Source organism: Scomber japonicus, chromosome 6 (assembly GCF_027409825.1).
Source record: "Scomber japonicus isolate fScoJap1 chromosome 6, fScoJap1.pri, whole genome shotgun sequence".
Taxonomy (NCBI): Eukaryota; Metazoa; Chordata; class Actinopteri; order Scombriformes; family Scombridae; genus Scomber; species Scomber japonicus.
The window spans coordinates 21,098,075-21,149,762 of NC_070583.1; the positions used below are offsets into that span (position 1 = coordinate 21,098,075).

Genomic DNA, 51,688 nt, shown 5'->3' on the forward strand with positions numbered 1-51,688 from the left:
TGAATTGAGGCAAAATATGGCCTCTTTGTGAATTGCTTGAAGAATGTGCTTTAATAATGTTCTGAATCGTAACTGAGTTTCCTGCAGTATTTTCCCTGATTCTTAACTTTGGGATAAGTTGTGGAAAAAGCTCAGGGCTAGTTTAGTCACCACATGGGAACATGAGAAGTTTATATGCCCACCAGGCGGCTGGTTATTTGTCAGTGGTCTCACAAATGGCTGCAGGAGCCACAAGTCTTATAAATAAGTAGCTGAATAATTAAACATAATTTAAACAATATAAATCAGGCAGTGAAGGCGAGGGATTGGTAATGAGACAGATATGGTGTACAACATTCACATGAAAAAAGAATATTGTCAAATAATAATGTAGCCATCATGGATGATTGAATGAATGACACAATCTGCATATCAGTGCACTGACATAATAATAGCAGAAGGTAATAAAGGTTTTTACTGAACAGAAAATTTCAAATACAAAAGGCGTTTCCTGTCCAAATTACCTGAATAACAATTTTTGTGTCATCTTAACCAACATAGACTGCATTTCCCTCTGCACACTCATTTTGTGGTTGGGTCAGGAGCTATGGTCTTTTTTCTGCTGGCTGTTTACATGTGGGTGTCACAGACAGGCGTGAAAGAGCCTCTCCAGCTTCCATTATACAATCACGTACGGTATGCTTTGTTGTGCACTTCATTTGTCTGCGAGCAGTTTGTTCACTTCACAGGTCAAAGTATACAATGCTTGAGTGTTGTGCATTTAAAAGAGAAAATTTGGAAACATAGCGCATTACTTTGATATGAAAAATCAGTTGGAAAAGATTCACAAATGAAAATGTCAACAAATGTGAGTGTGCAAATGTGTATGTATATGAATGGATGTTGAGAAAGGAAGGCACAGCTGACATAACTGTAGTATGAACATGGTCAATGTTTTTATTATAATTTAATGGAGTGTTGCATTAAACATTTCCAGACATGTGCCTCATGTGTGTGTGTGTGTGTGTGTGTGTGTGTGTGTGTGTATGTGTGTGTGTGTGCAGACTGTGCTTGATTGACATCCCTCTTCTTGTCCCTCTTCGTCTTTCTAACGATTTCATTCTTATTTTAAGCTCACCAAAGGTATCTTATGAGTTTGGTAAATAAGCATGGTGCCCTTATGTAATGTAATTCATAGTACCACCCAACTTTCACATGTGCAGAGGTATAATTAGACAGAATAAGTGAAAACACCTGTGTGGCGGTGCAGGGTCTTAAATGTACTGTAACTACATAAAGTTGTACGTGTTATTTTGGTACTTCATTTCATGAATTTATATAAAGTTAAACATTTAAATCTTACATGACAGCCAGTGTAGGAGATGTATTTTGCAGATTGTTTAAGTTTTGCTCTGCAATTGTGCTGTGTGTGCCTTTTTTTTCTTTTCAGTTCTACTAGCTGTATACGTGTACAATATGACACACAAATACACACTGTTGTGTCTGGATTCTTGGGTGCCATTCTTCATTTCTGCCCTGGGTTCGTCCAGTCCAGTAGGAGGACTTCTATCGTAAATCAAGGCTCTACCCAGCAACAGTGTGGTGAGAGTGGTGGGAGCCAAGTAGTTTGAACTTCACTTCTCCAGCCGGGCGTCTGGAACAAGCCCAGCTACTGAGAGAGCTCTCAACAAGAGTGGTCTACTTCAAGTGGAAAGTATTTTAGCCTACAGTCCCATCTGCTTTCACTTTGATTCCCCATCTAAATAGATAGTGTCTACAGCGTATAGACGATTATGTGTTTTACACTGTAATTCACTTAAAAAATATTGATGTTATGGAGATTTTCTCTCATCATCAAGCTGTTCACTATGCAAGGTCTGCTTGGAACTTGGAGTAACACGCTCGGCATCTCATAAAATTTATGGCTCATAATTGCAAAACTTTTTATTGCTCATAGGAAAGGATTAAGGTTGAAACTTTAAACTCAGACAAGAATGTCATTGATATCCTCAGAAATGTCTTGCTTGTTCCTTTGAGTCCCCTACATAAAAATAGATTTTAGTGTTGCCAGAAAAATAACCCACATGAGGAATGAAATTTAATCTCACACATAATGCCTGTACATATGGACAACATAAAACATTTTCATTTGTGTATGTGTGTGTGAATGTATTACGATGTGCTGTGGTGGCCGGTGGCATTAAATATCACAGCATCTATCTCTAAGAGCTGATATAAATTCATTACTAGTAATATTTAATATCATAGTGTCATCATAGTAGAGTGAAACACTAAACCCTCTGCTTCTTTTATTCTTTAAATAAAAGACAAAATGTAAATGAAAGAAAAGCAACCCCAATCCTCTGCAGCAAATAGTGAATGGAAAATGTTTGCTAAAGCTAAATTGCAAAAATGGAATAGTAACATTCTCGTAGAAAAGAAAGTGATAGAGCCTAGTCAGACCACCATTCATAATAGCAACATGTTGGACCAAAATAATTTAATTTCAATAAAATCACCAACATCCCTTGACAGTTCTTTAAGCAAAGCAAAGAGTCCAAAAATGGAGGACACTAACATATTAATTGTATCGCACCATCCAATTGTATACCTGCTCTCCTCCATCAAATAGCATTTGATGTAAGAGCTTTTCATATTGATATTGTCATGAATGAATCCAGCCAAAGGATATAGAAACATATACAGTATATCACCAAGCATCCAACACAACATACTTTATGTGGGACATGCAAATGAATTTTGCTGTGCCTCTTTCTAGTGTGGACAGGTTCTTACTTTACCATTTGGAGCATCTCTTAAGTCTCTGGAAACCCTAACCCTAGCCTGACCCCAATCCTTTAACTTTATTCCCTGAATATCTAATTGAATATCTGTGGTTTTGCACTGTTGCACATCCTGTAACTCTTGCCTGACACATTAATACATTTATCTCTGTCCATCAGTAGCCAAAGAAAATGTTACTCAAGAAATAATCCCATAAATTTCTGTGATTCAGGTGGAAGTGGAATGTTAATATTCCCATGCTGCTAAATTCCTAACACATAATTAAAGAGGCGGCTGTCTTCACTGCTGATGTCTTGGTGTGTTGCCCTATAAATGAGTTTTTGCCTGGACCTGAGTTTTACGGTTCCTGTAATATCCAACCCATTTGCCACCCTTACAATAGATTTTCAAACTATCAACAGCAATACCAACCTCATTGACCTGCAGAATTTCATGATGGACAAGATATGGGAGGGCTGCGACCTACATATTTTAGGGTAGGTCAGGTTTGATTATCATTATATCTATTTGGCAAGACTAGAAAGGAGTCCAGTGTATTGGTAGTGTCCCACCCAAGACCCAGATGCCGCAAGATACAGATCAAAGGAAAATGTAGCAGGCCAAATAATGTAATGAAAGTATAAATAATGTAATATTCTGTTTATTAAACATTGAACAGGAATAACGACTTGATGATGACTGACTTGAAAAGTTCTCTGCAGTCAAGATCTCAGCTGAAATGCTAATTACTGCACACTCTGTTGGTGAAGGAGTCTGTCTGAACTTTGACCATGCAAAGTAATGTGCACAGTCAGCTTTTTTCTGGCTAGCAAAGCTGCTCATGAGATCAATGATGAGATTGGCCATGATGCTGTAGGTTAAAGGATATAGTTTTTTTCTCATCTTGTATTTAATTGATATTTTAATTAATTGTTCAATCTTTGCAGAGTAAGCATTTCTTCTTAGTTGGCATAGGAGTGCAATGACTGCAGAATTACCACCAGTTTCCCTGTCTACGCTGTATTGCAGGGTACTCTACTATTTTTTTGCCTCTGCTTCCATTCCCTCTCTGCCCGACTCTGCTTTGATTGGCTCTAAATCAGTCAATTCATGTTTAAAGTGTAACTTAATCCAAGGCTGAAAAGCAGTGTTTCACTGCCCTCTGTGGTTCAAAGTTCCATGCCTGTTCCACCTCTAACCACTGCTAGCATCAGTGAGGGTTGGAATCAGAGGTTGGTGTCATTAACTCTTTTATATGGAGACCATCAAATAGAATTTTTCCTCCAACAGAAACCAATTGCAAAAGGCTCACTAAGATTTAAATTGTGTGCAAAAGCATGCGCAGAGGTTCTTCTGAAATTCTATTTTTACTTTTATTCCATTAAATAAAGGTATGCACCTATTTTAGGTTTGACTCTTGAACGGGTTGAAAAGTTAAAGTCATTTCTGTGAAATCTTATTTTAGAAACCTGTATGTGACCTATTTTACTTGAAACGAGACACATATTGAAAGAGACATATTGTAGTCAAATCTACAGTAGGTACAGCATGGGTGCAGTATATACTTGGCCTGATAGGGAATTTGAAGTATGCAGAGTTACAGCTGAACTTGTTCAATTTTAATGTTGTTAAAACCCTGAGTTCTCCTCTCTTGGATTGTGTAGATGAGAAAGTGGTGCTCTGATTTGCAAGTCTGGTTTAAAACTTCAAAGAATATCTTTGGTATTCACAGAGGAGGTGAATCCTGATTCTCCCCTTAAAGCCCATGGAAAAAGCTTAATAGGCTCATTCCTCCATTACAGAGGTTTAAGCCATTTCCAAGGGTTAGCAGCCTCTTTTTGACGCCATTTTTTCTACTGAAACTTTTAATTGAAACTGAGTACACCACATGGTTCCACATGCTTCGAAATAGCTCCAGAATACACCCTTGAGACATTTTATGTTCAGCTGACCAGAGCTGTCCAACCCACATTGTCAGTCACATTAAACTGTTGTTTGGAAAACATTTCCTGATATTTAGACATACTGCTGAATGGTTTATCACTCAAGGATACCACAAGAAGTGGAAAGCAGCTGACACTGTTTTTTTCTGTCCAAGTTTAACTTAAATGTAATTTGAGACTGAAAAATTGACATGTTTTCGATAGAATGCTTTAATCTATTACAGCTTTACTACACACATGCTTCCATTTCTGTGTCACGCAGCCGGACATAAACCCAATGCCTCCTCACACTGGTGACTGTACGCAAAGCAGTTGCACTCACATGTTGATTTGTAATCTCTATCATTAGCCCACAGAGCTGATATGCAAGGTGCTGCTTGCTCAAGGACATTTTGAAAAACAGAGAAACCAAGGATCAAAACACCAATCCTGTCATTAAAAGATCAACTGTTGTACCACAGCTGCCCTGAAAGTATACATTTCAATAAATGGATTTTGTTATGGAGGTCACAAAAGATGAATGCAATAAATTGTTTCATTAATGACATAATTTTTGTCCTTGCAAAAGTACCATGTGGGTAAAATAAATAACTGGCTGTCCTGCGTTTGCAATTCAGAATTTAAGAGTGCAAAGCAGAGCTACAAGGTTCTTTGATACATTTATTCTGCTAGTCATGCTTTTATAGGAAACATGAGAAGACGAGAATGTGTTCATGGGGACTAATGAACATGTAGTTAAGCTACCTATATAAATATTAAATATACCAGCTCACTACAGTTATTGTACAATACCAGTTTAAAATGGTTCCCCTGAAGTGAAGTAGATTCTTCCTAAAAGTATCAGGCTTCAGAATCCTAATTTCAAACAGATTTACATATCACTTTGAACACCGCAAGACACCAGTCAGGATGTACTGTGCCTCATAAAATGTATAGAAGCCTGGCAAAGGTTGTACCATCCATGCACTGCAGATAGGCTCTGTACTTGAGCCATTAACAGACACAGACACATCTGTGAAGCAGCTTATACCTTAATGAGTGGCAGAGTTTGGTATGTATGTTTGGTGTGTAGCACTTTGGATAAGGTACCAGGTTGAATAGACTCAGAGGGCCTTTACTGAGTGTGACAGAAGGTGAAAACAGATCTTAATCAACACACATCGCTCGGCTCCACATCTGCTTTGTCACATCTTGCCTGTTGCTGTAATTTAGAGTGCAGGACACCTACAGGTGCTGTTCTACTTACTGCATGCTAGAGGAGTCATGTCCCATGTGATAAAGAAAGGAAAGAATAACAAAGGTCAGTCATACTACTGTGCAGGACTGTTTCTGCAACTTGTGCTTCGTTGTCTTACTTGCTTTGATTTTTTTCAGTATTAATGTAATAAAAACTTTATCGTCCTGTAAAGCTGCATAATATGAGCATGGCAACCAGTCTTGGAAAACAAAGATACTATACATTAAATATTTTAACCTTCAGTGGAACTAAATAGATTTTAAAGTCTTCATAGAACTTCTGTTTTCCACAGTGCCCATTTGATCAGGTAAGTTATATATTAAAAAACTTTCAGAAACATGTTCAGTAGATTTGTTAATTATGTTAATTAAAATGTAGGTGATAAGACATTAAGCTTGTCCTTATCCCTTTATCTTGCAGCAGGCATGCTTTACATATAAGATGAATAGCAGGAAGATTTAGGAGGATCTAAATATATATCCTTGGCAGATATCCCTGATGTAGTTAAAAGACCCCACACTGGCAAATGAGAGCTGTTTAGTAATGGCAAATACTTTGGATATTGTTGAATATTGTACATCTCTCATCAGTGTTGCACTGCTTTCTAGAACTGAATGAACAAATATAAATGATGGTGCTCATATTTGCAATAAAAGGTAGAGGTGGATATGTTTAAACTTTTACTGGGAGTCACACTCTCCTTTGCCAAAGTGCTAGAAGTGAAACTCAGCCAATTGTCAAACCTTTTCAAATGAACTTTTGGATTCCTTTTTGGTTGCAGAATGGTGCACTTTGTAATCCTCTTCAATAACTGAGGCATCCTGAGAGTATGTGAATCCTGTCTACACAAGTTCATCAAAGTATCCTGTGTAAAGAACTACAGAGTGTAACCTGTTTCTGTTCTTGGGTTCTGCACATTTACAATCAGAACTGGGTTGATTTTGTGAGCATTTTTAAGAGCTCACTCAAGATGAGGGTTAAGATTTCATATACAGGAATTCTGTATGTCTTCTCCTCTATTAACTGTATATAATAACAGCCAATATACAATTAGTGCCGATTGAAAGTGTACAGTATAAAGAATCCCGTTTGGTGTCATTATCAATGGTTTGTAATTGCCTTCTAACTATGGCTCCTTTTGCATTCCCAGTAGTCTGAGGAAGAGGAATCTCTGTTTAAATTGTCTCTCTGAGGTTGTTTCTTCCACGTGAATAAAGTGAAAACAAACATTAATTTGAGGCTATACAAATGAATTACCTTGACATGACATGGTGGTAAAGGGGAAGCTGCACTGCAAAGCAAAGTCATCCGTTTACAATTCAGTCTCCATTCCAGCCCATGCACTTACAGGCTTTGGATAATAACCAAAAGACAAGAATGCATACAGCTGATGGAGACAACCTGCAGAAGACCCGGGACATGCTGGAGAGAATACATCTTCCAGCTGGCCTGGCTGGGAGCACATTGACATCCCCAAGGAGGAACAAGAGGAACTTCCTTTGCTTATCTTTTAGCCACTGCATCCCTGACCCATATAAAGGAAAGTGGACATAAATGACTGGAGAAAATCCCTTTTAGATCCTGCATTTGAGCTGTCGAAGGATGTGTTGTGCATATCCACAAATCACATATATTTGTATAGATTTCCAATAATTTATTTTACAGTAGTTATATATTATACACACCATTTCTTTAAATGCCATATTGTTTTCTCTCAGCAGTCACCACTGTCCATAATCGGAGAAATAGCGTGATTACATCATGAAGTGGAATATATGCAGCAGCCTGAACAGATCTGAAATGCAGAAGAACAATATGATAAATCTTGAATCTTCTGGCTCATCAGCTATTATGTGAAGGATTCAAATGTTTTGTATGTCTGAGAAAATCAGCCCAGAGAAGCAAAGTATTATAGACCACAATACATTTTCAAGGACTAAATTGCCCCCTTTTGTTGTAGTGCAGCAATAATCGTGGATATTGCTATGCATTTTTGACTATGTGCAATTCAAATGAAGACAGTAATTGACAGTGTGCTCAGTTTCCTTGGGTCTAAGTTCTGTCAAGGGGTGCTTTATGGCTCAAACTCCAGATTTCACTCTCTTCAGTCTGATTTCAAGAAATACTTGTGTGGCTATTATAACTTGTCTTCATTATAACAGGCTCTTGAAAAGGTTGTATATTTATATACATACCAGTATATATAGTTATATTTAACATTGAGTTAAAATAGCTTCATATAGAGGTCCTAATTGATGGTTTGAGAAAAAGCATGAACGTAAAGTGAATGAGATTGCAAAATTGGAGACCTGTAAAACAGAAAATTGCATGACAAAGTCAGTAAACAGTATAAAGCAACTAAACAACTGCCCTTTCGTGCATATCCTGACCGCAGCCTCTGTGTGCCAACCAAAGGTAGCGTTCATGAAAACAAAATTAACAACTGCTTTAACACTTCAGTGAAAATGCCAACAAGCTCTTGTGGGATTTACGATTCTTAAATTGCCCTCTCAGTTTATTTGCAGCCTCTGACTGGTTGTCCCTCTGATTATGCAGGTGAATTTAATTGGAAACATCAGAGGAATAGCAAAGCCTGTAATTTATCGGAAGGTATTGCTCTCACGCCATATTCAAGGTCATTGTGCTCACTGCCACAAAGTTGGTTTGTATTCAGGGGGTCTTGAAACTAAAAAAAGAACTTGTGCCTTTAAAACGTTTTCACCTTTCAACACCTGGACTCCACTGGCCACTATGCCAGGGTCATCTTCATAGATTTTAGCTCAGCATTTGACAAAATTCAACAGCATTTGATGATCAGCAAACTCGGCCATCTCCTCATTCCACCTCTCCTCATCCTTTGGATTCACAGTTTATTCAGTGACAGATCCCAGTCAGTGAGGATTGGTACCATTACCTCCACCATCATTGTCTTCAACACAGAAGCCTCACAAAGCTGTGTTCTGACTCTCTTTCTATGCACACTCTACACCAGTGACTGTCTTAGCCCCTCCCCCACTACAAAATACTTAACATATGACTCAGGCATACTCGCCCTCCTCACAAACAAGGAGTCAGTCACAGCCTAACAACAATTTTTTGCCCCTGCACAGACAGTACCCTCCTCCTCAACATCACCAAGATGAAAGAGATTGTCTTTGACACCTGCAATAAACTCGCCACCCCTCATTGCTCCACTTCCATCAACAACCAGCCAGTAGAGATGGTGGAGAGCTTAAAGTACCTCTGTATCATGCTGGACAATAAAGTGAGCTTTGATCACCACTTCACAGACGTCCATAAATACTGCCAACAAAGACTCTCTGCCATCTGCAAACTTAGGGCTCTCTCAGTCAAACCCCACCTCCCGTTCCTTCTGTATTGAAGTATTATTGAATCCATCCTACTGTACTGCACCTCCTGCTATTTCAACATGCTCACCCAGCCACCACTCACAGTGCACTGACCATGGTACATGACCCCTGCCACACCCTAAACCCATGCTTCACCCTCCTCCCCACCACTCTGCAAAAAAACACACTTTGGGAGGAGTTTTGTTCTCTCAGTAATCACTGCCTTAAATAGCCTGGGCACAATATCACAGACTTGTGTGTTGTGATGTTCTTGTTTGTTTTGAGTGTTACTTTTTTTAGTGTTTGATTGCGTACAGACTGTCAAAGCAAATATCCTCTATAGAGGACAATAAAGTATGAATCAGACTGAGTCGCCCTTACTAAATAACACCCTGAAGTTTGTTTTTGTTTTCCTTTTCATGTTTTAAGATATTACTTTTCTCAGTTGTTTGGGATCTAATTTAAATAATAGGAATCCAGCTATGTGTTTTCTCTCACATGAAGGCTTTCAAAATGTAGAGGTTAGGGAAAAAAATGCAACAAAGGGACTTTATGTAAGCAGTGATTCATTTAAGAATACATCTGTCAGTCAAAATAATGTCTCATGTCATTAGAAGTCTGATGTACCCTTTAAACCACTCATATCTATACTATTACACTGTAATCTAAACCTTTTCAAAGGCTCAATTTATAATTAATCTCAGAAAAGAATATTAATTAAAGGGAGAGAATATAAATATTTATTATTCCTGATTATGTGTTGTCTTTTCAGACATTCCACAATTGATGTTCACAGCATCCAGTGATCCATTATGAAGACGAATCACTGTTTCTCTGTAAGAGCATTGATTGAACCACCAACTGGGATAAAGGTTGATAGACTGTTTGAAATGGCACATTAAAGGCAAAAAACAAAATTACTTCCATATGCTCTATAATGTAAAAATTGAGCACTGTTTGTAATTCCCATGGAGTAGTGATGCAGGCAACACTGCTTTTAACTATGTTATTCTGGATTCCTCTGTCTCAGTCCAATATTCGTGTTTGCTGCTACAGAGCACAGGGGACTGAGTGAGGACGAATTTCCCTCCCAACATCTGGAAGCGTGCTTAATGATCATTAAAACACAAGATGAACTACTCTCTAAAATGACAGGGGGAGGGGCATTCTGTGGTTTAGGTCTCACGCTCAGCTCAAATGCATACATTCACTTTGTGACATGCAGTGCAGTCTCAGAGGAGACTCCGCCTGAGACCTTTAAAATTTAATTTGGCCTTGTTCTAAATTTATGGCCGACACTAAATTTACATTCTCCTGTGTGAGAACTTGGTGTCTTAACATTTCTTTCCAAGGGTGAGAGTAGAGAGAGTTAAGTATAAACCCTCCACTGCTCCATTGTTAAAAGGCACAACTGTTGACTGTAGCTGCATCTGAGATGTTTATCACATTAACATGCTGAAACATGGGAACCTTTTTGATTAAACTCTGGTTTAATAAGCCTTAAGTACCTGATTGCAGATTGCAATCTTGTGCAATGCTGGTAACTAACTGCTGCACATAATTTCCTTTACCTCCACTCCAAAAAACAAAACAACTGGTTTTAGAATTCACGTCTCAGCAACAGCAGGCTGTTTGTGGCCCATGAATAATGTGGAGGTCAAAGGTACCGGAGCTAAAGGATGTTGAGTCAGTCACTCTCTTCAAATGGTAAGTCAAAACATACCCTTTCAATTATTCACTCACAAAACTGGAACTAAAGAAGCTGGACAACCACTGGACATTCAACTTTGAGATTATGTTAAGAGCAACAGCCTCATTAACTTTACATTTCTGGGACCTCACTTCCTGCCCTTTGTAACAGTACATGTTAATGTTGGCACTGATTGACTTGTATATTCATTATGATCCAAGGCATATTACTGTAGGAGGTGCTACAGGTAGAAGGTGCTACACATCCGTAGGTATAGTAGTCATGCTTGTTGGATGATTGTCAGTTTCAGAAGTTACCAGCTGCTCACCTAATTGCAGTGGAAGAAGGAAGTATGAAGACCAGCTAAAAAGAGCTAGTTTCAATTTCAATCAAAAGTATAGCCTACTATCACAGTCCAGAACAGCCACACTCAAAAGTGGAATTAACAGTCGATTGTAATGGGGGTGGGGTACAATCAGTGGTGGACGAAGTACACAGACCACGTACTTGAGTAGAAGTTGAGATACCTAGTGTAAAATATTACTCCAGTAAAAGTGAAAGTGCTCCCTTTAAATGTCGACTTGAGTAAAAGTATAAAAGTACTTGGCTTCAAATGTACTTAAGTATCAAAAGTAAAAGTAATTTGGTGTAATGTAGTTCCAATGTCTTGGTATGTCCTTTATACACTCAATCAAGTCATTTAAGGTTAAAAAGCCCACTAACACCACCCTGAAAACAAAATGTTTTCCATTTGTGATATCTGGTATTGATATCTTTTGAAATTATCATAAGCACATCATACTAAATGGAAATCACCTGATTAGGAATTAATAGGGAGGGGGAAAACCACACTAGACACATATTTCTTTAACTTCCATGTGTTGGCAGGGCAGGCTACTGGACAGCGAAACTTTGTCAAATGAATGCTAATAGAGATATGGATGGAGGAGAAGGCAAGTTGGGACAAGTAGCCAGGTAGGGGGCCGGGCCAAAACTGCTCGACACACGATGTGTTCTGATTGGTACACTTGCGGTGCACGTTCATTTGGACCTGTCACAGCAGCTGGTCATGCATGCATGTTGTGGAAAGGAACATTGAAAGGAACGACAGGTTTTTGGAAAGTAATTGAGTAAAAAGTAAGATTTTCCTCTTCCAAATGTAGTTGAGTCAAAGTATAAAGTCTCACAAAACAATGATACTCAAGTAAAGTACAGATCCGCTAAAAAGTTACTTAAGTACAGTAACGAATTACTTGTACTTCGTTACTGTCCACCACTGGGTACAATAATAATTAAATATGGGCATAAAGGTGTGTATTTTCACACAGCCTCTCCTGGAAGGTATTGTTACACAAAAATGAGAGAAATAGTTGTTGGAGAATTGGAGAGAAAATTTCAGTCCCCGGCTGCTTTTTCACTCCACACAGGAGGTCCAATCACGCTGTGAAGTGCGACTGGACAGTGTGAATGTCTGACTGTTTATTTCAGAAAGTTGCAGATATGTTCATACACAGCCTACAAATTCCATTGTTGTAAAGGACATTCTTAATCAAATGTGAATTGCCAAACTTTGTATTATAGAACGCCTTTAATATCTTGATTTATACTAGCATTATCTAAGGGGGTGGCACATGCACCTACCATGTCCATTGTAAAATCTATGAATTTTGGCAGGATCATATACATATCATGCCACTCAAACAGCACTTTACATGTTGACTTGCTAATGAAGGGGAATAACAATGTGTGAACCCACTGGTAGCAGAGGGATACAAATCAGCAAAATGCTTTCAATTCAATACAGACACATTTTAACATTTGGTTTGCAACCATAAGAACATAACATCCAGCCTGACCATTTGCTATTTTCTTGTCTTTGACCAAAGTGGTGCAGCAATCAAATTCAGGCATGTTATAATCTACTTCCAAAAAAGAAGGAAGACGAGGATGATGAGGAAGCAAGTAGAGGATTTCTCAACATGATTTTTCAGATGTTTGGAAAATATGTCACATATACATCAAGGAGAACTAACCTTTTTGCCACATAGGAAAACATTGTGGGTAGAAGGTGTGGAGAGTTGGCTCTCGATTCAGAGCTGGAGTAATTACAGAGAGACTTCTACATTTGGAAGCCATGTGCTCTTTCCCTTGCATCCCTGATTGAAACAAATGAGGCAAATGATTGGAAATGTAGTCAGTTTACTAGGGTGAGGTCCATCACAGGGCCTTTCACATCTCAAAACAAACGACTATATTTATACAGTTTGATTTTCAAGAGATAGAGCAATCAGCGAGAAACACAGGACGCAACAATCCTTGTTTGGATAAGTCACACTCACAACATTTGAGGGGTTAAACACTGTAAGTTTTTCCACAATCCTGAAGTGGGCTGACACTTCACATGCTGCCATAACAGCTTCAATGCTCTTTGGTATTGATTTTACAAGTCTCTGAACTCTACTCGAGGGATTCAACACCATTCTTTCAGAAGATATTATCATTTGGTACTTTGATGATGATGGTGGAGAATGCTAACACACTGGTTGGAAATCTCTCATAGGTGCTCATTTTCACACTCATTAAACCATGCATTGACCCCTCATGCCCTATGGATGGGGCCAGTCCTATCTAGAAATGTTTCATCGTACAGGATAAGGGTCATCACTCAGAACAACTTTGCATTGATTTGCAGTGACTCCTCAGTAGGGGCGGAGCTAGGGGGTGGCTTTTGGGGCTGCAGCCCCAAATCTTTTTTTTTCTGTTGAAGTTTTTATAAAAATGACTTCAACCAACTGCTGACTGAATGTGAGTCAATTTACAACAATTATGATTTAGAGTGAAACTTACTGAGTGTTACTGAGTGAAATGTTAGGCTAATTAAACATTAATGTGATTCTGTTTTCCTTTTAATCTAATGCCTAATTTATTATTTTATCTCATTGTGCATTCTATTTGGAAATAGAACCAAAATAAATCACTACTACCACTAACGTTTGCAGTGGTCATGCAATGCTGTAAAATGAAATTCTGTGCAAGTGAACTATTAAAAAAAAAAAAAAACTCTGGCCCTGCTAGTCATTCCAGCAAAATATCCCCCACAGCATGACAGAGCCACCAGATCCCCTTACTATACAATATAACAATAGGGGTGAAGTATTCAGACCTGTGCTGGCTCTTCATTTAATTTGTCACTTGCCTGTAGATGCTTAATTATCTTTAATGAAGATACTAATGAGGGACAGCTGGATGTGTGACGTGTCAGATTGTATGTAACAATCAGACTCTGGTAATAACGAGCTGTCAGTGACATCTAGCGGTAAAAGGTGGTGCTGCAATTTAGGGATAAAGCTACGTCAGCACTGCACGACGTGGACGATAGAGGGGGAGGGGTGGGAGGTTGCGAGTATTATCCTTCAAAATATGAGCATGCAACCCCAGTACTCGCTTCCAGCCTCTCGTTAATCCAATAACACAAACAGAACTGCATGTAAAACACATTTAAATTAACGTATTTTGCTTTTAAAGCCCAGTTGAGCGTCTCGCAAAGCGATAAAAATAGCGCACAACTTTTATTTGGAAGTGGTACTGCTAAAGCTGCTGGCTGGCTGGATGCAGGGATTTTCTGGATGAGTTGCATGGGGAGCAAGCAGATGAACGTGAATGATAAACAACCATGGATGTAGCATTGGATTATAATATTTAAAGCCTTCCCGTCGTCATTATTCTACATTTTAACACTGTTGTCTGTGTGAAAAAACGACGGCTTGTTTCACCTTTCGCAAAAACTGGACCTGAGCCGAGATATCAAGCTGCTTCAGTGGTGAGAAGCTATCTGTCAAATAGTAGCTCACTAGCTAGCCTTAACATCAATGTAAGCAAGCTGTGTGTGTGTGTGTGTGTGTGTGTGTGTGTGTGTGTGTCAGTGTGGATTAGAAAGCTGAAGCATACTAGCATCAATTTGACGTGATGCCATCCTTATGTGACAATGTTTGGTGCTTTCTTCCAGAGATTTCATTATGGCAGACAGTATTATGAGCAAGGCTGCTACCATGGAGATCCCCATTAACAGCAATGGAGACACAGGGGCACTACCAGAGGATGACAGCTTGGAGCAGGTCAGTTTTTTTTTTCTCATCTCGGTGACAGTATCCTCCTTTTTTAATTCTGTGGAGCCTTTTCACTTGACAGCATAGTCCAGGACTAAGGCTGGGTAGGCCAGCAGTAACCTAACCATGCACAGGCCTGCAGCGTGTGTACAGTAGCTATAGACCACTATTATAATAACCTGCAACTGGGAATGACTGCATTATTTGCTTAAGAGGGAGTGACTATGGCATTAATTGATAGTCATATGAGCCTTTGCATCATCATCTTATGACTCATTCCAGTAAAGCCTGCATAAGTTCAATGGTGCATTTCTAACCTTTTCTCTACCTGCATTCAGAGCAGTCACAGAAAAGGTCATTAGACGGGCTTGAAAGTTATAGTATCGGTGGACTTACATGAATCATATGTCTGTCTGTGTGAGAATTGTGATTTGGATGGTTACCACATGCGGGTTGACTTAGATAACCCTGTTATATCTCTTATAAACAATGACATGAAACCTTTATTATTTCATATTTTAACTTTGACATGGTAAATGGACTGTACTTATATTATGCTTTTCTAGTCGTTATGACCACTCAAAGCACTTTTACATTACATCTGATTCACCCATTTACACACACTCATACACTGATGGAAGGGGCTACCACACAGGGGGTATATATCTTGCTCAAGGACACATTGACATTGAGGAGCCGGGAATTGAACCACCAAACTTCCAATGGTGGACAACCACTCTAACTCCTGAGCCACAGCCAGATGATGGATGATAGACAGTTAGATGCAGCCAATTCTATAAAAATTGAACTGAAAGTTGCTCAGGTATAGCTTATTGGCTCACAAAGATACTATGATAACATGATTGATTGTGCTTAACTATGCGGTTGATGTAAACTGTGAATATATAAGATTTTATATTTATTGCCAGTATTTTGTTGTAAATCTATCAGGACTTGCAGCAGGTGATGGTGTCTGGACCCAATCTGAATGAAACCAGCATTGTCTCAGGAGGTTATGGAGGACCTGCAGGGGGCATCATTCCAACCAGCACCATCAAAGGTACTGCTAGCAACCATGACTGCAATCCTCTACAGGTTTTGCTTTGGCTTTTATTTTTTACAGCACAGACAGACACAGCTTACGCCTCAAAGATACCACAAATTTAAAGGGTGCATTAAGTAAGAGATGTCAGGTTCATAGGATTGTCGATCAATACAGTTGACCCTGCAGTTCCTGACTTTTTATGGCTTTATTCCTGGCTTCAAACAGCCCACTTTGTGGTCCAATTTCTGTTTTGCAGGCTACTCTGAGCTGTGCCAGAGATCTGTCTGTGTTGTTGAAATCCTTCATTCACTGAAAGAGGTCGATACTTAATGCCCCTTTAAGACAGCATACTGAGTGCTCATCTTCCTTGTATTGAAATGTGTCACTAGAGAGCTGCTGACCTCTAGGCTCCTGGTTTATATTACAAACATCCATATCCCATAGGGCCTGCAATTCGCCTCAACCCTGAGTATCTGGACAGAAGACGAGCCCCTGCTCCTGGACCAGGTGGCTGTGTATTCTGAAGACCTTTTTTCTTTTTCTAAGTTAAACTTTTATATGTTGGTCTGTTCTGGCCCGTTGTAGGTTTTGGTATTGCTTGACAAAAGGAGTTGTATGCGACCTTGCTTGTACCTCTTCAACTCACAGCTTCAGCTACAAGAAATGTTTTGGCAGCTTTTAAAATAAGGGATGCACTAACCTGACGTTACAGGGCTGTACCTTGAAATGATGTCTGATGAGGATGTCTTCTTCTTACGTACTGTGAAATGCACTTTGGATGACTGTTGTGTCATTGCTTGCTACTTACCTTTCATCACATTGAGTCCATTTTAACCATTTCTTTTTAGTATCCTGCATGAGAAGCCTGCATGATGGATTATTTCAAAACCACAACTTACTATGTTTCCCCCACCATGCAGCCTAACATTTTCCTTTCAGTCTTCACACTCTTGTCGTTCAGCTGCATATTTCACTGCCAAGCTTTTCTGACACATATTTCACTGCCATGTCTTCCTCTCACCCGCACTCCTTTTCATCACCATGCTCATTTCAGACATTCGCATGAAATCGAGGGGTGCTAACTTGCCTAGAAGCCAATCTGCAGCCAGTCGACTTGCCCAACACAGAGACCAGCATCCAGGTATCACCAGGCTCATCGCCATATCCATGCTCATAAGACCCATACAATTTCTGTCAAACTCAGGTTGGTCAACGTTGATAGGATAATATGCGTTCAAGTGAGTAAGTAAACTGCTTTTTTTTTTTCTTGTTTCGATTTTAGGGTCCTCAAACCATAACGCTTGCAATTCAACTGAAGAACTTTCTCGGGGTGTAGCAGTGGAGAAGTTGGATAGTGTAAAGAAATGGGGCATTAACACATATAAGGTACTGTACTTTTCTTTTTTAGTCTTTCAAAAGCTGATGAAGATGGATAGATAAATAGATTTATTCTTTAGGTTTTTTTTCTTATCTTACACTTATGTCAAAAAACATCTGTGACCGTCTAACTATTTTTGCTGTGCTGTAACTTCATGAGATCCCCATGTTGAGTTTAATGTAATCTCTTTGTCTGTATTTACTACCCAACACAGTGTACCAAACAGATGTTTTCAGAGCGGTTTGGTCGAGGTTCACGGACAGTAGATCTTGAACTGGAGGCTCAGATTGATGTCTTAAGAGACACCAAGAGCAAGTATGAAAACATCCTAAGTCTGGCAACTGCACTCATTAATCATTTTCAGTGCATGGTGCAGACACAACAGGCTCTTGGAGACACTTTCACTGACCTCAGCCAGAAGTCCCCAGAGTTACAGGTAGAGTGTTGTCCACTCCACACACACCCCCACCCCCCACCTTCTTTCATTAAATAGGCATGTAAAACATATGTGTTTTTTTTGCAGGACGAGTTTGGGTATAATGCAGAAACTCAAAAGCTTTTGTGCAAGAATGGCGAGGCCCTGCTCGGTGCCATCAACTTTTTTGTAGCCAGTGTCAACACCCTGGTTAACAAAACAATGGAAGATACACTGATGACCATTAAGCATTATGAAAATGCAAGGTAAGAAAGGTCCTTTAAACAAAACCTCCGTTGAATGTTGTGCCTGGATTGTGAAAGTCTTTGGCTGACAACTGCTTTCTATTTTTACATGCAGACTTGAGTTTGATGCCTACCGTTCTGATCTGGAAGAGCTGAGTTTGGGCCCAAGGGATGCCGCTGCCATAGTCCGCATGGATATGGCCCAGCACGATTACCAAATCCACAGAGACAAATATGAACGGCTGCGTAGTGATGTAACCATCAAACTCAAATTCCTAGAGGAAAACAAGGTTTGTATGTTGTAGTCAGTTACATTCCTGTGTTCAGACTTTCCTCAGACTTTCACATACTACCTGAATGACTTCAAGTTTCATAAAAAAACCCATTTAAGATTAGCCTGGCTAACACCAGACCGTGTCTCAGTCTCATGTGAGATTGAGGTAGGGTCTTGCGAGGAGCCGTTCATTTCCTCGTATTTGAGGTGGGATCAACGAATGTCAATCAAATGCTTCTGTACACTACTGGACAAACTTACAGCCAATCATCCTTTTTATGACGGTTTTTGTTCTATTTTCAAAGTGAACTTGCCTTCCAATTTATTTAGCACACAATCTATTGCTGCTTTGAACAGTTGCTACACCTCGTGGCTGCCATGCTGGATGTAAACAGAGTCACTCTACGGTCGTCATTGCCTTGAGCCCGCCTCCCCGTTCTGTGATTGGTTCCCTACCTCAGGCGAAAATTTTGTCTTTGGTGGCTTTGCTAACTTTCTGAGCGAAGTAGAATCTTGCTGGAATGAGAGCATGGGTATACCCAGGCTAATTTAAGATTGTATTTGGCTAAATTCTAAAATCTAAACAAGTTGGGGGATTATATCAAGAATAGGTGGAGCATTGTTTGGTGCATTCCAATCAATCATCTCTTCATCTCACATCACACTGATTGATTGAATAGGTTACACTGTATTGTTAAATAGATTGAGTGTTAACCATAGTTATTGCAGAAAGAGTGAGAGAAAGTCAATGTGTCAATTTTGTCAAAGTAAATTCATACCTGTTTTATAGATTTAGTTTAATTTTTGCAAGAATTGCTGTAAAACAAAGATAATGATCAACATAAGTTGCAGGCTGTAAGACTTTCCATGCCTTAAAATATCTTAAAGCCTGCTAGACACTTGGGAATACATTCCAGAGGAATGTGAAAATTGTTTATAGACTGATCCTCTTGAATCTAATCTGAGCAGTGAGTTAATGTTGTCTTAATAAACATCCAGTGGCTGTGTGTTCCTGTAAACACTTGAAAACTGTGTTCGTAATGGCTGACTTTTCCCTCTTCTTTTTACTTCAAGGTGAAGGTGATGCACAAGCAGCTGCTCCTCTTCCACAATGCTATCTCAGCTTATTTTGCTGGCAACCAGCAACAGCTGGAACAAACTCTTATACAATTCAATGTGAAGCTAAAGCCCCCAGGATCAGACAAGCCATCCTGGCTGGAGGAGCAGTAAGGAGCTCAGGGTCCAGCTGGTGAAGATGTACAATGACACACTGGTCAGTGAAGAACTTGAGATCGCTGTTAGATGGACAAGAAGAAATCCATAAAGGATTATATTGTAGGATCAGTAGAGAACAGTAAGGAAAAACATGAGAGATCAAGTTTGTATTGTTTTTCAATATCACTTGTTTTACATAGATGGTACAAGGGTTTCATTTGTATTTAGGGTTTTTTGTTAAGTCAGAAAATGACCTCTTCTTACTTTATTTTTCTTTTGGTAGCACAATCATTTACATGTATATATCTTCTTATATATGTACAGTATAGTCTACTATTGTGGGAATATCCGTTGGCAGTTTTGCACATGCATTGTTTTCTTGTTTTTTTATGTTGAATTATTTTTAATATTTCATGGAATATCATATGGGAGGATTTCCACAAAGTGGATTAGCAAATTAGCGGGATAATGTCAGAAATATTATGAAATATCCTCTGAAATGGTATGTGTGTTTCTTGGGTATGCATGACTGAATCAGATTCTTAAACTTAATATTTGTGTTTAAATCGGCGTCACCAGGATATAGCATTATTCTCAAAGTTATCTCACTATGTTTCTAATCTTGCTCTGTGTAATACCTTCCTCAATGGTCAGTTTACATGTAAAGAAGGGAAAATATATACTGTAATATAGTGATTTTCTCTTAATATACAATCAAGTAATTAGTTTGAACACCTAAATGTTGGGTTCTTTATGAATCCAGCACAGTTACAACTCAAGAGTTTACAGACATTCAAAATGCAAACACGCTTCATAATCAGATGTAATATGTTTAACAGTAACATCTCAAATGATAAATTCAAACATTTCAGATCTCATAATGAAATCAAAATGCACAACAACCAAGCTTTGACATTTTTTGTGGAAGGTGCCCTTGTACAACTATTTAAAAAAAAAAAGACCTTTGCGACACTGCAGTTCTGTTTTTGTTGTCTCAATTTTTACAACACAAACAGTGAATGGGAATACTAGCTTAGGATACAAGTTCCAGTATCTCTTCAAGGACAGAATGTATGAATATGTATGCATATTCATGTATCTTATTTTGTGTTATTTATTTACCAATCTGTAACATAACACTGTATGTTACGTAAGTTGTCTTTTAAGTCCTAGTCAGCTGATTGTCTTTGTCTTGTTCTGCATTTCCAATAAAGTCTGCTGGATGTTTTGTTCCACTTAACTGTGCCGTTGACACAAATGTGTCATTTTGATATGGAAAGCTTTCACAGAGTATGTAGAGAAAACTCACAGCTGGTATGTAATATGTATGGCACAATTAATTATGTACATGACAATACAGAATGATATATCTCTAACGTGTTTTCCATGTGGTATTCATTCATTTCACTGAGGCGTACTTTCATTATTTAAAGTCTAATTCAGGTTTTAAGGCATATGTTAACATGCTTTTGTGTTTCTTTATTGCTTCATTTACTCCCGCCAGTGTTTACACCATATTGACCTTTCACAGCATCAGAGAACATTGCAAACATTGCACTTTGTTCCAGTCTTTTTCCCATAGTTAGTCTTTATATTAAAAGTAAGTGACCAACTGGAAAAAGATGAGGTGGTTGACCTACTGTATTACTATTTTTAACTCTTGTGTGTCTCAAGTTTATCTCACTGATTTAGTTTCAGATATTGTATGCAAATAATATGTATACCACTATTTATGTGTATTGCAGCACATGGAATGGGCATGACAGAGTAGTGAATGGGAATACTGAACACATGAAACCACATGCACCTTTAGCCAACCTTATACAAGTCTCAGTTCCTCTTAACCCTCCTGTTGTCCTCGAGTCAAGGAAGGAAGAAGGAAAGAGAGAGGAAGGAAAGAAAGAAAGAGGGAGGAAGGACAGATGGAAGGAAGGAAAGAAAGGAGGGAGGGAGGAAACAAGGAAAACAGACGTCAATTTGACCCGGGAGGACGACACGAAGGTTAAAGGAACATTTTTCCACTTTTGTGTTATACTGGAGTTCTCCTCATGTTGCATTAGCTCATAGATAAGGAAAAAGTACTTGAAATTCAATAAGGCTAGACTGGTTTGTTGTATGTTCACAGGGCAGCAAAGAGTAGCTTAAACAAGTTAGATGTTTCTTTTTGTAGGTGTGCAGCAGTTAAAACATACCAACATAACAGATGAAACACTAAAACCAAAGATGTGTTATGATGATGCCATTTATTCATAAACCTGTCTGAAAAGAGCATATAGGCCTACATGTTCTTAGATCAAATACAGTGTATCGGATTAAAGCACTTAATTGACCCAGTAAACACATCTAATCTCCTCTATTGTTAAACTATTGAAATGTCTGAGTCCTTATCTAGAGATGATATACAGCACAGAGTGGTCGCATATTTTTCTGACTGTCTTAAGTCTTTGATACAGGTCAATCCCTTTAGTCGTCTGTGGATATGTATATGCAGCCATTCTGTTATAATGCTTTCAAGGTACATGACTGGTACAAAATCAAGATAAAAGGTAGAATGTAACGTAGGCCTAATTTTTATTTCGAAATGAAAAATGAGACCACAAATTAATTGTTTTTTAAAGGAACATCTACTGTAGTTCTTCACTGTTGTTAGAACTTTAAAAAAGCTTAAAGCTACAAAATGAAAATTAGTAATTTGAACAAGTTACTCAGAAAAATGAGTGAGCACTAATTGGGCATTTAGAGTCCTTCTGCCTCACTTGCCATTGCATAGATAACCCAATGAGTTGCATTCAAATGTATCTAGGGAATTGCTATCTTCCTTATCAATTTGGGACAGAGTTGAAGTTCTTGCTGTTAAATAACTACCCTGCAGCAAAAAGGCAGACTGACCTAAAGCCAATCAAAGTTGGTCCAATAGCTTAATGTTTAACCATAGCAGAATGTTGCCTATTGTTTAACGGTTTTAACCACACACCCATTCATTCATTAATTCACGGATTTGCTTATTTGTTTTTTCCCACGCAACTGATAAAAAAAAAAGAAATCAAGGCAATTATAAACACGAGCTGTGAATAGACAGAATGATTAAGTAGTAGTTTGTAGTTTGTTGTAGGCTGAAGTGGTAACCGACTACAAAGGCTTTAAAGAAATCCATTTTCTCTCTCTATCAGTCAATCACGCTGGACGAGTCTATAAATCCTCTGGACTGTTAACGTGACCATTTCATGACAGCAGGACAGAAAACGCAGCGAGGCCACAAACTCCAGCCAACAAGCCCTTAAATCCCTGAGTTCCTGCTGACAGGAAGGTGTGGGCTGTCATCGACATGATTTACCTGGGCGTGTCTTTAACATGCAGGTAAAAGTTTCGACACTGTAGTTCTTACGCTATCCTGGTTGTGTCAACTCGTGATGGGAAGTTTCAGGATAAAGGAATAAGACTGAAAAAAGGGACGAAATGAGGATAAAAGTTGCAACTGAATAAAAACAAAGGTAAGTTGTCATTTTACTAACTGATCTTTACCTGATAAGTGATAATAGACCTACTGTTAGTAGCCTATATTAACAAATGGTGGTTGGTTTTAGAAGTGTACTTAAGGTGGATAAGGTCAGTCAAATGCACTTAAACGCCATTTTCCATTCGAATACAGCAGGGCTTAATGTGGTGTCAAATAATAAGATACTAGTAGGCTATAACTGGACTATGAATAGTCAACTGCAATGAATTTAATATAGGTTATACAGTAACTATTTCATTATGGTGTCTCCCCTGTCCCTGTAGCTACTATGATAATCCTGTAACAAGTTGTGGCTGTAAGGATAGATTTGACATTAGATATATTAGATTCATGTTTTGTCGATCTATCATAATGATTTTCTTACATTTTGACAACCCTTTAGAAAGATTACGGTTACATTTGAGGTACTATAGAGGAAGTTTTATCCTTTGTGTTTTATCCACTGTGGCTGACATTTGTAGTGTCCATTTGTAACTCTGACCCCACCCTGTTTTATTTCTTTCAGTCTGAATACATCACCCTAACTCTGATGACATTTTGAACTAGTTACACCAGGAAAACGGCTGCACCGCATTCACATAAAAACATCCGCTTATATTTCATTGTAAGACTTTAATCCTGCCATTATGTGTAACTGAAACCATGACTGCATCCCGAGCCTTCTGAGAGGTTCCTGTTAAAAGATGCAACCAGGAGGTCCTCCAGCTCCACCACCACCACCACCACCACCACCTCCACCTTTACCCCCACCACCTCCTCCACCACCTCCAGCCCTACATGGCCCAGGCCTCATTACCAGGGGGGAGCACCGGCGCTCCAGGATGCGCAATTTCAACTGGGAAACCATTCCCAAACACACCGTGATAGGAAAGCACAACATCTGGACAGTAGATAAACCTGATGGGGAATATGAGCTGGACACTGATCGCATGGAGGAACTGTTCAGCCACAAGCAGGGCCAGCAACAACTTAAGGCCCTGAATCGCCAAAGCTTTAGGGGCATGCAAACTGCTGCCTCAGGAGGGGAAATGGTAAGTACAACCAACCAGAGTGTAGTGTCCCACTTTGCTGAATCTGAGTGACACTTTAACCCAGAGAGTTTGTAGTAATAGGTTGAGATAAACAGGAATTATTCTTACAGTGTTTACCTCAGATCAAAACCAAAAACTCTACTGTAGCAGACTCTCTGCAAGACCCAAAATATGAATAATGATCTGTTTACAGTCATTCTGCACATACCATAACTAAATAATCCATGTAATTTACAGGGAATAGCCAAAAGTATTAAAACATTGCTGTTGTACTAGACATCATTTTGTAAAACGTAACAGATTATTTTCAAACTCATTGTAAGGGCAGCAAAGTAATTGGTTTATTTGAACATGGCATTTCCAGGATAGTTATAAACACTATGATGTAATATCTCAGGGACATTGTGTTTTGATTTACAATACAGGGGTGGAGTCTCATTATTTGTTATGTGTTTGCCAAAGGAAGGTATAATTATGGTCTTATACAGCATTATTCTACATAGTAGCTCTCCATATTCAAGCTTCAGTTAAGTAGTCAAAACAACCAGAAAGAAAGACTTTCATCTCATATTTTTTTTATCTGACAGCTCAATTACTTTTGTAGATACATTGAGGTCAACATATGTCTAAAAGTCTCAAAAGTGGGTAAAAAGATGTTACTTACATTTTATTTTCACCTATGTACTTGCAAGAAAGACTGAGAAAATTCATCACTGATGCAAAATGTTATATTTTCCCTGAGTGTTCAATTCAATCAACTGGGATTCTTAACCTTTGGAGTCAGCTGTCTGTTTGCAAAGCTAAAGTATCTGCAATACAAAAGTCACTGCTCGAGCCAATAGTGAGATTATCTTGGCAACTGACAAACTGATTATATCCAGGTCTGTTCTGTTCCCACTCCTAGGTTTCCATCCTCAGCTCCAAGCAGAGCATGAACATTGGAATTTTCCTTAAGCAGTTCAAGCGGTGAGTCAGTGGTAGTATTCTTAAGATATTATTGCTTTTGCTCAATTGTCTTTACAAGTTGCACTGTAAAATAACAAATGATGAAGCAGACAGATTAGTGCAGAACACGATGCCTCATACTCATAGATATTTGAAAGCCAGCATGTCCTGGCACGTCTAATCCACACTGCTCTACAGCCCTAACAGGTTACCTCCCTGACGTAGCCTGCAGAGATAAATATATTGCTTCAGGCTATTTAGCATATGCAACAGATCTAACAGGAAATGAATGATGGCCAAAAGCATTTACACATGGAAATGTATCCAACAGCAAAATAGAATATCTACAAAGTGATCTATCATTTTCTTCAGCTATTCATGGCTACTGTATTTTTCTCCAAACATGTGCAAACGTGTGAAAACATGTTTTCTCTGCTCCAAACACATCTTGTCATTTCTTGTACAGCATATGTTTTCCTGTGTATTGAAAGTGTTGCTGTTTTCACAAAACTATTTGAACTGGTAGAGGCTTGTGTGTGTGGGCAGCCCAAGCCTTCCTAAGATGTACAAAGTAATAAGTCCCAACCCTAAAGAAAAACATCAAGATCTGAACACACCATATCTCTCCACCTCTATCCACAGGCCTGTAACAGACATGATTGAAGAAGTGAAATCAGGAAATGCTCTCAGTTTTGGTTCTGGGAAACTGAGGGAGCTGTGCAAGATGCTGCCAGATGAAGGGGAGGTACTTGTGACAGCTGTTCATTTAAAAAAAAAATGCTTACGTGTTATGTTAATATCACAATCATGTTTCTTTTAAATTTACCTCATAAAAAATAAAATCTGATTTTAAAATATGTGGGCTTTTTTTCGGCTCTTTCAATGGATTCAGGTGAAACAGCTGCTGAGTTTCAAGGGTGACCAATCTGCACTCCCTGATGCAGATTTGTTTATGTTATTGCTGGTCAAGATTCCCAGGTGAGATATCTGATTGTCATTGCATATATTGCACATGTTTAATGTCAGTGGTGGTTTACTAATGATACAAACTTTGTGTCTGTTAGTTATGAAGTGCGTGTCAGCAGTTTGGTCATGAAAGAGGAATTTTTCCCGTTGATGGATGAAATGAAAGAATTCATTTGTACTTTGACAACTGCTGCAAAGGGTATTTTTTGGCTGATTTGAACAAGATAATACCCAGAACATATTTTGACTTAAATTAAAGTTTTAAACTCATTTAGACTGGGAATTCATCACATTTGTATCTTCTTTTAGAACTGTTGGATTCTGATCATCTTCATTCTGTCATTCGGCTGGTACTGAAGACTGGAAATTACATGAATGCTGTAAGTACATGATACGCGATAGTGGATCCTTGGATGACTTTCCACCATGTTTGTGTGTTTCTCAGTCTCATTCTCTTGATTTGATCACAGGGTGGCTATGCTGGCAGTGCAATTGGCTTCCGAATGGCTTCTCTGCTGAAGTTAGTGGATACCAAAGCAAACAAACCCGGAATGAATCTCATGCATTATGTTGTGATGGCAAGTAGCTTTAATTACATTGATCTAACTGCAATGTATTTTGTTAGTTTTTCTGTTTCTAAAGATATGTTTGTAAAAAGTCATTTTTATACAAACTGTCATGTTCTACACAGCAAGCTCACAAAGCTGATATGGCCCTGCTTAGATTTCCAGAACAACTCAAACACATTGAAGCTGCAGCAAGGTAAACATTTTCATTTTTAAGGCACTCAGTTTATTTCAACCTTGTTTTTATTTGCTTTACCATCATAATCTATCTTTTTCCCTCATACTTTTAGAATAAATAAATGTGACATTGAAGCAGAGTTTCAAAGACAGATAAAGAAAGTACAAGATGCCAAAGCAAACACATTGAAGCAGGAAGACCTAAAAGCTCAGATGGAGGATTTTCTAAAGGTATGGAAGCCTTTTGTTCGTGTGACTCAGCCAGGTTTATGTGGTTATAAATGGTAATTACATGTCCTTCTGTTTTAATTGGGCTCTATTTAGGAGGCTGAGGTCTGCTTGGCAGAAACGGAGGCAGATCTTAAGGAACTGCAGTCAGTGAGTGACTCAGTGGCAGAGTATTTCTGTGAAGATCCCAGCAAGTTCAAACTGGAGGAGTGTTGCTCCATTTTCAAGTCTTTCTGTGAGAAGTTTATGCGAGCAATGCAGGTAAGAATATGTACTGGTTTTCCTTCAATTAGGTAAAAAAATATCCTGCTTCCATTAACTGTGAAATTTCCTGCAGGAAAACAAGGCCCGAGAGATGGCAGAGTTGAAGCGAAGACACAAAGACAGATTGGAGAATGCTGCTAAGCGCAGGTCCACAGCTACATGCTCCAGTAGAGACAAAGAAATGGATGGTATTGCATTGGAGTCCATGTTACAGAACTTCCTTACCAATCGTGTCTCCAGGAGAAGATCAGGACGGCCCTCATCCACTTATGGAAGCCCGACAAGTAGCAGTCCCAACAATGGGAGCCTGTCAGAAATTACCTCTCAGACAAACCTACCAACTGGTAATCAAAATAAAGGAAGCCTTTTTAGGGTTAAGGAGATGAGCAGAAAAGAGTGGAATTCAGCAGGTGAACTCACAGGGAACTCTTCACAAAACAACACAGAGTCTAATAGCAAGGACAATAAGGCAAAAGATGGCATCCCACATGAGAAGATGAAAACTCCTGGAAAAGGGGACTCTGTTGGTATTACAAACCCAGCCAGTAAGATCCCCAGCACTTCCTTCCCAGACAAATCTTTCTCAGCCCCCACTGAGGATGATGAGGAAGATCTACAGGACAATAATGAGGCAGAGGCCCAAAAGTTGCGTGAAGCATCAAAGAAAGTTTTGCGGTTTCAGAACAATGTCAGTTCAGGCAGAACAGGCAGTGTCTCATCTGGAGAATATTCGCTGGAAAATCAGAAATCTCCTGGTGCAAATAGTGCCTTACCTCGTCAGTGCACCTTCGATGAGGAGACACAGATGTATCCTGGAGACCCAACCAACGAGGACTTGGTTAAATTTTTGCTCAATCCACAGTCCCCCTCAAAGCGTAACCTTGGCCGCCGCCATACTCTACCTACCAAGGTCGCTAAAAGGGAAGAGGAAGAGGAAGACAATCTGTGGGTTCAGCCTTCAGGTAGAACTGCTAATCCTACAGAAAGAGATACAGGGATACAGCAAGTAGAGAGTGCTGGTCACAACTCAAATCAAGTGTTTGATTTTACTGACCCCTCTGACAAATTGGGTGCCTCAAACCAGAGTTCTCCATCAGCAGAAAGAATAAGCAAGCCGAATGTTTCTCTAACCCATACTCCAGCAGCAGATGGAGGGCCTGGGGAACAAAACCAAGAGGGCAAATCAGCAGAGTCCACAAGCACCCACAACAGTCCGCAGATAAATAGTGAAAATACTCCCCCTAAAATGGCATGGATTAAGACTGAAACCTCTGGACTATTTTTTAGCTTTTTTAAACGGCTTGGAGATATGAGCAAACAACAGAACAGTAAGGAAACGGTCCATAAGGGCAGTGGTTCTGGTGTATAGTTGTTGAAAGTTTTTAAGTCAGGAAAATAGACATGTAAACGTGGTGTTATTGTATGTGTAAGTTTTGTAAGTTATATGTCTACGTGGATTCAGAGGTTATAAAGAGACAGAGAAGGTTCTAGGAATGTGTTTGGGAATGTTTTTGGTGAGGAAAGGTCATTATGTATGTTGTACCACTAGATGGCAGTATATAACAGTAATGTGGTAAACTGTTGCTCAGAAAGTAGGGGTGTTGCTTATGTCCATGCCTTGTGTATATTGTCTAGTCAACAAAAGAAGGATAGGCACTCTCAATGTAAACCATTGTTTTCTTAATTTCTATCTATTCCATGCATAATAATATTCCTTTGACAATATGATATTGTCTTCATCAAGTGGAAAATTTGGTTAACACTGGAGCGCAGCAGTGAGTGCTCTTTGTTTGGATTAAAATGCATTAGCCTAAAAATAGTATTGAGACAATAAAAACAATGTTGAGTATACGTGAGTATAGAGAAATGAAACTGTATTAAAATTTTGTTTTATTATTTTTGATACATTGAGATATGACTACATGTACTGTCTGCTTAAATACAATATAGTTATTTTTCAGTTCCATGGTGATGAACATCTTTGTTTTCTGCCTCTTTGTTATCCTCCTCTGTTGTCACAGAAGTGCATCAAAAATGCAGATGGCTGTGGATGCTTTCAGGGTCTTACTCAATTCAGCCATTGTTTTGGACCTAAATGGGTCAGTGTTACAAAGGCAGCCTGTATCTGAGCAGAGCTGAACTATGGACAGCCAGTGACAAAGTGAAGAGTGCTGATCTTAAATTAACTTCAGAAGAGGAAAATATTGTTGAAGAGCCAACACCTTCTGGTCTATTATGATGGAAAGTACCAGCCTCCCTTTTTACTACATTGTACGTGGTAGCAATGCCAGGCTGTACGACTCCAGTGTTTCTACAAGCTAGGAGTGGACTTGGGGTGTCAGTCAGACCACAGTTTGGGCCAATAAATCTAGAAATTAAGAATATAAATTCAAACAAGTATAAGGCTTAGCAGTTGGTACTAGAGTTAGTAGAATGATCTTTTCAGGACTACGCCCTGCTGTCTGACTGAAGTGCAACTATGATGTAATCCAATGAGGGTGACCCTTTGCTTTAGTTGTTTTTAAGAAACACCATTGGAGTAATATTTTCTTTCTTCATGATAAATTATTATGAGGCTTAAAATGGATAGCTAAATAAATTATAGATAAAGAAATAATATTGTCAGCAAATGGTGAGTTGTCAAGATTTGTCTTTGTAATTTGATCTCTTATCAGTTAGAGCAGTAAAAAAAAAAGAATACCATGAGTTTCAGTGAGAATCGCAGAAGTGTCCAGGTCCTAGTACATTGTACATTATAACATATTCACAATTAGAAAATAAACCACATAACTATACTACCATGCTTGTGTTGTGTGATGACACTGCATTCTTTAATATTTAAGGGTCCTAAACCAGAGGTCTTACAGTTAATATACTATTTTGGAGTCATTCTTAGGCTCATTTTTGTCAATACACTTGTGATGGGTTTGTGTTGAGGTATATGAATTCTTACACACTAGAAATATAGTGCTATTTCATGCTCTTTTTCTAAATGTTCTTCTTAGGCTCATTTTGTGTTGTGTATAAACATAGCATACATACATACAATCACTATCAATCAATCAATCAATCTTTATTTGTATAGCGCCAAATCACAACAAAGTTATCTCAAGGCACTTTACACATAGAGCAGGTTCTAAACCAAACTCTTCAGGTTTTAACTTTAAAGAGACCCAACATTCCCACATGAGCAAAAATGCAGTCATCAATATGATGAAAGGCTGCACCATAATTATATAATTATATCTGCTGAAATTTTTACTTCATTAAGTGTGGGACCTGTTTTATCAATGGGATAACATGGCATTTCTATGTAGGAGATTGTACCTTTTTACTAGATTGAATATTTTTCTACCTATTTATCTTTCATCTGTACACACTATAATATGTGCTGTAGGTGTTATCTAGGTAATGTATGTATTTCCAAGTAACTGCATGCCCTGGCAGTTATTTGTTAATACAGCAAGCCGTGAAGAATATATTTTCAATAAATAAAAGGATAGCTTAATAAATTTTAAAAATCACACATTCTTGGTAAATTTGACATATTGTAATGATGTTTTATTTGATAAAATGTATGAATATGTGATTCATTCATTTTTATTCTTCAGTCATCAGTGACAGTCCATCAGTTACCTTCAGCAACTCTCACTATTGTGTGGCCACCTCATGGCTGCTGCTGCTGCCAGATTGCAGCAGCCATCTTGACTGAACTCCAGTGGAAGCAGTCTCCATGGCAACTCCACATTGCAGAGTAAAACCCAGAGATGACTGTGTTTGCCCCTCACCCAAAGCCCCACCCCCAACAAACTCCCTACCACCTGCACCACCACACAAGCCTCACACAGCGAATCCACGTTACAATACAGAGCCACATTTCCATTCATCCCTTTCTGTCTTCTTCCCTATCATTAGTTTTTCCCTAGCACATCACATAGTGCACTAGCACATAATAATTAAGCTATTTGACCTGTTTATGTATTTTTCTGTATGTGTGGCAGGAAGGGTGCAATCCTGTATTGTATAATGACAATAAGGGTGAACTTTGGATTAAATTATATTGTCCAATCCCCACTTTTCCCACAAATAAACCTCAAAAACAAAAACAAAAAACCTATTTATGCCTGCTGCAGACAGGTTGTATTATTCAATATTACGGCAGACTCATCAAGTGCCCCGGCCCAACCCCCATCCCCACCTGAATCCACCCAAGTAACTGTATCAACCACTCCATAAGAAGCAGGACACCCCTGCATTTTGCACACACCCATCACTCTGCCTTCCCCCACACCCTTTCATTTCCCTGTCATCATAGACTCTACATAGTAATCAGTTATTTCCCTGTTTACACTAACATTGTAAAGACACTGAGGCCTCATGAAGAAAATTTGAAGAAGCAGTGATATGAAACATGCAGTGAATTTGTGGATTACAATACTGCAGATTTTACCTTATTTGTTTAATTCATGGGTGTATTCCTTTTGTCTTTACACCCCAATAATTCTAAACACCCTAATAATTCAAACCCCAGTGGTAATAAACTCCATCCTTTGTCCTTTTAAGGGGAAATGGGCCGTTTCTATGGAAGCCAAACCCCTTTGCACCAGACAGACTGTATCCCTCAGTCAGTTCCTGAGATTTTGTCTAATTTGCATATTCCCTGCCCCCTCCATATGCTATTGGGTTCTTCAGCTCCTCCCATTAACCGCCTGACCAATGCTGCATGTAAGCCACACCTCTAATCTCCTCCTTTCCCCTTCGCCTCTTCCTTACTGTCCCCTTCTTCTCCCAGACAGACCCTGCCCTTTCCTTTCTGTCGCCCAGTCTGTGGATTCTGTTGTAGAGGATTGGGACACTTACAATGGGAAGCTTTCTCTACGGCCTGCAATGCTGACACTCCACTCCCTCCTGCTGGGAATTCATGTGAGTACAATCTGGCCCCACTCACCCCTTCATTCCTTTCTGTATCGTATTTCTGCTCTCTGCTCTCGTTTGTGCCATTATCTTGAATCCTCAGTAATACAATGGCTGGGATGAGAGCAGATGAATAATTGATTGCTACGTCCCATCCAGCATCTGTGCACTGCTATATAACAGAGGGGCTGTATAGTTAACCATGATGTCATCTCTGTTATGATGTATTTTTTTTTATTGTTTCTATTCATCTGCCATGAAAAACGTAAGGTAAACGCATTTTACTTTATGGACATTTAAGAGCAACTGTTGCACTAAAACAATACTCTACTGCTCTGATTCTTTTATTGCTTCCTCAACCAGCCCACACACTTCTCCATTTTAGCTTTTAGGCGGCCCTGGCTGCCAGCTCTGTAGCAGGTGGGCATGCATCTTTGCTGCAGTCTGAGGGCTGGGCTCTGTAATCAAGCATACATGCTCTTTTGTTTAGGGGATTAAGAGATCTTTCATTGGTTTTCTGATCTGAATTTGTATGGGGGTATAATGCCGGGAAGAGCCACATGTGAATCATCGTGATGTTTGCTTATGTCACTCTCAATGACTACTTGTGTGGCATTGTACTGCAGCAACAGCAACAGCCAATGCATCATTTTCACACCTCTGGCCTGGACTAAGAGCCGATGGTTCTGTGTTTTTTTTTATTTTTATTGATTAGTCTTTTGTTCTGAAGCATGGCTCTCTCAGTGTTAAACTATCTTAGCAGTCACATGTTCAATGCGGGAAGGTGATGGAAACGTTTGGCAGATTATGCTCTGCTGCCTGCCTGCTATGGTTCACAGCAAGGTTGCAGACATCCTCCTGGATGCTGTGACTGAGGGCAGATACTTAGCAGGGGGTTACATGTGTGAGTCTGTGCTACATGATTGCATCATCTTGTACTTGGAGTCTTGAATATTATGTTGCATGCTGTTTAGGTAGACAAGGCCAGCAGCATGTGTGGAAGGACTGTGGTATAGACATAGACAGGATGCTATGTTGGCTGTACCATTACACTCTAATGTTTCCATACATCTTGGTAAATCGGGAAATGATGACAAAGTGTGGACTGGGAAGGGGGGGGGGGGTGTAGCTTACAAGTAAGTAGATACAACCTTTGAATACTAATTTGATCAAAGGCAGACATACAGTGATGAAGATCAAGCTGGACCATTTTTGATGACAAAATCAATTATCTTGCAAAGGAAAGACACACTGATTTTCTAAACCTGTGGGAGGAAATCAAATAGTACACACCCAATATTTTTGAATTTTACATATCTGTTGAAATGATTTATTTAGTTCATCTTTTACATTTATTTTATTTGGTCTCATTAAACTTATTTAATACAGCACATGTGTTTTGATCTTTACACCTACCTCCTACCTGTTTATAGTCAAGTGAAAACCAAACTTCCCATGCTAGGAAATTAAAAGCGAGTTGAATTATAGGACCTTATTTTAACCATGTTGCAGTGTAATAACATTAGCATTCACCTGTGAGAAAGTACAGTGGGGTGTTTTTAATGTTTTAATGTCTTAAAACACCCCACAGTTAATTTAGACTTAGATGACTTTACTCCTGGTTAATATACCAGAACAAGGACAATGATAAAGTAATTTGATACAGTACATGACTCTACAGTTTTCTATTTTTCTACTATTTACATTCTGAATCATTATTAGATTAGATTTGGCTCATTATACTGCATGCACTGTAGGTCTACACCAAAGATTGCTCTTATCCAATATTTAAACTCAGTACATTGCCTCATTTCAAGATGGATTTTCCTGAACCACTTCAGACATGGTCATTTTCATTAAAGTCAACACTTTCCTGGGTTGGTGGCATTTTACTTTAGGTTATGTACATAAATGGACTGCATTTATATACAGTAGTGCCTTTATAGTCTTTAGACCACTCAATGTGCTTCTTACACTACAAGCCACATTCACCCATTCACACACACATTCATAAAATGATGGCACAGCTATCTGGAGCAATTTGGGGTTTAGTACCTTGGACACTTCAGCATGTAGACTGGAGAAGCTGGTGATCAAACAGTCCATCTTCTGATTGAACCCACTCTACTTCCTGAGCTACAGCTGCCTCATCAGGGCATCACATGAGACACCATAAGTGACTCATAACCCCATGAAGATGAACATAGTCACAGACATGATATAACGTGCATAATGAATATTAGATGAGACTTTATGAGGCTGCAGTGCAATATTTCTCAGCCTAAGCCTTAAACCAATAATTAAACCAATAAAAAATGCATCAGGATCAATTCACAGAGTTACAGGGGTGATCATTTATTAAAACTTCAGCAACTGAACTTTAACCTGCCATCCTTATTTTCAGTGAACTATATTGTTCTTTATTTATTTATCGTTTATTATTCAGCAAATACAGATCAACTAAACTCAGACTTGCGTTATAAAGACATAAGTAGAAAATGTTTGGCATTAATATTAACACTGTAAAACATTTTTGTTGCCCATCAAACCATCATGCCAACATCACATCCAGTTGATTATAGATTCTGCTGTAATGAGATTACATTTTCGTTCACAAGTTGCAACAACAATAATTCCTGATAGTGACCACTGGTAACCAAATCATCAAGGAAAACATTGCTAGTACATTTACAGAGGACAATTTGTACAAGGCAGTTTGTGACTGAGTCATCCTATGAGACACCAGTTACTCTGTGTCTCTTGTTGCTGGTGTAAAAGGGTCGCAGGCAGGGGCCTCTGCTCGTGCACTGATTGACCTTTTCTAAAATCTGCAGTACATGTTATGCCTGCGGACACGCTGCCTGCATAAGGCATTGTCTTCTGCCAGCCTTTGTGATAGTGAGCTGACAGGAAGAGACACAGATAACTCCTGACTGCCTTTTTGTGTCAGTGTTGATTAAAACTCTGCTGACTGCTATACTTGACATGATGTGGTCACTTTCTCTTATCTTCTCTCATTAGTTGTCAGATCTTATCAATCTAATGTCTGCACACAAAGGAGGATGGATGAAAAACAGCTACAGCACAAATCTCTGATGCACAGTAACAATTACATTGTACAGTGAGACTCAGTTTCTGTGAGTGTGTCTTTTTATTGTACAGATTTCACTCACATAAAAATGCTCACATTGAGCCTAGTTATGGATGTAATTAGTTCTATAAAAAATACAGCATAAAATAAAAAGAGAAAATAAAGATCTCATGTTGAGTTTATTGTTCTAAAACGTTTTCTATATGACCTACTATGTCCGCAGATTCCTTTTCATTCATTATGTGAATCCCCATATCCACGGTCTGACAGAGACTGATGCATTGAGACAGATTCCTTCATTTGATGCAGTGAAATGTAAGGGGAGCTTGTTAGTTTGAGGAGCAGAGGTTTTTGTGTTGTGTGAATAATGATTGATGAGTCAGCATAGAGCTAGGCACCCCTCAATGGCCCCACAACAGCCCTTTTGCATTCTCCAAAACACTAAAATGTACTTTCAGAGATTTGATTGTCTGGATGTCTCATTCTCTGGTTTACATCAGCCTTGATGCTTTAAACAGTGCAATGCCCTCTTTGGATTGTTATTGCAGTGGAGTAACAATCCAAAGAGAGAGATTGCAATGAGACAATGTAATCAGTCAGTCATGGGGCTATGTCTGAGTTAGATTCCATTAGATGTTGCTGCTAATTTGTCTTAATAATCACATGTTTCCAATTTGTTTATTGATTTATTATCAGAATTTATGTATTAAACAGAAAATAGAGTAAATTCAGAATATTCACAGTAATGCATAACATAGTTTGAATGTTTTCTCTTCTCCTTCTTCTATTTTTCTCTTAGGCAAACACTGTCTATAATAACATGCTACACTCTTCCCTTAAACATAAGAACCATTACTGAATGGTGCCACACGTGTAAGCACACAACAGATCAAGGGCCAATACTTCTTACTTCAGGTCATTGATACTTTCGCCAATGTTTACCAGTCCAGCACACCGCTGATGGCTGGAATAAACAGTTGGAAAGTTATTTAGTCTGTAGTCTTTTGTTTTTTTAGTTTTAGCTCGTCCCTGTTGTGGTGACATACTGCAGATATCATTGGGAAGTAACTGACTAACAAAGGAATTCCAAACATTGGTGCATCTAATTCAATACAGGTATCAAACATAGTAAAGGCAGATTTAATATAATCCAATTTGATAATAAATTCTCTAACAGGGGAAGAGGAAGGGAAGGGAAAATACTTTGTATGGCTCTTGAAGTGCAAACATCCTGGAATCCTGAATAGTCATAGCTGGGGAATGATATTAACAAATTATGTTGTGTTCAGTTCCCCGCTTATGATTTTTCATTTATCAGCTTACAGTGGATCGCTGTTAGTTGTGTTACACATACATGTTGTTCAAATTGATGATTCTTAGCAAGAATCACTAAAAATGGTTTTCTTTTCAACACATTCAATGAGGTTAGGGTTAGGGGGTTAGGGTTCGATAGACATATGAATAGTGGAACAGTTGATTGCTTTGGACCTAATTATGTTAGATGTGATACACACATTTTCCATAATCTAAGGTATTGGCATATTAAAAATGTCCTTATTAATACCACAATAACAATTCTAGTAATACCATATTCAGCCCCACTGGCCATGCTAATCATTTTGTTTTTATTCAACACTGATACTAATGCCACCTACCCAATACAACACAGGTTAACTGGATTTAATATGTTTTCCTCAAAGCATTGAAAAATACAAATACACTAAAATAAACAAAACTCAATAGAAACATTTATTTAGAAACATTATCTCAGTTAGTGAATACAATCAATAGATTTTTATCAGAAACTACCAAATGTAAAAAGTAACAATGTAAAAAAAAAAAAAAAAAAAAAAGCCTAAGCCCTTAAGACTTTATTTAAAAGGTTATATTGTGCAGGGTCCCACAAAATTTTATATAATAGCTCTCATACATAATAAAAATAACAGTGGGTGAAAGAATAAATAATTTATTCAGTCTGACAATTTCGGGGGGTTATTCTAAGTGGAGCGTTTCATCACCCACCAAAGATAACATCATTAATTCCATCCATTAGTCATAAGGCAAGTTCATTTCATTTTGTGAAATAATGAAATGTACTGGACTAGCTGATGAGTCATTATTTTCTGTTATATGCAGGAAAGAGAGGCCTTAAAGTGCTGATTTGCAGAAAGTATGGCAGCTCCCTACTAGAAGTACACAACTCACAGGTACAAAAACAAGTATCATTTTTTTGGAGAGGTGAAAAGGGCATGGCCTTGTATAGCAGACTGAAATAACTGTTCACATTAGGCCTGTCTAATCCCTGGCTTCAGGAGAAATGTTGAGAAATGTTTAGCACATAAAAACTCACCTCAAGCATGTAATAATACCTCTTTGTGATCTTTATGCACAAACAAGAATGCCCACGGCTACATTAATGTTAATAGCATTTGTGTAGTGACCGGTCAAGATTACATGCACGAGAGGCATTTGCTTTAAGTCAGATTCGAGGTAACTGAGCATGATGGTGTCATCAGAGTCTGGGAGGTGCAGTAATCCAGATGGCAGACTGGGCTTGCCCCTGCGGGAGGACAGTAAGCCACTTAACTGTAATGTAGGGTGAGAGTGGCAAGAGAACAGCATTCAGGTTCTGCGTTGTTTTTTGCAGGCGTCATGTTCCAGTGTGACAGACACAGTACAAAGAGAAAAAAACACAGTCGCAGTACTGAGTGGGATAATTGACCTCATCTGTATGAAGTGCTGATCATGCAGTTCCTGTGATGAAGCCTAGGAGAGGATATCCAGTCACATGCTCCCTCAAACATTACAGTATACTGCAGATTTAGGTCTCTAGTCTGTACTCTTCTGTCAGTGTCAGTGTCTAATATTTCTGTCAGTGCTATTTTTAATATTTCAACTCATGGATTACCTCTGTTATTTTTAGACATGTCTGTCTAAGAACGGTTTTAATATATCTTGGAATGAGTGAAACCTTTTATAGCTTTTCTACAAAGGTTGAAAAGCAATGTTGCATTTTTTTTTAAACCATCGTCAATGATTTCCTTGATGTTGTCTTTGTACATGCGCAACTGAACTGCTGTCAAGGAGAGACTGTTTTTAAAGAAAGATCCTCTTTCTGTGGTGAGGTGAGTGGGAGGAACTGAGACAAGAAGGGCTAGTAAGGGAACGGGCAGGCAGGGAGGAAAGGAAGGGAGGGGAAGGCTGGGGGGGGGGTTGCAGCCCTAAAGACACAGCAGCCAGCCGGCTGAGAGGGGAGGAGCCTGAGGGCTTTGGCTCCTCAAGCTTCCTCCTGATGTCACTGTTCAGCTGCTGTATTTCAGAGTCCATGAGAAGGGAAGACAGACTGAGGAAGGGAGGGCTTTTGAGGGGAGACAAGGGGAGGGGGATGCAGAGAGGGTCGGGCTGCCTGTGCGGACAGCGAAAGGGCTCGGCAGAGCTCCTTAGTCAGTAGGCCTTATAATCACTTGGCAAGGACCAACAATGGGGCCTGCGTGCCCGAGAAAATCCCCATCTGCAAGACGTCTATGGCTGAGATCAGGGCTGCTGATGCTATGAGTGCATTTATATGGTAGAGAGAAAGAGAGAGAGAGAGAGAAAGAAAAAGAGAAGGGAGAAAGGAGAGGACAATAGATGAGGGGTGGCGAGTTGTGAGCAGAGCTGGAATGCTATTGTTAGAGCTCGCTGCTCTGTATTGCAGAGGGACAGCTGCTTCTAAGGCCTGTTTGCTCATGTGAGACAGGCAACCCAGCTCACTGCGAACCCCCCCCCCCCCCCCCCCCCCCCCCCCCCCCCCCCATCTCCCTAAAGACAGACAGACAGACAGACAGGTGGCGGTGCCTGAACTCGGCCAGCTGGGAGTCAAAGGAAGGAACTAAGAGGAATTTGGGGAGTGGCATTTCTAAGCTTCCTCTTTCCTCTCCTTAGTCTTAAAGAAAAATAGCCTAGATATATTTTCAAGGCGCTACTCAGAGCTGAAAGACAGAGCGGTTAGCTTTAGTTCTTGGCGCTGGGTGTTGTGCTGTCCTGATAGTTAGCCCCATGATAGGTCAGAGTGAGAGAGCACTTGTGTTGATGCAGCCTAGATGTAGAGATTATAAGCCTTGTTGTTGGAACAGTGGATGACAGATGAGGCAAGGCTGAAGAATTATACAGATATGGGGCTGTGACGCATGGAAAGGGGATGGGTGAGTTGACATTGCTTTCTAAGGAAAAGATCTGTGTGTGTTTTCTCTGGATTTATGAAACATTAAAACTAAAAGTGATGTTTTTTCAGTTTGGTGAATCACTTTTTTTTAAGTGCACATTAATCTTGTGGATTTCAATTGCCCTTATGCAGTCTTAAATGGCAAAGCAACATAGTTTTCTTGACATGTAATCATCCTTATCTGTGTCATCAAGCTTTACTTTGATGAAATAATTTCTTAGGTACATAAATAATTAAAAAATAAATATATCACATCATAAGTAACTTATAGTTAAAATATATACATTTCAAGTTGTTATATTTACTTCTGTCAGGATTGCTTTGATGTTATATTCATGCATGTCCTTCCTTTGTGGTCTGTTGGAAGATATAAATTAAGCAGAGCTCACCTTTTCATTTAAATACACTGCCTGGCCAAAAAAGGAGTCGCCACCAAAAAAGGTCACACACTCTAATATTTATATTTATTTATTCTCCTCCAGTGTTGCATTCATTTTTCACCAAGATCTTGTATTGATGATAGGAGAGTCGGACCACTGCGCAAAGCCTTCTCCAGCACATCCCAAAGATTCTCAATGGGGTGAAGGTCTGGACTCTGTGGTGGACAATCCATGTGTGAAAATGATGTCTCATGCTCCCTGAACCACTCTTTCACAATTTGTGCCCGATGAATCCTGGCATTGTCATCTTGGAATATGCCCGTGCCATCAGGGAAGAAAAAATCTATTGATGGAATAACCTGGTCATTCAGTATATTCAGGTAGTCAGCTGACTTCATTCTTTGGGCACATAATGTTGCTGAACCTAGACCTGACCAACTGTAGCAACCCCAGATCATAGCACTGCCCCCACAGGCTTGTACAGTAGGCACTAGGCATGATGGGTGCATCACTTCATCTGCCTCTCTTCTTACCCTGATGCGCCCATCACTCTGGAACAGGGTCAATCTGGACTCATCAGACCACACATTGCTCCAGAGTCCAATCTTTGAAAATTGAAGCCTTTTTTTCCCGATTAGCCTCACTGATTAGTGGTTTTCTTAAGGCTACACAGCTGTGCAGTCCCAATCCTTTGAGTTCCTTTTGCATTGTGCACGTGGAAATGCTCTTTTTATTTTGGTGAAATCAAATCGTAGAAAAACAACAGTAGATCTCAGGGCTATGTTTAATAGTGAAAGTAAGAGCATTTCCACGTGCACAATGCGAAAGGGCATATTCCAAGATGACAATGCCAGGATTCATTGGGCTTAAATTGTGAAAGAGTGGTTCAGGGCATCAGACATCATTTTCACACATGGATTGTCCACCACAAAGTCCAGACCTTCACCCCATTGAGAATCTTTGGGATGTGCTGGAGAAGGCTTTGTGCAGTGGTTCGACTCTCCCATCATCAATACAACATGTTAGTGAAAAATGAATGCAACACTGGACAGAAAAAAATCTTGTGACAGTGCAGAAGCTTATTGAAACAATCCTACAGTGAAAGGCGGTCCAACGAAACATTAGAGTGTGTGATCTTTTTTTGGCCAGGCAGTGAATATCTTCTGATTATTTTTATATATAGATTATTATTATATTATCTGTTCAAGAAGTGTATTTCAGATATTATTTTCCTGACAAGTGTGTACTACAGTACAGGAGAGCTTCCAGTGGCATTGTATTAAATCAAGTACATCTCTTCCAACTAACTTTTGTTAGCATAGACGCCTTTATTTATCAGTAGACCGACAGGAAACATGGGAGAGAGAGGGGGGTGTGACATGCAGCAAAGGACCTCCAGGATTCAAACCGGGGTATATGCGTATATGGCATGCGCTCTAACCACTCAACCACCTGCGCGCCCTTCCAACTAATTTAAACTTCTCATGTGTTTTTAGTGTGTTTATGAAGTAAACTAGCATCCACAACAATACATGAAGAAAGCCTTGCCCATATCATAACAACATTACATCCACAGTAACTGGAGAGCAGTTAGAGACAATAATGTTGCAGTTTTCTGGGTTTGGGATTTATTATTAGATTTATTTTTCATTTAGTTTGAAACAATTATTTGACTTTGCTTTAATTTTTAATTCAATGTACCAGTGCCCTTCATGCCACTAATGGCAGAATTTGTCAGACATCACTCCTTGAATTTTCATATGACTAATTTATTTAATGATACCTTGTTAAAATGGATGGAGACATACAATTCAGTCTCAAGGTTATTAGACGATGGTGCAGAGCAGACAGAACAGTATCTGAAACGAAGTAAACACTATAATGGCTATTGATGTGTACTCTGCAATATCCTGGGTTCCTGACAAAAGGCAGAAGAAAACTAAAAGAACAAAAATATTTTATAGTTTAATAGTTACTACTATTACTTAGTAGTCAGACTTTCTACAGCTGAATTAAACAGTATGTATCTGCCTGGATATATCTTTTTCTTGTCATAAACAATATCTTGTAATTTTATAAACAAGCTTGACACATAAGCACATCAATGGCTGAAATGTTCTTAAAGTCATATGACATACAGATTGATGCTGTTTATTTTAGCAGTGTTCTGTGACCACATCAAAGCAGTATGTTTGTGTTTTAGGAGTTCCTGTAATCCTTTACATGCTTATGTACAATATGACAGATGTACATAATGTCATTGGCACACACTGAGATAATCTGCGCTTGACCCAGTGATACAATTTCATGTAACAGCAATTCTGGCATCTGAGGAGACAGCCAGACGGCATCCACTCTTTTGGGATTCAACTACTATTAAATATTAAAGCAGAGGACATTCTGTATCATAAAACATTTCTGAGTATTACGCAATATGCATTTAAGCATTTTGTTGTCTACAGAATATTCATATACATTCTACACCCCTTTAAACACTGGCATGCTGGCTCCTACACTGCAATGTTGCCTCGGCTGAAAGTTCGGCCCTGCAGTGTTGATGACGTATATTCATTTTTTTTCCACAACATTGGCTTGATTAGGATTTTAACTTATAAAGTCAACAACCTCTGGCTATGTGGGTGTTTGTGAAAAAAATAGTCTCATCCTACTGAAATAGTTTTAATAAAGGAGGGAAAAACATAGAATGCCAGCAGATACAGGACTTCACAGTGGATGCGGGTTTATAATGCCAACATCATTATGACTCATTTCTTCCTTGTGCTCATGCTGAGAGTAAACGAAAACGCCCTCTTTACCCTGTTTGAATGCTTCCTCAAGCCTTTTTTGACCTTCCTCCCTTTTTCTTCCACACTGTGCGTGCAGGTTAAGAGCTCCCTGTGCCCCCTGTGAATGTCTGTCACTATGGCTAAGCGTGAGACCGGCAGCACCAGCCCTGTGGTCAGGCAGATAGACAAGCAGTTCCTGGTCTGCAGCATCTGTCTTGACCATTATCATAATCCCAAGGTGCTGCCCTGCCTGCACACCTTCTGTGAGAAGTAAGTTCTGTATCAATTAACCTTCATTTGTACAGTACCTTTCATTTAGGTGCACTTCCAAGTGCTAAAAACATTTTTACACAAACTTCAAAGATGAGACAGCTTTTACCAATTTAATGCTATTTCAGACCAAGATTTACTTGAATTTAAAATGATTATACATATATATGTTTGTATTATATTATATATTTTTAATATTGAACTATATCATGTGTAGTAGCCCAATATTTCTATGTGATACAAGACACTAATAGTAAAAGTCACCAAACACCAAAAGCTTGGCCACAAGAAAGCAGACTGCATTCTTAATGTCACAGGACTCTTGGCAGCAAACACTGCTTTCCACAGCTTGGTCGCTCATGAGACAGATAGTACAGTTATTTAAATATTTTGGTGCTGTCTGTTGTACCCAGTACACAATGTTAGTGCCAGAATCTTTTTTTGCTCGAAGCAAGTATAAAATAAATATGCATTTTACAGCATAGTGACCACAGAAGATGTGTGAAATGGCAACCATCAACCCCCTATCTAATCTATCTCTGATGAATGTTGTTTCTTTGTAGATGCCTACAGAATTATATCCCTCCTCAGTCTCTGACACTGTCCTGCCCAGTATGCAGACAGACTTCTATCTTGCCAGAGAAGGGTGTGGCTGCCCTGCAGAACAACTTCTTCATCACAAACCTAATGGAAGTTTTACAGCGGGACCCAGAGTGCAGCCGACCTGAGGCCGGCAATGTTCTTGAGTCAGCCAGTGCTGCCACAGCTTGCCAGCCCCTCTCATGCCCCAACCATGAGGGAAAGGTACGTTAAAACAGCAGGGCTGAGTGTGTTTTATAGTGGGACAGATTTATGAGAAATCACCCACAAGCGGTGTACTGCTATAAAGCTTAATTTTCATATTTCATTTTATTTTATTATATGTATTTGAATTTATAAGCAAACTTAACCACATAAAATAAGATGTTCAGTTGTCGCTCCACTGCACCATCTGCAGGTGATGGAGTTCTACTGTGAGTCATGTGAAACAGCCATGTGTCTGGAGTGTACAGAGGGAGAACATAGGGAGCATGTGACAGTTCCTCTGAGGGATGTGCTGGAACAGCATAAGACAGCCCTGAAAAATCAGCTGGATGCTGTGCGCAACAGGTAGGCTTTAATCCATAATGAATGATATAATTGCATTTAGAAGATCTTGGAAGTATTACAAGTAAAGGATGTTAGTTCGAAAGTTTAATTCTTCATCTTTCCTTCCTGTGGCAGACTACCTCAGCTGACAGCTGCCATTGAGCTTGTGAATGAGATCTCCAAGCAGCTTACAGAGAGGAAAAATGGGGCAGTAACTGAGATCAGTAACACTTTTGATGAGCTGGAGAAGGCCTTACATCAACGCAAGAATGCTCTTATTACTGAGGTGGAAAACATCTGCAGCACCAAGCAGAAGGTCAGAGTTCCCAGTGATATTTTTCTTTTAATAGCAGGGATTACAAATGTACCGTAATGTTCCACTTTTTAGTATAAACTCCACTGATTTAGGGCCTTCTCATCTGTGGGTGTTTTCTAGGTGCTGCAAGCCCAGCTGACCTCTCTGCTTCAAGGTAAAGAGAACATTCAAAGCAGCTGCAACTTCACAGAGCAGGCCTTGAACCATGGCAGTGCCACTGAGGTCCTGTTGGTCCAGAAACAGATGGGTGAGCGGGTCAGTGCCCTGGCCCGTCACAACTTTCCTGAGTATCCCCATGAGAATGGACATCTGGAATGCCAGGTAGAAACGGATGGCCTACGACGCTCTATCCAAAACCTGGGAGTCCTAATCACAACAGGAGCTGTGGGCCACACAAGCGTAGCCACTGGTGAAGGCCTCAGACATACACTGGTCGGCCAGCACACCACTGTCACAGTCACTACTAAAGATAAGGAAGGAGAACTGGTGAAGACTGGTAATGCTGCTCTGAGGGCAGAGATTATCTCTGCAGATGGAGCGTGCACTGAGGCTGAGGTGGTGGACAACAAGAACGGCACCTATGAGGTTGGATATACCATTCGCTCAGAGGGAGAATTCACCTTCTCTTTGCTGCTATATGAACAGCCTGTGAGGGGGAGTCCGTTCCGCTTGCGTGCTGTCAAACCCTCAGATGTCCTGCAGTCACCAGACGATGTGAAGAGAAGAGTGAAGTCCCCGAGTGGAGGAGGAGGTCATGTTCGACAGAAGGCTGTGCGGAGGCCCTCCAGTATGTACAGCACCACCAAGAAAAAGGAGAACCCAATTGAAGATGAGCTGATCTACAGAGTGGGTGGGTGAATAACTGTCTAGTCCTGCTGTAACTCATGGTCACTGCTGCCTGTGGTGTAAGATGTTTCACTAGAGAACACATGCACTCATGTCTCTGAATAGTCTGAGTACTTAATAACGCATAGTATTCAATTTTAGACCTACTTTATGGCACAAAATGTTTTTCTCTCTTTCCTCTGTTCAAACTGTCAAAACACAAAAAGTAAAAAGCAGAAATATTTAATATTTCAAGCCAAGTAGAAGAACTGATCTGTTAGTTATTTTTATACATGTATAGCTCTTAACTAGCCTGATGTATTGTTGATATGACAGGAACAAGAGGGCGAGATAAAGGAGAATTCACAAACCTACAAGGCATTTCAACCTCCAGTAATGGCCGCATTGTGGTGGCAGACAGTAACAACCAGTGTATACAGGTCAGTCTATCACTCTCTTGAGCTGCAATAAAAAAAAATTAAAAAAAAATGTGTATATGTTGTTTAGGTTTTGGACTAATACAATTGTTTTTCCCTTTTTAGGTGTTTTCAAATGATGGCCAGTTCAAGATGAGGTTTGGGGTTAGAGGTCGTTCACCAGGCCAGCTGCAGCGCCCCACAGGGGTCACAGTGGACATGAACGGTGACATCATTGTGGCAGACTATGACAATAGATGGATTAGCATCTTCTCCTCGGATGGAAAGTTCAAGGTGAATGGTCTGAGCTGGAAACAATATATAATTTTTCTGCACAAATTTAAGATGTACCACTCACTGATCAAACTCTCCTTCTGGCTGTCACAGAGCAAAATCGGTGCTGGACGACTGATGGGACCCAAAGGTGTTGCTGTGGATAAGAATGGACATATCATCACTGTTGATAACAAGGCCTGTTGTGTCTTCATCTTCCAATCTAATGGGAAGCTGGTGACCAAGTTTGGGGCCAGAGGAACATCAGACAGACACTTTGCAGGTAGCCTACAATGTGATTTTCATCCCAAGTACATATGATTATTTTTGATTTATGATGTCTCCCACAGGAACAGACGGAGATGCACAACGAACAATGCTTCATAAGTCAGGGCATGTGGTCGGGCCAGATTTACAGAATTTATTTATGTTTCATACTTTGCAGGAATGTTCACTTGTACGAATCTCATGTATTTAGTGACCAGCCTGTTTCTATACACCCTTTATTTTAAAGTCGAACCAAATGCATGCAGATTGTTAGAAGATTGTTATATTGTAGACATCAATGTACAAATAATGTTTCTTTAATTTTGCATCTAAGGGCTAATGCTGTGAACACAGACCTGCTTTTCACGTAATAAAAGACAGAAATAAGATTCAAAATGTGCACCAATACATGCAAAAGAAGTGATCCAGTAATAATGAATACCATTTGCCTGCATTACTGGATTCCCTGGTTTCGTTTGTTGCACGGACAGCTGATCGCAAACAGTATTTCAGTTGAAACTCACCCGTTCTTTCAATTTGATTTCTCACATGGACCATCTCTTTTCTTTTAGAAAAAAGTGGTGCAAACATTGCACTGGAACAAAAGCTTAGTAAATCTGGCCCTGTTTTCAGTAAGTAATGGATTCACTGTGAGTGTGAACTAAAAAAAATAAATGTCTGTCCTTTTTACATGTTGGAACGTAAGCTCTGTCACGTCTCTGTCCAGTACTCTCTCACTTCGTCTCTTTGTGACCACTTGTGTGTCTTGTTTTCAAAGTCCAAAAATAGTATGGAACTTCCTCTCGTATGTTGTAAAGCAGTGGATGACTCATCTTTCCTCTCTTTCCCTCTCTGTCCCTTCTGCTACATCCAGGTCCTCACTTTGTGGCTGTAAATAACAAAAATGAAATTGTGGTAACAGACTTCCATAATCATTCAGTCAAGGTATGGCTTGGTGCTACTATGTGTAGTGTGTATATAGTAGGTATACCAGTATGTATAGTAGTATAGCAAATAGCTTTATGTAATTTCAACAATCTGATTTCACAACATTCATTGTAAGTATTGTGAATAAATGCATATCTATAACATCTAAATTTCAATGAATATAGATGATGAAGCTACAGCAGATTCCTTCACATACTTTGCTTAGTTCATTTACAGTATGTTGGCACTGGGACTGGTTATTAGTGAATTATGTTTTGAACAAGTTTGGGTATGAACCCACTGTTCCTATCTGACTATGTTGTTTAACAAAGTTTTTCATAGTATTTTTGTTTCCCATTTTTCCTATTTTATTGTCTGTATTGTCAAATCAGAATGTCATTCTCCTAACTGTTCTCCTGTTTATGCAGGTGTACAATGCAGATGGGGAGTTCCTGTTTAAATTTGGCTCCCATGGGGAGGGGAATGGACAGTTCAATGCTCCAACAGGCGTGGCTGTGGATGCCAATGGAAATATCATTGTTGCTGATTGGGGTAACAGTCGGATCCAGGTTAGCCTCAGAAAACTACATCCCATTAAAAACAGAAAGCACATTTGTTTGTATATTGTTCACTTATACAACTTGTCTCACTGTGCTGTTTTACCAACCAGGTGTTCGACAGCTCAGGGTCCTTCCTGTCCTACATCAATACATCAGCGGACCCCCTTTATGGCCCCCAGGGCCTGGCCCTCACATCTGACGGTCATGTGGCAGTGGCAGACTCTGGTAACCACTGTTTCAAGGTCTACCGTTACCTGCAGTAAAGCTGCAACGCCATCTTTACCACTGCAAGCACTGACAACGACACAACCAATGTATTCCACAGGGTGCAATGACATTTCCAATACAGCCTTTTGATGTGCACATCAGCTGATTTCCCAGATATAATTAAACTGTCTGAACCTGAATTTACCCTTCCTATGATGTGTATTGAAGGATGTTTTTAAAGTTGAGTGATGTAGCGTCCTTGGGACAAGTAATGGACTTAAAACTACGGACAGAACGTGCAAAAGCATTTTTGTGTGTTGTACGCTATTGATGGTATTATTAAACTACATCTGTGAGACTGGACAGGGTAGTAGGTAGATTGAAGTATTTAATGAGCCATAACTTGTCCGACTGCATGAAGTTTTATTTTATCTTAATGCCTAGGCAACAACACAGTGTACCCATTGGTTGCTTTTCTCATTAACTAGTTAATGCTTACAGTGAAATGAACAGCGCTACACTTCTCCAGCAATTAAATGTAAAATTTCTTATTAACTGACATCTTACATAAAAATGTCAACACCATCTGTGCATTGATTTGCTGTATGTACTGTATATACATAAATGTATATTGTGTATATTAGATCACTCTGTACGTATGTGCTATGATTTTGAAACACTCAGCCTTTCGGCTATTCAGAGAGCAGCAGTCAAAGATTCCAGGATTTCAAACGTGTATGGCAGCTGTTAAAAAGTGTGCTTTTGAAACTTACCCAGCACACGCTTAAAAGAAGAAAAGTGTCATATTTATTGCTAATGTAAGCAGCACATACTCATTTTTGTTTATATATGTGGTTTTAAAGGGAAAAAACTATTGAAAAAAAAAAAGCTAATTTATTTTATTTTATACACTAGCTCAGCATTTACAAATTATTTTTCTAAATTGATGTGCTTTTTTGCTTTGGAGCTCCACACTTCATCTATTTCCTTTAAAGGGATGTTTCACCTTAAAACAGAATTCAGTATCCACCCCAACATCATGAGGATAATGACCAGTGATTGTGCACATGAGCAGCTCTTTTGCAAAGCTACACACCCATCTCTGATTTTAGTGGAATACCCTCAACAGTTATGTTTTTGAAGCCTTTCTGTTCAGAATTAATGTTAGGCTAAGATATGGAGTCAATGCATAGTTGGCCTTTTACAATTAAAGAGCTTTACTTTATTGAAGTGCTGACAGTTATAAAACAGAAAGTACACGCATATCTCAGGAATACATCCAAATTAGATCACCACATCAATAGGACTACTTCAAATATTGCTTCTTTCTTTTTCTTTCTTTGACAGAGACTTTTGGAGCATTGTGAGAACATTGTGAATTTGTGCAAATGCAATTTTGATCCAAGATCATAGGAATTAATGTGGTGGAATATGAATTCTGTTTTAATGTGTTTCTTTTTGGGCTTTCACATAGGAAACAGTCGCTAAAGTATTAAATGATAATTTATTACATTTTCCAGCAAGCACATGCTTTAGAATACACTTGCCTACGATACTGTTGTAAGCTTTCTGAGTTTCTGCCTGCATCAAGCCATGACTCCCACAGAAAAAAACCCCTGTACCAGTAGAGCCGTTGCTGCTCGTGCTCCCTCTGGTGTTCAGTCTGTGTAAGGTCATAAGAAAAACTGATGCCACAGCAGAAGAGAGACCAGGTGTAGGGAGAAGGCAGCTTCCTGGTCTGACATCAGCATTGTACTAAACAACAAAACATCAGTCTTTTTTCATTAGCCTTCCCTAGTTTGGAGATTGTCTGGGATACAAGATATGACCTGATTTCACCAGTTCAATCAACCAGGAAGCTGCTGTTTTTCATGCACTTGATCTGCTGTTTGACTTGTTGCCAAACAAGGTGCCCAGACAGGGCTCACCTTTTAGAGATGTGTCCGAAGCAATTACCCTACGCTGTTTGTCTCACAACAATACAAACATTTGGTTTTCTCTATGAATATGCACTGGTAATAAAAGCACATGGTTTACTGAGTTGTTTCACAGTATGTGATTACTCATTATGCTTGATTTACACTGAAGGGAACTGAATTTGTTTTCCATACAGTTTATCACATCAAGCTTAATCACTGAATGGGGGTAATGAGGAGATGATGAGTTAAGTAAACACAGTGGGTCTGCATCTCTATTTACTATGACCAATTGTTTTTAAATTGTTAATGTGGAGTACTGCAAGTGTAGACATCTTGATGGTTCTCTCTTGGACTGATGCTCATTTGGAGCAACAGGTATAATTATGATTTTTTAATTGGAGGAGTTGCATTTTGTATTACAATAATTATTATTTTTAGGATCATTAGTCAAACTATTTTGGAAAAAACAAAACAAAAAAACATAAAATTTCATAATATTTTCTTGAAAAATTATTTATTTGCAGACCACGCTGTGCTTCTGGTCTATGTTACAAATAATTACAGCACATACAGTATGCATTTTTGAACAATAACCATTCCCAAAACATCCAAATGGTATATTTATAGGTAATACATATGTATATACATACATACATGTGCATAAAAAAGCTCAGAATGCACTCAAAGCATTAGAGTGAAGTAAAATAACCACAGTACAGTGATGCAGTGTCAAACCAAGATTAGCAAGCAAATTGTGCACTAAAAAAAACAATCATACTTGGGGTAAACATTTTATGAAGGTATTGTATTACAGGTTGCATAGATTTTTTTCCCTCAATACAGAATTGCAAATAAACCTAACATTGATGACAGTAAGTAGTGACTATTAAGTTAGTGTTACTGATATACAGTAGTATGAGGTAATCAGATGTTATAGCAGTCTTGATTTTAGAAAACAAAAACCAAAAAAACACTGTCATATGAAAAGCTTGGATGGTGTTTCATCTTATGCACATTGTTTTAATGCAAACATGGCACATAAACAGTGTAGGTGTAACATATATGAAAGTAAACAAATTTTACATATAGGCTCAAATCAAAATTTAGAAAGGGAGATTAAATGATGTGATTTGTGTCGACACTAAATAACAAGCATTGAAAAATAAATAAATGCACTTAAAGCTAATGAATCAAGGAGAATAGCTCTGGAGATAAAGACGACAAGTTTGGATAAACCATTTCATTCCCTTTAAATGAAATCTGATAAACATATTGGTAGATATAACCGGGTCTTATAAAATTAAACAGTACAGTCAGCACATACAATAGCCCTGTTGTGAGAGAGATCACAAGTCCCAACTATTTCTACTAAGCTACAGTAGTCAACATTTAGAAATCCAGTGTAACAGTTCTGTCAGTAGTGGAAAAGATAGTGGAAATATTGGAGCTGTAACCATTATTATAATACACTGTACTTTGCAGACCAGCTGTCTTGAAAGTGGCTTCAATACTACAGACCGTAACAGTTTTACTTTTTATTTTTCATTCAGTGCCATACGTCAATATTAAGTTCTTGAAATCATTTAAAAAAACAAATATTAGGGGGCATTTGACAATAACAACGACCTACTGTACTGATAAATACTGTTTCTCAAGGGATATACTGTAAAATACATAGTCAAACTGGTGGAAATACAGTAGATTAGGTGCACTTGTCGTGATTCGATTTTTTTTTTTTTTTTACAAACAATCTTAAAATACAAAAATGAATGCATGCAAAAACATAAGCACAAGAAAACAATGAGTAAAATATTATTTTCATTTCAGTGGATGTCTTATTGATCACACAG

General features: G+C 39.0%; 3 protein-coding genes across 5 annotated transcripts; all 3 read left to right on the forward strand.

Annotated features, from left to right (window-relative positions):
- The first annotated feature begins 14,457 nt into the window (after positions 1-14,457).
- On the forward strand, positions 14,458-20,996 carry LOC128360129 (arfaptin-2-like). Of its 3 annotated transcripts, none has more exons than XM_053320472.1 (10): positions 14,458-14,803; positions 14,990-15,098; positions 16,041-16,149; positions 16,579-16,641; positions 17,189-17,338; positions 17,417-17,520; positions 17,727-17,948; positions 18,036-18,193; positions 18,288-18,462; positions 19,521-20,996. In XM_053320472.1, the coding sequence occupies exons 2-10, from the start codon at positions 15,000-15,002 to the stop codon at positions 19,674-19,676; spliced, it is 1,236 nt and encodes a 411-aa protein (XP_053176447.1). In that variant the 5' UTR covers positions 14,458-14,803; positions 14,990-14,999; the 3' UTR covers positions 19,677-20,996. The 3 variants fall into 3 exon arrangements, with proteins under 3 accessions (XP_053176447.1, XP_053176448.1, XP_053176449.1); XM_053320473.1 differs by having other exon boundaries at positions 17,189-17,275; XM_053320474.1 differs by lacking the exons at positions 16,579-16,641; positions 17,189-17,338.
- Positions 20,997-22,986: 1,990 nt separating this feature from the next.
- LOC128359861 (FH2 domain-containing protein 1-like) lies at positions 22,987-32,097 on the forward strand. Its single transcript, XM_053320183.1, has 14 exons — positions 22,987-23,018; positions 23,442-23,473; positions 23,950-24,209; positions 25,114-25,175; positions 25,797-25,899; positions 26,047-26,132; positions 26,219-26,319; positions 26,430-26,500; positions 26,591-26,698; positions 26,812-26,882; positions 26,977-27,094; positions 27,188-27,352; positions 27,429-28,317; positions 31,919-32,097. Exons 1-14 carry the CDS (start codon positions 22,987-22,989, stop codon positions 32,095-32,097), a joined length of 2,277 nt encoding a protein of 758 aa, XP_053176158.1.
- Positions 32,098-39,526: 7,429 nt separating this feature from the next.
- On the forward strand, positions 39,527-48,876 carry LOC128360119 (tripartite motif-containing protein 3-like). The gene is made up of 13 exons (XM_053320460.1): positions 39,527-39,544; positions 42,828-43,000; positions 43,564-43,804; positions 43,998-44,149; positions 44,264-44,444; positions 44,565-45,294; positions 45,606-45,709; positions 45,812-45,979; positions 46,073-46,241; positions 46,798-46,857; positions 47,100-47,170; positions 47,581-47,721; positions 47,823-48,876. The coding sequence occupies exons 2-13, from the start codon at positions 42,855-42,857 to the stop codon at positions 47,973-47,975; spliced, it is 2,316 nt and encodes a 771-aa protein (XP_053176435.1). The 5' UTR covers positions 39,527-39,544; positions 42,828-42,854; the 3' UTR covers positions 47,976-48,876.
- Positions 48,877-51,688: the final 2,812 nt, after the last annotated feature.

Coding starts and splice junctions, on each gene's coding strand:
- LOC128360129 (XM_053320472.1), top strand. CDS start 15,000: ATGGCAGACAGTATTATGAGCAAGGCTGCTACCATGGAGATCCCCATT. Junction 17,521..17,726: donor GGGGCATTAACACATATAAG/GTACTGTACTTT, acceptor TACCCAACACAG/TGTACCAAACAGATGTTTTC. Junction 17,949..18,035: donor AGAAGTCCCCAGAGTTACAG/GTAGAGTGTTGT, acceptor TTTTTTTTGCAG/GACGAGTTTGGGTATAATGC.
- LOC128359861 (XM_053320183.1), top strand. CDS start 22,987: ATGATTTACCTGGGCGTGTCTTTAACATGCAG. Junction 25,900..26,046: donor TGCTGCCAGATGAAGGGGAG/GTACTTGTGACA, acceptor CAATGGATTCAG/GTGAAACAGCTGCTGAGTTT. Junction 26,133..26,218: donor TTGCTGGTCAAGATTCCCAG/GTGAGATATCTG, acceptor TGTGTCTGTTAG/TTATGAAGTGCGTGTCAGCA.
- LOC128360119 (XM_053320460.1), top strand. CDS start 42,855: ATGTCTGTCACTATGGCTAAGCGTGAGACCGGCAGCACCAGCCCTGTG. Junction 44,445..44,564: donor TCTGCAGCACCAAGCAGAAG/GTCAGAGTTCCC, acceptor GGTGTTTTCTAG/GTGCTGCAAGCCCAGCTGAC. Junction 47,171..47,580: donor TCCATAATCATTCAGTCAAG/GTATGGCTTGGT, acceptor CTGTTTATGCAG/GTGTACAATGCAGATGGGGA.